The 50,472-nt window shown below is 50.5% G+C and overlaps 1 protein-coding gene across 3 annotated transcripts; it reads left to right on the forward strand.

Annotated features, from left to right (window-relative positions):
- The first annotated feature begins 4,220 nt into the window (after positions 1–4,220).
- On the forward strand, positions 4,221–41,492 carry SLC25A37 (solute carrier family 25 member 37). Of its 3 annotated transcripts, XM_006100748.3 has the most exons (4): positions 4,221–4,495; positions 35,883–36,111; positions 38,320–38,376; positions 40,373–41,492. In XM_006100748.3, the coding sequence occupies exons 1-4, from the start codon at positions 4,286–4,288 to the stop codon at positions 40,891–40,893; spliced, it is 1,017 nt and encodes a 338-aa protein (XP_006100810.1). In that variant the 5' UTR covers positions 4,221–4,285; the 3' UTR covers positions 40,894–41,492. The 3 variants fall into 3 exon arrangements, with proteins under 3 accessions (XP_006100810.1, XP_023620084.1, XP_023620083.1); XM_023764316.1 differs by lacking the exon at positions 35,883–36,111 and having other exon boundaries at positions 4,407–4,495; XM_023764315.1 differs by lacking the exons at positions 4,221–4,495; positions 35,883–36,111 and adding an exon at positions 36,129–36,583.
- Positions 41,493–50,472: the final 8,980 nt, after the last annotated feature.

The raw sequence follows: 50,472 nt of genomic DNA on the forward strand, positions 1-50,472 counted from the left end.
GTAGTAAGAATTTTTACTGTCCTTCCCCTTGAAATGAGAGATAGCTTTGAGTTATGTTACCCATTTACTACAAGACTCTATGCGTACAAATTTCCCCTTCTTCTCCAGGCTCCAAAGTGTGTGTATTCCACATCACAGACATATGGCATCAATAATGAGAGAGAATCATAGATTGGCTGCCTCCTGAACGCCCCCTACTGGGGATTGAGCCCACAACCTGGTCAGGGCATATGACCATGACCTTTTGGTTCAACCACTGAGCCACACCGGCTGGGCACTGTTGGGTCTCTTCAGTAAAGGTACACGGGGCAGCTGCCAAGGAGGATGGCACAGGAGCCGGAGGATGGTCTCACAGCAGTGGGACCCGGTCCACATCACGTGGGACGATTGGATTCAGCAGTGGTGTCTGCGGAAGCACGAGCCTGCCAGGCTCTTAGGAGGCAGGGCAGGTCAACACTTCTCTCAACCCCAGCTCTGACCCTGGCCAGTCAGCGCCCTTTGTAAACAACACCTGGTAAAGTGAGATGGTACTGGGTTCTCTGCCTCTGATGGCTCTCTCCCACCCTCTCCTTATTTGGTCTGGGGATCCTGAGTATGGCTAGATTTTTATCTCCATTTCTTCTTTCTCAATGGGAGACTCATGCCTAAGTATAAACTTTTAAGAAACACAGTGCCATCCTTGGGAAATCAAGGAATTCTGGGATTACAGGACAGATCTGTATATGAGGGAGGGACCTGCATGTCCAGAGGCGCTGGCTCAACATCTAAAGTTGGCTTAAAATTAATGGGGATGTGGATGGCGTACATTGACAAAAATAAAGACGGAAAGCACACGCGCCACCCTGGGGCCACACCACATGGGGCTCCAGGAGACATCACCCGCTGCAGCTGCTCCATGGAACGGGCCTCCTCTCTGGTAGAGCACTGGCGGGGCCCAGGGGGAGACACAGCACTGGCTACATCTGGGTAGGGTGTTAAGGTATCTGTGTGGGCAGGCAGATGTCAGGTCTAGAGTAATGACAGTGAAAAAAGTAGGATTTTGGAGAAGCCTGAGTCTCCTCACTCTGTACCCATAACTCCTTTCCGTCCTCTTTTCTTCCAATACCCCCAAATTATATATAATTCCTCATAAGATTTTAGTCTACTTTTTTCTATATTTCATTCACCATGTGTTAAGTATCAGTGCCCATGGTCAACAGACGAAGGAGCATGCCAACCAAATTGGCCAGAGCCACACAGCTAGTAAATGGTAGAAGCAGGGCTTGAAGGGCCCATGACTCCAAGTCAAGTGCTCTTCACCAGACACCCTCCGTGGCTTCCTCTTTCTATGTGGAGCTTGGTTCCCGGCAGGGCTAGGGCAATATCATGACATTTTCAGAATTTCAACGTTCAGGAACTTTACGTAAGACTTTGGTGGAACCAACGAGTCATTCTGAGTGTTATGGCCCATCCCACAGGAGAGGATCACTGCTGTGCTCGGGGTCCCCACACTGCTCCTTCCTTGTTGGCAGTGTGGCCAAAACACTTGGTTATAGTGTCTGGGATGCCACCTGTCTCTAAGCAGGCTTTGTCTACTATACACGATATTGTTAGAATGGGCGAGGAGCCGACCCTTTGCTGGGCCTCCAGGGATAACTCCCAGATCCAAACTGGCTTCTTAAAGGGAACCTCCGCCACCTGGGTGAGAAAGGCCATCTACTGAAGCGATGGTGCAGGGCTCAGGAGGATGCTGCCATCACTGTTGCCATCCCCCTGCTACACTGCCTTGCAGCAACTATGCACCTGGAGACCAGATACTGCAAAGCTGTTGCAATAAGGAAGCTACTGCCTACCCCAACTGCTCCTAACCCAAATGTCTATGACCATGCGAGGCAATAGAAGATGAAAGCAGCAGGAAGGTGGCCTCGATCTCCCTTCCACCTCCCAGAGTTCTTCGTTCATCTAATTGGCAGAATATAATTCACTCTAGACTCCTAGCTGCAAAGGAGTCAGAGAATTGTAGTTTAAAATTTTCTAGCAACCGCAGTACAAGGAGGAGTTTAAATGGATGCTGAGTGCCAGACCACTATACCTACTTTATATGGTGAGATAAAAATACTGCTTTTAATAAATATTTCAAATATTTTTTTAAATGGTTCTGGGTTAACATTTATTTAATAAAAAATTTAAAAATCTATATCTTTGAAGATTAATGGGCATGTTCATATATGCTGAGAGTCCTCTTAACCATCCCAAGGATGACTTCTCTCCACCAATATCACCATGGCAAAGTTCAGAAGGTTCTCATGCATTGGGAGATTATATCCTAAAAATAATGATTCACTTTCATTTTTTTAAATTGTGAAAATAACATAAGTATTATTTAAGTATAAAAAATATAATAAAAATAGTTACCTGTAATCCTACATCACTATCACTATAACCACTTCACTCTTTTGATATGCATATTTACATTTTTGTGGATGTAATATCTATAAAATCTTGTTTTGTTTTTTTACCTAACATGCACCATCACCATTTCCCATGCTGCATAATGTGACCACAATTTTTAATGGGCCCATAATATTTCATTACTACATGTGCCATAATTTACTTAGCCATTTCTCTCTAGTTGAACATTGAGGTCATTTCCAATTATTTATGGCTACAAATAATGCTTTGAAGAAGAGCTTCATGCATTTTCAGACTTTTGTGTCACATTTCCAGAAACTGGACAATGGGTTAATATGTACTGCTTAAGGGGTATCCATTTGTAAATGAATATCAACAGCTTTTGATCAATGTTTCTTAAAAATCATCTTTGGCAAAAGCAGGGAAATTCTTCTCTCTAAACGCTGAACACAGAGCTTGCTTCCATCACATCCTTAGCACTCACTTTGGGAGCCATTATTGGCAGCTCCCAAAAATGGGGCAATGGGGGCCCTTGGCCTTGAAGCCTCTACTGACAATGCTCACATCACTGTATCTCAATTCCCCGAGAGAGCCGCCAGGGTTGCTGTAGCTTGAACCTTGGGACTGGGGTGTGGGCACAGCATCTTCAGGGCCTCCTCCCTTTCCTATCTCAGAGCCCAGCTTTCCTGCCCAGAAGCTGCCTCTGGATAAGGTGTCTGGTGAGGGAGAAGTTGATCATCTAGAGCCAAATCTTTAGCCCGGAACACATACATTTAGACTTGCAAATGTCATGCTTTCACGGAGACGTCCATAAACAGGTCACTCCTCCACTTTCTGATTCCTTTCCCTTCCCACAGATGGAGCAAGACAGTGCTATTTAGGTTAAAATAAAGAAGGAACTTAAGAACTAGGAGACCAGAGTCTTAGAAGACAGAGAGGTAGATGCAAGGCTGCAAGATGTTACTCTCAGCCACTTTGCAGGCCTCCAATGGGAGCAAGCCTCTAACCGCCTTCTAGGCATGTCAGCTCCAAGGAAAATGGGCTGGGGGTGCCTGCCCAGAAGGGATCCATCTTGGTTACTCCTTATTGTCTTGGTTAGTCCAGGGCAGGGTGGATTTAGCCTCTGTGTGAGAATAAGGGGAGGAATAAACTTAGTTCTATTATGATGTGTTTGCAGTGAGAGAAAACATTTCGAATAAATGGGTAATCTCCCCTACCAAGCAGCCTATCACAGGACCTTGAGTTTCAACTCAGTCCCCTCCGGTATATGCCCTCGTGTTGCACAAAAGTAGGTGCATCGCTGCTATGACGCAGCATGTCCTCAATTCTCCAACGACACTCCCTTCCCCATCCAGCCACCATAATTGCTCCATAAGCGACTTTTGCAGTCACCTCCAGGCCTGAGGAATGCCAAAGCTTGCTGAGCATTACTGTTTGCAAAACCCTGGGCTCTGGGGGCCATTTCCCCTGAGCCTCTGTTCCTGCTCCCCCTGCAACCCTATGCATAGCGCCTCTGTGGCCAGGCGGACCCTCTCCAGGGACCGCCCCCACTGCCTGCCCCAAGGGAGGCAGCACCAGCCTTGAGGTGGTACAACTTCCCGGGACTCCCCAAGGTCTCTTCTCGCCCCCCTCCGGTTGCTTGGAAATTTGCACTGGACAGTGACGTCACACAGGGAGGCGGGTCCTCACTGGCCCGCACACCAATGGCGCGGCCGCCGCGGGCCTCTTCTTTTCCAGTGATTGGTGGCTCGGGCCCCTCCGCTCCACCCCAGCCCGCCATGGCGTCAGGCGCCGTAGCACCCGGGAGGTGGTTCCCACTTTAAGAAGTGAAGTTTTCCCCCCCTCCCCCTCCCTGCCCACCTCCTGCAGCCTCCCGCGGCGGTGGAGCTGGCGGATGGAGCTGCGCTGCGGCGGCATGGGGAGCCAGGCTGTGGGGCGCAGGATGGATGGGGACTGCCGAGATGGCGGCGGCGGCAGCAAGGACGCCGGGTCGGAGGACTATGAGAACCTGCCGACCAGCGCCTCCTTATCCACCCACATGACAGCCGGAGCGATGGCCGGGATCATGGAGCACATGGTCATGTACCCGGTAGACTCAGTGAAGGTGAGGCGCGAGGAGACTTGAGGGACGAGCGAGCAGAGGAGAGCGCGCGCGTGCGTGCGGGGCCCCCGAGGGAGGCGATCGGTGCAGCTTTGCACAGTCTCCACGCTTGCCCTGCCCACGCGACCCGAGGGTGTGAGAGTCCTGGCTCCTCGCGGCTCCCGCTGGCGCGCCGGGTGTCCGAGGCGCAGCGAGAGGAGCGCGCCGCCCGCGCTCGCCCGGGGCCGCCCACACGTGCGCCGTTTCCGAGGGAGCTGGCCGCCCGGGAGCGCTCACCACGCTCGCGCTGAGAAACGTGTCTCCCGACCGGCCGCGTGCCTTCCCGTCCCGGCGTGTGGACACCCGCCGTCCCCGGCGTGTGGTTTCTGCTCCCCGGGTGTTTTGGGGGTCTTGGGAGTGGCAGGGGTTCTCTTGGGTCTTGGCGGCTCTCTTGGGGGTGCCGGTTCGGCGGTGCCCTGTTGATCCCCTTCCCTAAGTGTTTCTGCTCCTCTTCCCCTGGAGTCTGGGCAGCGGAGCAGCAAGGAGGCAGTGAGACCTGCAGTGACATTTGCCTTCTCTTTTTGTATCAGGGAGGCCGGCAGGTGGGGAGAGGGTGTGCTACGCAGCCCTTGACTGTGGGTTGTGTAATAGGTGCTCAGTTGGCCCGACACTTCGCCAGGTAGTTTCTAATGCGTTCCTGTAAGGAGGCAGCTTTAGCCAGGCTGTTACTGTCTGTCTGTCAGAGAGCTGCTGTCAGTTTGTTCAGAACACTCCATGCAGGGAAGTAATGCTACTACTGACACATTGCATTTGTGCAGGCACAACTCATCTAATTCATACAGCAATCCTGGCGATGAACCGATGGAGAAACCGAGGCACAGAGAGGTGAACTGATTAACTTGCCCACTTTCATCCTCTGATTCCAGCCCCACTGTGCTTTGGAAGATTGGGGGCCTCTCTAGGTGGCAGTTACCTTGAATGGCAGGCCCACAGAGGTCCCCCCCCCCTTCCCGGGAGCTGTATCTTATTGCTGATGCTGGCCCCACGTGAGCCGTGTGAAGGCCAGACTGTCTAACTCAGAGGGTTTCCCTGCCCTGGGCGCTCTCAGAGCTGGCAGTCCGTGGCTGGAGAGGCACAGGTCCAGTGAGAGATGGCATGGGTTTTCATGGTAAGGTGAGAGTCTGTGCCACTGGGCCTGAGCCAGCACCCTTTCTGTCCCTTCAGTGTCCCCGCGGGGAATGAGAGGAATGGTCCTCGCCTGCCAGGGTTACAGAGCGGGTCGGGGAGGTCTTGTCTGTTAGGTTGACAGAGCTCCTCCGGCAAACACCCTGGACAGATACCAGGTGGCATTTGTATAGGAAAGAATCCCTCCCATGTAATAAAATTCCCCATATTTGAAGCTGTTGTCTCAAGTGCCTTGGACAGAGTGTAGGGAAAGTTAGGAGAGCAGAGATGTCATCTGAGCAGGCACCAGACCCACTGGGGCGGGGAGATGAATGTTGCCGCAAGGAACCGTACACTTCGAGGCCTTGGCCTCTGTGCTCCGAGTTTGGTTCAGAGCATCATTTCAGCTTACCTTTAGGATCAGTGGGAAAACAGTCATGCCTTTTGAGCTCCCTTGGACACTGTAAAAAGACATTCGTCTCATGTATTAAAATTGTGTGATCTGTGTTTAGTTTCCTCCCTGCCCTTCCTCCTGCCCCTTAGAGGCCGGTATTTTGTGTAACTTTCTGTGGCAGTTTTCACCAGTGGATGGGTTAATATAGTGTGTGAAGAAGGAGCTGGTTTGGCTCTTACCTTATGGGGCTTGACTGTAAAATGAAGGCTTGGGTCAGCTAATGAGTAAGGTCTTCTGGGTCCTGGGATTCTAACTCTGACCCTGAATAAATGCCCCATAGGGGTTCTTCTGTCCTAAGCATGCAGGTTTGGTTTTAAAGCACCTCTCATTTTTTTACTACATTTTTGGAAGGGGTAGCAAGGCTTATTCTTCTCTGAGAAGAGGCACAGAGAGAGTTAAGTGTGTGAGCCCCTTGCGGGACCCCAGCGAGGCTGCGGGGAGTGCCAAGGTCTGCCAAGATCAGCACGGCTGTCTGCGCCGACCATGAGTTATCAGGGCCTCTCCACACTTCAGTCATGGCAGAGCTTCACTTGGAGAGACCTTGACTGTGTTTTTAAATATTTTGGATAATGGAGACTGTGAGTAATTGAGTCAGGAGCCCGGGGTTGGATTTCAAGCCCTGCCCCTAACTTGCTTCATGCCTTAGGCGCTGTTCTGTCTCCTAGTTTTGTCACTGGTAAATAAAATGGGGGCTGGGGACCAGTTCAGTATTTCTCCCCATTTTTAACCTTATCCCCCTCCCCCCTTTCTGTAAACACAGAACACCCATTGTCCTCTTTTATGTTACTTGAAATTTCAGATAACTATGTCGACTGAAGCCACATCAATGTAAATTGCATCTTGGAAGAAAAGTTTTGTTTTTTCGAAGGCATGGTCTTTGATTTTTCACTTTGATGTTGTGAAGTTAAATGAGTGGTGGGTGGGCCTGCTTTTTTCAATGTTTCTGTCCTAGATAGTGTGGACTATAGAGCTTAAGCAAACTGCTTGGATTTATGGTTATAGGTCCAGAAGTCTAGCCTCGCTGATGCTTAAAATTGTAATATTCAGTACTATTTCCCATCCCACCCCTGTGTTTTTTAAACTTTGGGAGGTGACCCATTAGCAGGATCAACATTTTAAAAATGACAGATGGGTGAGAACAGGGTATAAGCATGCATGGCATGCAGTAAGGAAGTGTTGCTCCATGAAACTCTGTGTGTGTGTGTGTTCCTTAGTGGCTGTGTAAAGTGCTCTTTTGGCTGGGGGTTATGGCCAAAATATGAGTGACCCTGAATCCGATGATACTAATCCCTGGAGCTCCCGCTGGCATCAGCCTGCGATTACTAAATGGGTGTCGGAAGACCTTCGGCAACTTTTCTGCCCCTTCCGTGTCCTCTCCTTGTTTCACGGTGGTGGGTTGTGAGTGTTCACTAATCTGCAAAGGGCCAGGCTCCCGGGACTCTGGGCTGCCTGTTTTCTCCCGTCAGCTCTGAGTCCCCACGGTGGTGGCACGAGGGAGAGAGCATGGCCACTCCACTCCCTCGGGCTTTGGGCTTCTCCAAATGGTTAGCAGCTACTTGCTCCTCCCCACCTGGGGTTTGCAGCAGGGTTTCCATGACCTTCTTCCTGGTGCTCAAAGTGGCAAGTGCCAAAGTGCCAAGTAGCGAGGTGGCCTAGCCCAGCACTTGGGGTGGATGTGAGAACCCCTGGTCGGGAGTGCTCATGACTGTGGGGAGAATGCCAGGTGGGTGGAGGAGGAAATTCCAACCAGATTAGGCACACCACTTGTAGACCATGCTGCGTCCTGTGGTGGGGAAAGCAGGGGTGAGAGGAAACAGGAAAGATTTGAAGCGAGGGAACTTCCGCTGACCCTTTCACAGCCCTTCTCTTGCTTTGCTTGTCAGGGAAACTGCTGCCCTGAACTCTGCTAGGAAGAGCCTTCCTTCCCAGCCAGGGCGCGGATGGGTGGTTGACAGTGTTCTTTCCAGGGGCTGTGGGTGCAGAACCATTTGGAAGCCGTGGGTTGGCCTGGGGGCGAGAGAGGGAGGGTTGGGGTGGGGGTGGAGGAGAGGGCTGTAGCCGGCCCTGCTCAGCTCTGAGCAGCTCTGAGCCAGGCAGATGCCAGGACGGCCCAGCATCCCTCAGCTTGAGGTCGGCTGGTAGGAAGGTGCTCAGGATGGTGAAGGCAGCTGCCAGAGTCCCCGCCCACCCATTTCATTGCTTCCCAAACAAAGTACAGTGTGGTGGATGCCCTTGAACTTCAAAAGGGTGTGAGATCCCAAATTGCTCTAGTTCTTGCAGCAAAATTATAGTGATTTTTCTATCTCTCTTCCCCAGCCTTGTCTTCTCCAGATTCCTCCCCTCCCCTCCTGTCCTTCAGTGGGAGGTGCTTTTCTAAAAGGTGGATGTAGGAGGGGCAGGGAGTCAGAAAAGGAGTGTTCTTGAGCTTTTGTCTTAGTCTTTGTGTCATGAACTCCCAGGCTGCCGGCTGGGACCCAGTGTGGCACCTAAGCCCTAAGGCAGCCGTGGGCAAACTACGGCCCGGATCCGGCCCCGTTTGAAATGAATAAAACTAAAAAAAAAAAGACCGTACCCTTTTATGTAATGATGTTTACTTTGAATTTATATTAGTTCACACAAACACTCCATCCATGCTTTTGTTCCGGCCCTCCGGTCCAGTTTAAGAACCCATTGTGGCCCTCGAGTCAAAAAGTTTGCCCACCCCTGCCCTAAGGCCTGCTGCTGAGGTCGTGGGGGTGGGGATCTTACCCAGTCCCAGCGTCAGCACTTGGCCCCAGGCAGCCACTTTCCTGCCTGCTGCTGGCTCCCTCTTCCTGGAAATGGGGGAGGGGGTGGCTGGGGCAGAGGGCTTGGAGGGAAGCCCCTAGCATTTCAGTGGGCAGCGAACGTGGTCTCCGGTGACTTCAGCTCATCCATAGGGAGAGGCACTTGGGCTTAATGGGGGGGATTTAAGTGACTGCGACCAGGCAGGGGTGTGCACGTGGATGTTGGGGGTCGTCACGTGGAAGGGAGAGTGGTGCTCTGTGCGTACACTTCCCATCCCTTTCCTGGTTTCCACTTGGCCACATTTTAGCCACCTGTGGCCCTCTCATCCACTCAGTGCTTTGGAGCAGTGACCGGTCTCAGGACTTCAGTCCCTCTTCCCCTTTCGGACAGGTGGGGGCTCTTGGCCCCCTCCCCACTTTAGGAGGCCTGCCTTTCCCTGACCCACCCGGTGAAGGGCTTGCTTGTGTTGAATGAAGCCTGTGAATGTCTTTTGAGCCCTAGAATGTCCCGGGTCTTTTCCTAGTCCCCAGCCTTTCCCTCTCAAAGGATTTTCTGTGTGTGTGTTCTGCATCTTCCGCCAGTTGTCTGGTCCCGTGGGTGCTGACCACAGACATGTTTGCTGGAGCACTCCAGGCGCCTGGGGAGCCCTGCTTCTCCCACAGCCTGCCTGCCCGCCCCTCCCCACCTCCACCTTGAGTGCTCACAGGGGACATTTTTCATAGGAGGGGTGTGGCTAATCGCTTTCTCTTTGTTTAACTGTAATCCTTCGGAGCTGAGATTTCTCACCCTCAGAGAACTATCTGGGGCACCTCAGAACCCAGTCTTTGACTTCCTGGTCGGGCAGGACATTTAGCTTTCCTGAGATCTAATTCCCTTACCTGTGAAATGCAGGTACTCATTTTCTTCCTGCTTTCTCTCCCCGGATCCAAGGTTCCCTGGCTTCCTTCTTCCTTTGTTTTCCACTGTCCCTGTGGGAGTTCTTGTAACCAACTCCCTCACCTCTATGCTGAGTGGTCCTTCCGTCCTCCTGTCCTGATAGAAATCCAAGTAAAGGTGGTTCCCACCAGTTCAAACCCAGGTACCTTCGGGTCTCGGACAGGGGTGGGGTCACTACCTTCTCTCCTATGCACCTCTCCTTCCCCTTTGAGGCTCCTGCCAGCCACTTTCACCAGCATCAGCCACTCTTCTCTCTCTTGTCATCTACTCCCCTGAGACTGCAGCCGGATTTCTCATGCTGAGGGGCAGGATAGTAGAATGATTAGAGCGTGGACCTGAGTCAGACTGCTTGGACCGGGACCCCGTTCCCACTTAGGTTTCTTCACCTCTCTGTGCCCAGTTTTCCCATCTGTGAAAAGGGGAAAAGGTGGTACTGCTGTCCCAGGGTGGCTGTGAGGGTTACGTCCTTACAGCACTTAGAACAGGGCCTGCTGGTAGTGACTGCTCTCCAGGTGTCATCGTCATCTTCGTCATCTGCATTGTCATCTTCATCATCATCAGTGTGCAGTCACTCTTCCTCATTCTCTGCGCACTTTGGTGTTGGCTCACAGACTGCTTCTCCACAAATCCCGTCCTCACCCTGAGAACCTGTCCTCTTGTTCCCCACCATTCAAATCCCTCTGTTCTTGACACCCCTCAGGTTGATGGTCTTACCTCCTGGGGCCTGGCGCTAATTCAGAACCTTCTGCCTCTGGAATCCTAAACTGGGACATCTCATAGGCTGGCCACAGCTTTCTCACGGTCATGCTAGGTCTTCCCCTCCCATCCTGTCCTGTCTTCCTCATCTCGCCTGGACCCTGGCCCATCACTGCTGCCACTGGGCCTTTAGTTTCTTTGTCTCTGGTTCTTCTAACACTGGCCGGCCCAGACTGGCCGGTTCTGGACAGACTGTCTGGGTACAGGAGAAAGCCATGGCCACAGTGACTCTCCGTGTGTCCATGCCTCTGGGCCCGCAGCCTGTCCTTCCAAGTGTGTGGTCAGGCCACTTCCGTCCTCCCCGGCAGCTGCTTCAGACCAGGCTCTGCTCGGTAAGCGGCCCCCACCCCTCCACTTTTTCAGCCTCTGCGTGGCATCTTGCTTCCTAGTTCACAGAGGAACCAGGACCGCAATCAAAGTCATCTTCTGTCACTGCCTTCCAGCTCGCCCTCTGTCCCCTGCCCCTCCTCCGAAAGGTAAAGAGGGTCCTTTCTTCCTCTTGGTGACTCAGAGGGGGCAGGGAAGGGCGCTGTGTGGGAACCACCCTCACGCTGGAATTGAATCCTGGCTACACACCCGGGGCACACTGCGTGACCTCTCTAGGCTCAGTTTTCTTGTGTGCAGAGCGGGACATGAACACCAACACCTGCCTTCCGGGGCTGTTGGAAGTTGCACGCGGCAGCATGCAGAGCTCTCGCTGCAGTGTCTGGAGCCTGCGTTCTCGGGGAAGGGCCACAGCTGTAGTTATTTTGGTCATCTCTCTCTTGAGTAACCCAGTTCCAGTATCTTTAGCTTCCCCCGCATTGGTTCCTTCTTGAAATCATTTATCCAGGTCCAAGCCTGTCCCATGTAAAATTCACAAACCATAGACATCTTACCTTGAGCCCGTGGGCCCCAAGTACCACCCTCTTTCTTCCTGGAAACAGACAAACTCTTGTTGCTCTTTTTTTTTTCTCCTTAAAATAATAGATGTTATAAAAGAATCATTGACACTTGGTCTCTACTCCCTTACTTTGTCACCCCCTCCCAGGTCACTGGCTTTTGTGCCCCCCCCCCCCAACTTCACTGAAACCTCAGGAGGCTGCTAGCGATCCCCAGGATTGCTGCTAGCCCCTGCTGCAGCCATCTCTCCATGAGGGGTGGCTCGTGACCCTGTGACCCTGAGCTCTTGGTATCCCCTTTGGGTCTGGCTATTGCTGGCCCCTGTGCAGCCGCTGGCCTTCTGCAGAATGCTGCCCTCCACTCTCTTTTCTTCCCCCAGGACACGTCTCAGTTTTCGCCTGGGTCCTGATAACTTGCAGATCCCTGTCTGTGGTCCAGTGTCTCCAGGAGCTGGGTATCCAGTTGCCTCGCAGACATGTCCACTTGGCAGCCTCCTGGGCTCCTCGGCCTCGGTGTGTCCAGTGTGGACACCCTGACCGCCTCTCGGCCCAGGCCCGTCTCAGAAACTTGGTTCCTCTTCATTTTTTCTCTGCCCCGGCCCCCTCCCTTCTCCCCACCACATGCTTCCTAGACCTGGCCATCCCTGCATCCTGTAACACCTCTTCAGTTCGTTGTTGTCTCCCTGTCCCCACTGCTATGACCTTGGTTCAGGGGACACTGTGGTCTCCTTTTCATTGACAACTTCACCTGCCCCGCACCCACACTTCCCTAGGGTCTGGCCCTGCTTTTATCTTCTCCACAGCATTTATTACCTTCTAAAATATGGTGCCATTTACTTATATTTATTATTTATATTGCTTATGTACTAGTATTTCATTGATATTTATGTTATTTACATTGTTTTTATGTTATTTACATTATTTACATGTTTTGTTTATGGTCCGTCTCCCCTCATTCACATGTAAGCTCTCTGTGGGCAGGAATTTTGTGCTCTCTTTTTCTCATTGCCAGAAACAGGAGCGGGCACATAGTAAGTTGCTCAGTGAAGTGTTTGTGTACTGAGTTACCGCAGATGCTCCGCAGCCAGCCCTGCTCACTCCCACCTCGCAGCCCTCCAGCTTCCCGGAGACCTGCAGTTTTCTCTTCTTAAATAGGGTAGAACAGTGATTTTCAACCGGTGTGCCGCAGGAATTTTTAAAACATGCACTACCTGACTATTTAGTCGGGGGCACTGACCTCTTTTACCTTAGATTGTCAGATAAAAAAAATGACAACAGCCAACACAACAATAGCTGTCTGGTATGAGTGAATCGAAATTATACCTATCATTTTGTCAGATTGGCAAAAAATATATTTTTTGATGTGCTGCAGAATTTCAGTAATTAGTTTATATGTGCCAGAGATGAAAAAGGTTAAAAATTTCTGGAGTAGATTAACAATGCCCCTCCTGCCCACTTACTGCATCTGGGAAAAAATGCAGCCTGGTTTGCAATGAACACACCTTTCTTCTGTTTGAAAAGTATAAAGGACTGGCCCGTGTGGCTCAGTGGTTGAGCGTCGACCTATGAACCAGGAGGTTACAGTTTGATTCCTCATCAGGGCACATGCCCGGGTTGCAGGCTCCATCCCCAGTAGAGGGCGTGCAGGAGGCGGCCGATCATTGATTCTTTCTCATCATTGATGTTTCCATCTCTCTCTCCTGCCTTCCTCGCTGAAATCAATAAAAATATATATTAAAAAAAAGTATAAGGCTCTGTGTAGGTGCCAGTTCCATTGGTGTTTATTACCAAACTGGGATCCTGCTCAAGGAAAATCCAGGCCCTTCCTCAGGGGGTAGCAGAGCCTGGGACAGGGGGCCAAGGAGCAGCCCCATGTCTGCAGTTCACAGCAGGTGGGGTCCCCTCTAATATTCCCCTAGCTGTCCCTGTTGCTTTCATAATAAATCCTGAACTACCTCACGTGGCACTCACAGAGACCCAGACACACCCCTACACACACATACACAGCTTGTCCACCAGAGTGAGACACAGGTACCTGTGGGTGGTGGGTGAATGAGTGAAGACACTGTTGTTTTCAAGGGATGTGAAGAAGAGAGCTGTTAAAACTGCTATTAAACAAATGCTCCCTTTTATTTTGTGTTTTTTTGTTGATTTCATGTGTCTTGGCCACAAAGAGACTTTCTCTGCTCTTTCGTTTGTCCCGCAAGTCACAGTTACATCCCAGTGAGACTGTGGGTTCACCTGGCCACCCACTTCATTCATCCCCACGTGCCGGGCCACTCCCTGCAGGCTCTGTCCTAGACGCCAGGCAACAAAGATAAGTCCCTGTTCCCAGAGCGTGCTCCCTATAATTAGATCCTTTAAAGAGAAGATTGGCCCAACTTGATCTTAACTTTCAAATGGGCACAAGGTCTGGGGTGTCTGGACTCCAGGGTGCTCAGGCTGCCTTCTTGAAGGCCTGGAGCCTGTCGGGAGCATCACTCCGGGCTTCTCTGACGGCCACTCTTGAGCTGGCTCCTTGCCCTGTAACAAACAGTGGCCCTCAGTTGTACACCCTCCCTCCCCCCACCGTCCCTCACTCGTGAGGTTGTTAGTCATTCTGGAAGCCACAATTGGCTCATAGAAGACAGCTTTGAAAACATTTCCTATCCTACCAGTAACCCCAGACAAGTGGGAAGGGCCGTTGTCTGGTTACTGCAAGGTGTTATGGTCTCACATTCATGCTTTCTCTCCGAAGAGAAAATATAATATGTTGAAATTTAGAGAAATCCCAGAAAATGGTTGCATAATAGGTTTAGGGAAAGTCTGGCCATCATGGGTCCATTTGGGGCTGCAGCTTCGTGTCACTGAGAGGACTTCCTCTGGAGCCGCCAGCCTCTGGATCCATTGGACACATCTAGTGGGAGACTCAGAAGCTGTGGTGCCCTGCGGTCTGGCTGGCTAAAGCCCCTGACCTGATCTCATTGTAGTCACAGCTTTTGTACCCTGGCATGGCCGCAGAGCTACATTGGAGATGCTTCTGTGGGCAGGGGCAGGGTGTGTGAGTATCGGGCTGGTGCTGGTGTGGAGGCCTGTAGAAAGGGCTCCAAAGTGGGGGGACGGGGGAAAAGCCCATGAATTTAAGTCCAAGTTCCACCATTAACCGGTTTTGAATCCTTGGACGAGTTAGTTCTCTGGGCTGCTGTCTCCTAGAATAACATCATTTGCTTATCTACTTGTTGAGAAGCTCAGGTGGGTTCACATACGTGGGTGGCTTCTGTAAACCTTAACATGCCCAGCTAATGACCGATGGAATCAGAGGCATTATGTTTATCCTATATAATAAAAGCCTAATATGCTAAGTGTCCGGTCGGCCATTCAACCAATCAAAGCATAATATGCTAATGATATGCTAAGACCCCTCAACTGCTCGCTATGATGTGCACTGACCACCAGGGGGCAGACAGTTGACCGGTCAACCAGTTGCTATGACATGCACTGACTACCAGGGGGCAGATGCTCCGACCAGTAGGTTAGCTTGCTGCTGGGGTCTGGTCGATTGGGACTGAACGAGATGGGCCAGACATTCCTTGGAATCCTCCTGCGGTCCCTCCCTGCCTGGCCAACATCCCGAGTCCCTCCCTGGCCCCGATTGGGCACTGGTGGGGGTCCCTTGGCCTGGCCTGTGCCCTCTCGCAATCTGGGCTGAGAGACACCCCTCCCCCAGTGCATGAATTCGTGCACCAGGCCTCTAGTCTATATATATAAAAGCCTAAGTGACTGACCGTTCGACCGGTAGCTATCATGTGCACTGACCACCAGGGGGCAGATGCTCAGCGCACAGGCATGGAAACATGATGAATCTCAGAGGGAAGGGGGTAGTGGGCAGGGTAAGAAGGAAGAGATTAACCAAAAATCTTATATGCATACTGGAGGCTCGGTGCACAAATTAGTGCACCGATGGGGTCCCTCAGCCTGGCCTGTGTGGATTGGGCCCAAACCGGCAGTCCAACATTACCAGAGGGGTCCTGGATTTCGAGAGGGCGCAGGCCTGGCAGAGGGACCCCACCGGTGCACAAATCCATGTATTGGGCCTCTAATTAATTAGAAAAAGGACAGTTCAGGTTAGCAGCCTCAGGTGCTGGGGCCAGACTGCCTGGAGTGGCACCGGGTCAAGTTATGAAACCTCTCTGTGCCTTATTTTTCTCATCTGTGAAATGGGGATAATAACACTACCCACCTGTTGCTATGGGAATTATTTATGACACTCCTAGGATGTTAAGAATAGTGTCAGTTACATGGTAAGCACTCAAATAATATTAGCTTCTATCATTTCTAAAAGTCATATTACTTGAATGCCTGGGTTTGCTTCTATGTTGCTGTTGCAATTGTATATTGCAATATTTTTGTATTGTTTCAACCTATACTGTCATTTGATCCTCTTAGTTCTCCTTTGCAGGTGGGAAAAGGCATGTATTGTGCCTCATTTCATAGGTGAGAAAACTGAGCTTCAGCATAATAACATGTGTTGGAATTCAGGCCTCTTTCTGCTATACCCGTGCTGAAGGGGGAGAATCGAGGAAGGGAATTAGGTGGGAGCAAGTGAGTGAGGAGCTGGGGTGCCAAGTTAGATATTAATGATGGCAGAGCCCTTGATCTGAGTTCTGAGAGAGAAGATAATGGGGCCCCCAGCTGCATTTTTGAGAAGGAGGATCTGGAGTGGAGGGAGTGCCAGCAGGAAATTAGAGTTGGGCATGGAACTTGGGGCTCTCACATATAGGTAGGAGTTTCTTGGTCAAATACTCCACTATTGAGGTCAAAGGGATGGTGACAAACAGTTATTGCCACAGCTGTTTTTAGTCTTGTCTGGCTTCTTTCCTATTGCACCTTCTCAATTTGTCAGGGGTCAAAATTGGACTCAATATAGTGATTTGAGTTTGGACTGGTCTAAGGATTCCTTTCCAGATCACAGCATAAAGATGACCTTTTGGGAAGAGCACTACTAAATCAAGTTCCTTGGACTGTTAGGGCTGCAATTTTCTCTTCTTAATGGGAAGAGTCACAGTGCCTGTCTTGCCCACCTTTCAGGTCCACTTACTGAATCCAGGAAGAAATTGCGACCAGGTTTGCAGTGAACACAGTTTAAAAATTATAAAGCTCCCTGTAGGTGCCAGGTCACGGTATTTATTATCAAAGTGGATCCTGTTAAAGGGGTGAGGTTAGCTGGTTGGAATGGGAAATACAGGCTCCCGCCCCAGGGACTGCAGTAGGATTCACTGCAGCTGCGTGGCCTCGGGCACTTAACCTCTCTCCTTACACAGCGGCTCCCATCTGTTGGGTAAAGACCAGGGTGGCCGTCTGCTGCTGCCTCTTTAGCTGGGTAACGAGGGAGAGCCAATTATACTGCGGGTGTGCTCAGAAATGCATTTAAAATTGATCATGTTGCCCCGGCGGTGGGGGGAGCTGCATACAGCCACCGCGATGAAGGCTAGTGAGGGACCAGGCTGCCCTCACGGAGGACAGCAGTGTGCCCGGGGCAGGTAGGGCCCAGTCATCTCCGTAGGGTTATGATCTCAGAGGTGCACGTTTACTTTATAAAGGAGTCTGCCCTTTTGAGTACCAGGCAGATGAGGCTGGGGACGTTCCCACCACGGTCCCTTCCGTCTCTGTTTTCCTTGTTTGCTCATGATGCTGACACAGTGAAGTAAGAGGGGAAGGAGGAAGGACACAGATGCCTTTGTCTTGGGGTCCCCGGTCCCCTTTCCTTATGCTGCCCACATGGAGTTTTTTTTGCTGGCCTCTGGCCTTGGCCTGGGCCTGGCAGCGGGCAAGGAAGGTGCAGAGTGGGTGTGGCAGCCTGCGGGGCCAGCCAGACTCACTGGGGCGGGGCACACACTGGCACTGCCTGTGACTCCCTCCCGGTGCTCCCTCCCTGCAATAGAGGATGTCCCACGGGTGACCCAGGGCTGGCGAGTGCCGGATTAAAGGAGCCGTGGCTGTCTGATGATCAGATCCGAGAAGTCAGGCTGGAGAGGAGGGGAGGGTGCCCATGTTTGTGCAAGTGTGTGAGCGGGGAGGCGGGCCCAGGGTGCGTGACTCAAGAACCGAGACGGTCTTTCCTTAGCCACGGTCTCCACGGCTTGTTTGCTAGATCTTGGCTTGTGTTAGCCTGGTTCACAGACATGTCTCTACTGAGGCCGAGAGGAAAGGTATTTGCAAAAATGCAACCTGAGCCCTGGTCTCCATTGAATAACTCAGTTAATCAGGGAGTGGGGTTCAGTGGGGATGTGACCACATGTACTGGGCATGAGGGAGCCAGGAGGTCGACGCCTCTGAGGTCTCGCCTGTCCGCAGGGAACTGAACCTCATAGGAAGGCGTCCAGAAAGGGCCCACCCACTGTCCAGATCCAGACTGAAGCAGACGTCGATGTTCGTACAAAGCTGTATGACTCTATTTTCCCACGGCCTGTCCCCAAGGTGCCTGGCTGTCGTTAGGGTAACGGCACTGCCCCTGACAGTCTGATTTTTGGGGTTCTGCTGTGAGCCTCCTGACCGCAGAATCAGCTGAGAAAGATTTTGTGGTTTGGGGTCACCACACCGAGGCCTCCAGGTGGGACCTGCCCTCCTTTTCTGAAATTTCTTCTTCCACCTGTTCTGAAATCTTCATTTCCTGTTTGGCCACCAAACGACTACCTGGTGGCATCCAGGGAAGCCCGCCCCCTCCCTGGGTGGGAACTTTCACTGGCAGCCGAAGGCCAGAGGAGGTGGGAGGAAAGCTGTGATGTCAGAGGCCTTTCTGCTCATAAATCATTCTTAATTAATGGGTCACATCGGCGGCACATGCCAGCTGGAGCAGCTGCCAGGTAAGTGGCTAAAAAAGTTAAATGCAGCCACGTGATCTGTGGAGGGTTAGGTGTTGCCTAGTGACCTTCACTAGCCCACGACACAGGTTACAGGTTGAGGAGAGAGACTTGACGGGAAGTGTAGGTGACAGAGCTGGCTCTGGAGCCCACAGCACTGTTCTGGACACTCGGGTTTGTGTGTCATTCCTTGTCACCTTTTAAAGGAATGTGCAGCGGAGCGGTTTCCCCGCCCTCTCTTTCCTTTCCCCCTCTCTCTCTGGTGGCACCACCTATGACAGTGATGGCGACACGCAAACTCATTTTTTTGGTTGATTTTTCTTTGTTAAATGGCATTTAAATAGATAAAATAAATATCAAAAATATAAGTCTTTGTTTTACTATGGTTGCAAATATCAAAAAATTTCTATATGTGACACGGCACCAGAGTTAAGTTAGGGTTTTTCAAAATGCTGACACGCTGAGCTCACCCGGTGTCTGTATCCGTCCAGGGTTTGGACAGATGCTCCTGGATCTTGCAGCTTCTGGAAGCTGAATCCTGTTTCTCCAAACAGCCAGTCTGGTGACCTGGGCAGAGCCGGTGACCCCAAGGCCAGCCCTCGGCTTCTGGTCGGTGGATTCCCTGGCACAGGCGGTCTTTGTTGCTAAGTCTGTTTGCTGGGTGTTTCTAGGAGGACATGTGTGGGCCTTTTTCAGTGTCTTAGACAATGCTGAGCTGTTACCCAGACAAAACAGAACACAAACAAAGATTTGATCTGGTTTAAGTTCCGCCACAGAAAACGCCCTGCAGGGGAGAGGGGCCCAGGGAAAGGGTGAAGAACCTAACGTGTACGTGAGACTAGCGAGCTCTCCTGTAGTGTAATTGCGTTTGCACTTTTACCCCCTTGTGTTTTGGCTTCTCAGTCACTGAATTAATGTACATTATTTACTACACAGGCCAGGAAGGGTGACGCGTTAAATGAACTTACTTTGAAAATGACTGAAGATTTCTAGTTAGCCGTTAGAGCTTCGAGAATATCAGCTTCAGAAATGACTTTTCATTGTAAAAACAATATAATAACAACTGGGAATATATCGACAAGTTGAAATGACTCTTAGCTCCTTCTTTGCTTCCAAAAAAAACAAAAACAAAAAACTTTCAAGTTTTGAAAGAAGGCAGAGAAGCAGCTGACACGGCAGTTTGTCGTGATGGGGTACCAGTTGGCTCAGTTTTCGGTGGCCGCCGGCCCATTTATCCTGGGAATTGGTGTCCTTCCTGCCACGGCTTCTGAGAGCGGCTGGCCAGGTGCTTTCCCTGAGCCAGGGACGGAGTTGTTTTAATAAGCTTCCTAGTATTCCTTCTGAGGGTCTTTTTATTTCCCAGTCATCCAGTTGTAAGAAGCTTCTGAAATTCTCCTGCGGATCCTAAAACCTCAGAGTTGCCACAGACCTGGGCCTTCATTACCAGAAGTTGCTTGAGACGAAGCAGACCTGTGCTCTCTGAGCAGCCGGAGTTTAGGGACGGGAGAAGCTTTGTCAGCCCAGAAATGGGTGTCCCGGGTGAGGGGAGGGCAGCGAGCGAAACTGGGAGAAGCAAGGCCAACGCAGGTCCTTTCTCTGTGTGCCCACATGTAACATTTATATTTGCATTTAAGGGCGAATTATAATTAGGTTAAGGTAACCAGAGGCCTGCCAGCTGAGTGCCCCAGGAGATGCGTCATTCGTCTGAGTCTCAGTTTCTTCATCTGTGGAATGGCAAGAGTGCATGGTCTCCTCGGAAGTTCCCAGTTCCAAAATTCCCACTCCTTATATTCCCACGGGGCAGTATGACGTTGGTTCAGGAGACATAATGGAGCCCTTCCAGACATAAATATGATGACTTTGAATGTATAGTATAGACTTATAAGCACGTGTGTTTTTTTGAGGAGGAAGCTAGGAAGGTCCCTAGAATTCTGCTCAGGGCTGAGGAGCAGGGAGAGGACCCAGCTGCCAATACACCATTTGGGGACCCTACACCCTAAGTGCCTGACTAGAAGTTACCGTGTGTTTAGTTTTTTGAAACCTCCAACTACAACACTTAAGGACTGCAAACCATTCACTCAGGCAATTCCAGAAATGCTGACTGGCCACAGCCCCGCCCTGGAATCGAGGGGAGCCGTGGAGCTGATGCTTCTAGAAGACTGTTTATAGCTCCCTGACTCCTTCCTGACGGGACCTTTTATAAGTTCACTACCAGGAAGCTGAGTCATCAAGGGGGTTGGCGCATGGCTGAGGTCACCAGTGTTGCCAGCAGCACAGATGGGGTTAGCCCAGGCCTGAGTGTTTTGGGGTAGTGTTGGTGGGAGTGGAGGGTGGGGAAGGCTTGCAGCAGCCTCTTCCCCATAGTGACAGGAATGCTACTGCTCCCCATGGTTTAGATTTCACAGTGAGAACCCTCCTGTTTCATCCGCCTCATTCCTTCCCTGCTTCCTTCTCCTCCATTCATGAACCCACGGCAGGAGGTCAGGACCAGGCAGATGGCACACAGCTCGAAGGACCAAAATGACCCTCCTGTGCCATGGTGTTCAGTGCTCAGCGTGGGCGCTCATCTCCTGGTACTCAGCAGCCTTCTCGGGGCCTCTGTCCCGTCTCACCTGCCACTGCCTGTGCCCTAGGCAGCCCTTTTCTCCGTGCTTCACCTGCCTGGCTTCCCCAGCCCGCAGGTCTCCATTCCAGAGTCACCTCCCGGACCCCTCCCCAGATCTAACCGGTCTGGGTCCCCTGCCTTCGCTCCCATAGCACCTTCACCTCCTACTTTGCTTCAGGACGCAAGTGTGTATTTACTTGTGTGATTTTTGGTTTACTCTTTCTACCCCCTGGTCTAGACACTCCTTGAAGGCAAGGACCCCATGCCTGCTCTGCTCATCTGACATTTATGGAGCAGGGAGAACGTTCTGGTAGCATGACCCTGTTGCACCAACTTGAGGCTGCTGCAGCCCGGCCACTCACGCTCATCCCTGGCCTTCCTTCTGGAAACTCTTCCTCAGGCGGCTGCCCATTAAATCGCGCATCCGAGCTCTTGTTTCCAGGGTGAGGGTTTGAGTCAGCACGAAATCTCACCCAGGATTGAGGGTTCCTGCCATTCCTTTGGCATCCAGTAAAACTTAAAAGTGACTCCCCACAAAGCTCATGAAATACTTTGTACCTGCAAATATTTGTGCGGGCAAGTGGATTCCAGAGGCTGAAAGGTAAGTCTGCAAGGTGCTTTCTTTTGAGTCTTTCCCCCCCAGACCCTGAGAACATCAGGCCTGGTGTTTATCATCTTTCTTGTTATTGTCTGGTATGAAAGGTGTGTGAGGAAAGTGGGAGAATGTCCCCTTCCCCTCCAGCTGTGACCTGGCCCCGCCTTATGGAGAGAAGTGAGGAGTCGTGTTTGTGGGAAGCCTGGCTTCGGCAATGTCTGGGAAATTTACCCCGGACACCTGCTTAGACCTCCAGTGTTCCCTGAACCCTGGAGCTGGCTCTGAGGGGGCTTATGCCCTTGGCTGTACCCTGGGTGGTAGACCCGGAAAATGGGGAGGTGCATCAGCTTTGGAACACAGATCTGCATCAGGTCGGTAGCTGTTTGGAGAAGGGACTTGAAGTGCTTGCTTTGTGTTGCCTGTGGGTGAAATTTAGTGCATGTCTGAGTCCTTGACAATTGGAGGGGTTCTTGTCTTAGTCAAGGCACAGTGCTGGGGCTCGGAGACCACAAATGGAGGCGGCTGTCCTTCCTTTGTGCCTCTCAGACTTTCATGGGAGACAGGCCTGCAGCCACGTCACCTGATATAATTATAAGTAGAGGAATGAGCAATAGAAGGCTGGCGACAGGGCTGCTCTGAGAAGTCTTTTTTCCCTGTGGCTAATAGGCTAATAGTGGGGCATGCTTTAGAAGGTGCGGCTTTGGTGAAGGGTGTGGAAGCCGGTCTTGCAGAAGCTGCAGGACCACACTTGACTTGAGAACCAGTGGCGCTTAGGGCTTCTGAGGTGCCCAGCTCCCTGGGCCTGTCCAGGGCGGATTCCAGGGGTGCTGTTGTCCCTAGCACCCAGCTACTTGGCTCTGGCAGTAAAGTGGTACCTTGGAGCCACCGCATCAGCCCCAAGTCTCTCCCATTTGGCTGGTTTTCGGCAGCTACCTCCACGCCCGAGCAACTGGAGTACTGATTCTGAGAAAATACCTTTTGGGGTGGTTCAGGCCAGTGTGTATCATTGGGGCCAGGGGTCAGTGTGTGGGAAAGGGCAAGGATTCAAAGTGCCTCTTAAGCGTTTCTGCTTTCCGTTAAAGCTCTGCCTTCCGACCAAGAGCCCCTGGGCTGACCTCCCAGGTGCTTCCTTCCGAGGAAGGCTCTGGAGCCAGGAATACTGCTGCGTCCGGGGTCACACTGCACATCTGGGGCCCCTGGCTGCCTTCACCAAAACAGACAAACAAAAGCCGAGGAGATAAGGAAACCTGAGGGAGTTTGTGATTGTGGCAGGATTTCAGACTATGCAATGCATGTGGAATAAGCTGTTGATTAGATTTAGGCTTAAAAAATTAGGATGAAATACACTGAACATAAATTTACTGTCTTAACCTTTTCTAAGCATACAGATCAGTAGTGTTAAGTACATTTATGTTGTCGTGCAACCAATCTCCAGAACTTTTTTTATCTTCTCAAACTGAAACTCTGTGCCCATTAAACAATAATTCCCTATTGCCCCTGCCCCCAGTCCCTGGCAACCATCATTCTAACTTGCTATGAATTTGACTGTGTATGTACCTTACATAAGTGGAATCATACAATCCTTGGCTTTTGGGATAGCGTCTGCCTTATTATGTAATGTTCTTAAGGCTTATCCGTGTTGTAGCATGTGTCAGAATTTCCCTCCTTTTTGAGGCTGAATAATAGTCCATTCTACATATATACCGCATTTTATCCACTCACCCATGGATGAACACTTGGGTTGCTTTCACCTTTGACTTTTGTGAATAATGCTGCTATGATCATGGGTGTACAAGTATCTCTTTGAGTCCTTACTTTCAATTCTTTTGGCTATATACCTAGCAGTGGGATTGCTGGATCATATACTTATTCTGTATTTAATTGTTTTAGGAACCTCCATACTGTTTTCCATAGGGTTGCACCATTTTACATTTCCTCCGTACAAGGGTTCCAATTTCTCCTGGAAGTTTTTTTATACAGGCGTTTTAAAATTGTAGTCATGTAGGCCTACCTCCCCCCAAATAAAACTGTTTTTCAAAGGATTCTTTTCCGGTTTCATAGGTTGAGAATGCTGGAGGTCAACTGAGACAGTCTATGAACTCCATTTATTTATTCGACAAGTATTTACCATTGTCGGAGTTGGGTAAACAAAACAGAAGTCCCTGCCCTCTTGGGTTTACCTGCTGGTGGGGATCGTGTTGATGCCCGGCCAGGTGATAGGCTTGCTCCAGGCTCCGTAGGGATCTGGAGGCAGAGCTGACGGGAGTTTGGGTCTTCTGACTCTTAGAACAGGGCTCTCCGTCTGTCATGCTCACATACATGTAGGTGCATGTTTGGGGGGATCGTCCTGTTGGGAAAGTGATGCACACTTGGCGGGAACATCTGTGTTGTGCAGGGCCACATGGACCTGCCGGGGTGACTGGAGCAAGGGGAGGGAGCAGAATACACAGAGGGCTCCCCGTGCCTGGTCCTGTAGCTCAGCTTGGCCCCATCTGGCTGTTTTCTGCAGTTTAGAGGCCAGTGAGTCCTTGAACAGAGGGGAGGGCCTTCTACACGGCGGTGACCTCGTGGGAATGGGTGCCAATCAGCAGTGTCAGGGAACCTTGGTATTTAAGGTCCCGGCCGCAGCCTCAGACTTAGCACCAGTTCAAGGTCTGCAGAGCTGCCCTTGGCGCTGAGCAGTCAGACCAGGTGAGCCAGCTTCTGTAGCCCGGTCGTCTTGGACGCTTTGTGCCTAGGTAAACTTGACACTGGTGGTTTCCCTACCTCTCTTGCTCTCTAAGTTACCTTGTTACATAACCAGGATTAGTGTAAGCACTGGGTCCTTTCATATGGAAATGGCGAGGGAAGAAAGGTGCCCTTGGGTGTGCGGGAGTGGGACAAAGTCCCTTCACAAATCCCCTCTCTTCTCTGGGCCTCGGTTTCTCTTCTGTCAAAAGGGGCAGCGAACTAAGGGGCTGCGAAGGCAGTCCTGACAGCGACTCAGCTGGCCAGTCTGTGAGCAATGATTGCTGGTGGGTTTGCTCCCAACCTGGGCCGATCCTCAGGGAAGGAGAGTTTTATGAAGGAATTAGAGTAAATGTGACATCGTCCTAGGAATTCACTGTTTATTTATTTATTTATTTTAAAAAAAGCTTAAAGAAAAGCAACAGCAGCTGTATGCCAGCCCTCAGGCAACAGCAGCTGTATGCCAGCCCTCAGGCAAAGGGCCTTTCATTCATTATTGCCTTTAATCCTCACTGAGAGAGATAGAATAACCTGGGTAAGGCAACGGTGGGAGGAGGAAGCAGCAGAGCTGGGTTGAAGCTGAAGGTGGGGCCTCAGGGCCTCTTCTTTGTCACTGTGAAGACTGGAGGCCTCCTGGCCTCTGAGGTCCAGCCTCGTTCTGGTCAGAGGGAGTGGGGGTTTGGTCTCATTCCTGTCCCTTCCTTGTGAGGTTGTAGGAACTGCGGCCTGGGGTCCCAAACAGCAGCGCCCTGTGGCGGGTAGCTTCCTTCTGGAACCCTGGGGTCTGTCGTGTGGTTTGTGGCCTGTCCTCTTCTGTACTCTAACGATTCAGAGCAAACCTGACAGGAGATCCTTTGTGTCGAATGGCCATGTATCAGCAGGCAGGGGAGAGCACCCACACTTTCTAGGCAACATCAAGCTAGTTTCCGTGGTGGTTCTTAAGATTTCACAGCCATTCGAGTTACATAGGTGGTGGTTTAGGGGACATACTCAGTCCACCTAGAAAGAATCACAATGATGACGAATGTGTATTGAGCACCTACTGTACTGCACTAGGTGACTGATGTACTTACGTTTTCTCATTCATCCATCGCAGTTGGCGTGTGAGGGAGGAGTTTTTACGGGCGAGGGAGCGGAAGTTCAGAGTTCAGTTACTTCCCCAAGTGCATCCAGTTAAAAAATATAATAGGATTTTTATTGTGAGGCGGTTGAGGACAGGGGCCATGTTTGTGTCCTCAGGTCCTAAACCGGCCTCTGGCATGGACCAGAAACTCAGTATGTAATTGTTGAGTGAATGGATGAACTGCAAAGCCCAGGGACTGTGTCAGCATTGGGTGGATGGGTGGTTGAATGCGGTTTCTTCGAGATTCCGTGATGGGGATTTTCAGCAAAATATGGTTGATGGTCAGATGGGCGGGGTCTGGGAGATGGAGTGCTCTAGGATCCTGGCTCTGTGACCAGCTCCGGGAGCTTGGACAAGTTACATAAAGGTTTCCTCACTAGCAGAGCCAAGTTGGGGTGAAGAGGCTAGGAGGGTGGCAGAACTCTGAAATCAAACAAAAGCCGTAGGGAGCCCTACCATGCAGGACAGATGGTGGCAGAGCTGCTGGCTGGAGTAGGGAGCAGGGACCGAAGCTGTTGTGTAGAGAGTCTTGGAACATTCCTGGATTCTGTTTTGCATGCGGTAGGTTCGTGGTGCTCGGGGCTGCACATGCTTCTAGGGCACTTCTGGGTGGCTTCTTGTGTTAAAAGTTTGATTTCCTATGTGGCGTTATGGTGCTTTAGCGAGTTTACCTATCTACCAGGAAAATAAACTGTTTTTGAGAATGAGTTGTTTCTCCAGTTCTGCCTCTGACATCTCGTGCTTACTGGTAGGTGAGGTGTTCATGAGCCAATGATATGGACAAGGGAGCCAAGCCAGGGGAGGCCCTGGGAGGCCAGGTGACTAGCAGTGAGTTAAAGCAGCTTGGCTGTTGAAATATTCCGTCTTGGCCTTTGAATACCGATGGAGTGCCAGGCTTTCATCGATGGGCAAAAGTTTTCCGTCTGGGTGGGCCAATGGCTCAAGCACTTTTGAAGGAGAGAGAATGGGTTTGTGTTGAACCAGCCAGTTCCATTTGGGGCCAATGGCCAGGCCCAGGACTGGGATTGGGAAACAGTGAAGCTGAGTGTCCTCCCTGGGCCTGTGCTTGTGACTGCCTGTGAGTGCACCTGCTTGCAGGGTGCACACAGACAGACCCCGCCGGGAGCTGCACACACTGCACCAGTGAGGATGGATGACTTACAGTCAAGCCTTCTCCCTCTTCCACCAGGGGGTGGGGTATACATGGCTTAGAGGAAGTAGGAGTTCACCTGTGAGCCCTTCCAGTCCACCCTGTGGTGAGAGGTTGTTGCCCTGTGGTTAAGGGCATGCCCCTGGAGCCAGCCGCCTGGCTTCCAGTTCTGTCTGCATCTGTGACCTGGGGGGCAAGTCGCTCAGTGCCTCTGTGCTTCAGTTTCCTAGTTTGTAAATGGGGATAGTTAGCTGCTAACATGGCTGTTTTCATTCGAACTGTTTTGTGAATAGAGGCATTGGGTCTCCGAGAAGCAAGTTGGTTTGCCTAGGACAGTGATGGCGAACCTATGACACCTCTGACACGCGAACTCATTTTTTTGGTTGATTTTTCTTTGTTAAATGGCATTTAAATATATAAAATAAATATAAAAAATATAAGTCTTTGTTTTACTATGGTTGCAAATATCAAAAAATTTCTATATGTGACACGGCACCAGAGTTAAGTTAGGGCAGTGATTCCCAAAGTGGGCGCTACCGCCCCCTGGTGGGCGCTGCAGCGATCCGGGGGAGGGGGGGCGGTGATGGCCACAGGTGCATTTGTTTTAACTTTTTTTGTATTACCTTTCTATTCTGAGTTCAATAAATAGTTTCATAATTTCAAACTTCAATGTTTCTAATTTACACCTTTCTTTACTATATTTTACGAAAAAGGTAGAAACATTAATACATATATCTTTCTGTTTAATTGCTATTAAAATTAAAAAAAATTAATTTCCAGGGGGCGCTGAGTAATATTTTTTCTGGAAAGGGGGCGGTAGGCCAAATAAGTTTGGGAACCACTGAGTTAGGGTTTTTCAAAATGCTGACACGCCGAGCTCAAAAGGTTCGCCATCACTGGCCTAGGACCACACCATTTTGAGTTGCCAGATGAGGGGCTAGAACCTGGGACCCCAGCCCCTGCTCGTCTTGCTAGAGCCAGGCAAGGTGGGTAGGAGTGCCGGCCGCTGGTTCTGGCCTCCCCTCCAGCCCAGTCCTCCGCGTCCTCTGGCTCCCAGTGAGGTCACCAATCCCACCCATGAAACATGAGCCTGTTACCTGGGATCTTGGGCATTTGCCCACCTGCAGAGCAGAAATAATTTAATCGTTTGGGCGGGCCACAAACTGAGTGTGTCCTGGGTACATTGGGCCTGAGCCAGGCACAGATTCTTTTATCCCTCCTTCCTCCTGCTGTAGAATTTTCTAGAGAAGGGGAGAGTAGCAGGGTGGGGAGCGGCTGGTGTCCCCGGTGGGGATGCAGCCTGCAGTGGCCTGTGCCGTTACTGTGGCCGTGCAGGCAGCCACGGCTTTGAAGAGAGTGGGCAGCCTGAAAGGAGACCCCTGGGGAGCGCTTCTGGTGCAGAGGCAGCTCCCTCCTCCCAGGTGCAGGGGAGCCCTTCAGTCTTGCTTCCTGCGCCGCTCTCTATGGCTCCCAATGTCCTTTGCAATACGTAATGGGGAAAACACTTGACTCTACAAGAAATTCCAAACGCCCTAGCAAGTTATGCAGGGCCTCCCATAGTCCAGCCACAACCTGCCTTTCTCCCAGCAAATATGTATCGACCATCTCATGCTCAGCCACCCTCCTGAGTCCGGGGCTCCCTGTGCATCCGTACCTCACCTCTGCGTCCCGTGCACATCCCTCCCTCAACCCTGTCCCGTTTCCCAGGCCCCCCAGCACCTTCACATCCCCCCTCAGCCAGTTGTTCTTTTCTGGGCTCTAAAGTAACACATACACATAGTCCAAAAGTCCAGTGGTATTTGATGACAGCTCCGTTCCACATCTGTTGCCGTGTCTTCCCTCTGTAGGTGCAGCTCAAATGGCCCCTCTGCTGCCCGCCTCCTGGGATGGGGTCTGACTCCTCCCACTGCGGCCTGGTCCCAGGAGGAGTGGTGGTTGGTACTGCGCTGGGCTTCTTCCCTGGGGGATCGAGGAACTTGGTTTTGGTTGTCTTGATGGAATTTGTATTTTTTACCAAATTTGTGACGAAGGCTCTTCACTTTGTCATTTTGTCCCTAGAGACAGCAGTGCCCCTAATGAGCCCTGAAGGTTTCAGGATTGTGCGTGGAGAGTCTTCATGACAGGTGTGACCCCTTGCAGTCCAGGTCCGCACCTCGGGGGCGGCAGGTGACAGGACGTTGGAGTGGCTGGTCTGCTCAGAGGGCGAATGTGACTTCTGACGTCGGGCCCCGTGGGACACAAGTGAAAAGGCTGCACAGCCTTGGTGGTTTGTTCTCACGTGTTGTGCCACTTCCTCCCACCCTCCCGACATCAGTGTGACGTGGAAACTGAGGGGAGTCTGGGATTCCTAGAGGAGACAGGAAACTTGGTGCTGATAGGATTTAGCTGCCACCTGTCATCTTTCTCTCTCCCGGTCTTCTGCCCAATTTTCTCAGGAGCTGGCCCGTTGCTCACTCTAAAATGATGGTTCTCAACAGGGGCTTTGGGAAGGGCTAGGCCTGGAACTCTGCACACCTGCCACCTGCTTCCGAAATGCAATCACTCCCCACACCCTTTTATTGGGGGGGAGGCAAGGACTGCTTTCGACGAGTCATTTTTTCTCTCTCGCTGATTCCTGAACTTCAAGAGGATCAAGTTTTCCTTTTGATTAAAGGAGAGAGACAAAGTATGTTTTCTTTGTGCACACTTTTGCCCGTTTGGGAGATGTAAAGAGACGTGATTGGAAATTTGAACTTGGGAATACACTCTGATGAGCCTCAGTGCGCCGTGAGGGCCCGGCTCCCTCAGAGGGTTCCGCATGGCTCTGTTGCTGGAGCGTGTGTGGGGGGTGATGCTGATGGTGTGCTGATGCCTCGTTTTGGATGCTTCTGCATGTGTTTCCAAAGGGCTGGGCGTGAAGTCTCGCTGGCAGATTTGGGCTCGGGGTGCTGAGAGTTTTACTGTGCCTGGTTCTCCCCGGTGTGGTCTGTGTGCCTCCAAGGCTTCTGGAACGTGAGACAAGGCTTTCCCAGCCCTCAGTGAGGTCTGTGGCTTTGTTCTGGAAGGCGGTCCTCTCCCCACAGATCACTGTTCCCAGATGCTCTTCCTCCCAGCTTAGCTGTGATCCATGGTGGCATCTCGGCCAGTGAGGCCTGCGTGGGAATGGACTCTCAGGCCCAACACTCTCTGTCCTTGGTGGTTGTGGGTGGGAGCTAGGGTGTCATCAGCAGACCACAGAGCAGCGAGCACACGGTGCCGTGGTGAACGGGCCACGGGAGAGCTGTCAGCCACGGAGTTATGGGTGAAGCCTGCGACCGTGGGAGGGAGGCTGGGGTTGGGCCTGCTGTTGGCTTAGACATTTTACTATGGTTCAACTTAGTGATAGTGCTACTTGGCGACAGCTGGCAGATGGGATAGACTTCACCTTAGCAATTTGATTTCTCATTCTGAAGCAGACACTGGTGGCAGATGCTAACATTAGTTGGCATTTTTCTAGCACTTTCTAGGTACCTGAACTTGCATTCCTTTCTCTGAGAGAAAGTCTGGAACAGAAATTCCTGGCTGGCCTCTGGGGTGCAGCCCTGGTCCCTGGGTGGGAGCTGTGTCCCTCGCTGAGCTGTGATGTTTGTTCACTCGCTTGCACCAGGAACCGGGAGCCCCCACTCCTGCCCGTCTCCCCATTCACCTCATCAGAGTAGGATCTCAGCAGGTGCTTTGGGATGGATCAGTGGGCAGATACTGTATTATCTTCTCCTGGCCCTTTAAGGGGCGCATGTACTTCTGACATGGGAAGTTTCTTATGTTATTACTTCTTTCTTATTTTCTGAGGTTGAGGAAGGAGGGGTGGGAATCCCCAGCCGTGTCCAGGTGAGGAGTGGGCAGTGGCCGGGGGAGGCTGCAGGGGCTGGGGTGGGCGGGGCTGTTCTCGGCCGGGATGCTCGGGGAGGTGAGGTCTCCCTGCCAGGCTCTGGTCCTGGCCCAGATCCCAGATGATCCCAGATCCGTGCCTCCTTGTTCATACGATCTTGGGCAGGGGCTTTCCCGCTCGGGTCCCAGTGTCGCATCTGAAAAGGCAGGTGCTGAGCTAGATGTGCCCTGTGCCCAGGGCCCTCGCAGCTCCCGTCACCTGATCCTGCCAGCTCACCTGGGACAGCAGCGTATTTTCCACTCTCCCTGTTCCCCCACTCGCCCGCCCCCCCACCCCCATCAGTGAGAGGACGGGCCAGCCAGGCAGGCTGGTCCTGTCTTGTCTTCTTGGGGGAGTTACTGAGCAAGGGGCCGACCACCCCTCACTCCGTGCCGGCCAGGTCAGTGCAGGAACAGAGTTGGTATCATTGACGTGGCACCTCCTGTCGCATCGCCTGAGCGGCTTGCTCAGGTCACACAGCGAGTGGCAGAACCAGGCCAGAGTCCCAGGTTTCCTGGTTTCTGGGCCAAGGCACTTTTCTCCACCTGCCCCTTTAGGGCAGACGGCAGTTAGCAGTGTGGGGGTAGCATGACAACATGCAGCAGAGGGCTCCTCCTGCTATTTCCACTACCTCCTCGGGCCCTGTCCCCCAGGCTGCCCTGCTGCCCACGCCGCAGGGGCTGCCGGGGGTCCTCTGACACCTGCAGCTGGTTGTGCACTTCCTGCTTCCAGGGCCCGTTGGCTACAGCCGTGTGTTCTCAAGTGCGCTGTGCGGGCAGAGCTGGTTATTCAGAGAGCCAGGGCTTCCATCGCCAAAGACAGACGTTTAAGGTTTGCCTGGTGACACCGAGTTCAACAGGCGGCTTTCCCGAAGGGCTTCCAGGGCCTTGAATACACCGATGTGCATCCTGAGTTTTTAAGAAGGGAGAATTAAAATGCAGAGTGGGAGGTTATTATGAGGAAATGGAGAGCCATGTAGCAAGGCCTTGAGCAGGAACTGAAACCCAGGACCGGAAAGGTGGATTGTGAAATTCTCTGTTTCCGTTGTTTTTGGTTTGTGATTGTGTTGTTGTTTTCTAAGCTCTGCCCTCCCTCCATGCATCCTGCTTCATTCATTTTATTTTCCCTTTTTCTCACCTTCTCCCTGACTTTTTAAAAAATTGTGGTAAAGTGCACATAATAGCATAGGAACCATCTTAACCATTTTAAAGTGTGCAGTTCAGTGGCCCTAAATACATTCACATTGTTGGGCTACCATCACCACGATCCATCTGTAGGACTCTACAAGTTGCAAAACCAAAACTCTGTTTCCTTTAAATTAAAAAAAATTATTGATTGATTTTTAGAGAGAGAGAACAAGAAGCATCAATTTGTTGTTTCACTTATACATTTATTGGTTGATTCTTGTATGTGCCCTGATCAGGGATCAAACTCACAACCTTGGTGTATTGGGATGATGCTCTAAACATCTGAGACACCAGACCAGGCAACTGTGTCCCCTTTAAACTCTAACTGCCCGCCCCTCCTCCCCGAAGCCCCTGGTAACCACCATTCTACTCTTTGTCCAGATGAATTTGACTATAGGTACCTCATAAGTGGAATCATACACCATTTGCGTTTTGTCACTGGCTTATTTTACTTAGATCATGTCCTCCAAGCTCACCCATGTTGTAGCAGGTGTCAGATAGGCCTTCCTTTTCCAGGCTGAGTAATAGTTAATGGTACGGATGGACCACATTTTGCTTACCCATTCATCCGTCCATTGATGAACACTTGGGTTGTCTCTAGCCACCGTGACTTTTTCTTCGTCTCTGGTCCACAGGTGTGTTTTTTACTGGTCTCTGGTCTCACTTGTGTGTTTTACTGGCAGAGTCATTGAACGGGAAAAAGAGAAACTAAACTGATGGTTTCCTTTCTGGCTCCTGCCTCTTCTGCCTCACTTCTTACCTGGCCACCTCCAGCTTCTCTCAGCCTCTCTGCTGAAAGGCACCGTGACTGTAAGGGTGCAGCCTGGTCTCTCTGGGTTCCTTCTGGGCACCCTGAGCAGTCTGTGTCATTCTCCCCTTATCACACACTTTGCTTGTTTCCCCCTTGACTTTTCCTCTGTGTCCTGGTGCCCGACCCAAGTGGGTGCTCCCTGCCGGCAGGTTGAAGAAACAAAGGTGCTGTAGGACTGAAGAGGCTCTGCCCCCAAACCATGGCTGTGATGGGCCCAGAGGGGCCTTGCCTGGGTCTCTCTCTGTTCTAGGCATGTGTCATTAAATGTGGCCTGCCCTTGAGTGGACCACCCCCTGAGGATGGAGAAGTCCACGGAGTGTGCAAAGATGCCCCGTTTTTTGTCTCTTTCCCATAGGAGGACGGTGCATTTTGGGTTCAGTAATATTTACTCCTCCCACTGCCTCACCCCTAGTTTTAAAAAGGGGAGGCGAGAACTTAATCAGAAATTTCCTCTGTAAGTTGATGTGAGCAGCTTTGCAAGGGAGAGTTCTTCACATCCCTGAAGGGGGGCAGGAGAGGTTTGGGCATTGTTGACTGCCCGTCCACAGCAGGTGTTTCCCAGGCTATCGCATGCCAGTGGCTCTCTGGGGTTACTTTATGCCCCCAAGTTAAGGAACCAGCCGAGTCCCAGAGCTAGAATTCAGATAGATGGCGTTGGCTCGGCTGGCTCTGGAGCCTTGGCACCAGCTGCCCCACTGCTTTCTGCCTCCGCCCCCTCCACACACACTGCCCTCCCCAGGCACCCCTCGCCACTCCTCCTCACATAACCAGAGGTGACTCTCTTATTGCACAGGCCAGATGGAGGTCATTACCAGAAAGTGCTAGGTCTGGGAGCGGTCTTTCTTTAGTGGTTCTCCGAACCGAGTGATGATGGAGACTGGCCGGTCCAAACTCTGCAGGGCAGGTTGGCCGGAGACCCAGGGAAGAGTTGATGCTGCAGCTCAAGTTCAAGGACTGTCTGGAGGCAGCATTCTTTCTTCCTTGGGGAGGACATTAATATTTTTCTCTTCTGGCCTTCGAAGGATTAGTTGAGGCCCACCCACACTATGGAGTTTTTCTCAAAGTCTACTGATGTACATGTTAAGCTCATCTAAAAAGTACCGTCACAGCAACACCTAGCCTAGCGTTTGACCATATCTGGTGCCAGTGCGGGGAACATGGCCTCACCGGGTTGACGGATGAGATTAACCATCGCATCCACTCGGGTGCCTGGGGAGCATGACGGCACTAATAGAGATGGGAGAGCCCACCTCTGCCTCCAGCAGTCCAGACTACATGTTAAAAACTTAGGAACAACACCATGTATTTGTAGGTGCTATCTTATAAGGATGAAATGTAAAAGGTATTTAGTGGAAATGAGGGGGGGTTCTAGGTATTTTCACTATAAGCATTTTTGCCATAAGGCAATTTCACTGTAAAAGATAAAAATGACTAGTTGATAGTTTGGCTTACACTTTGGCAGACGTCGCGTGTTTAACCTAGTTGTGAGTTGGGTTTCATTTCTCCATTGACTAAGTTCTCACAGTTACTCCCCTTTGTGTGTTACATAATCTCAGTTTTCGTAATGGTCTGTACAGTGACGAGCAGTCGTGGTGGCCTTAAAATAGTGGATGATAACAAGTATGTAGAAAGCAGATTACAAAACTACCTGGGAAGCCAGATTTCATCCTATTGTTGAAAATGGTCACGCGTCAGTTTACAAATCCTCTGGGGACCACAGTCAACCCTCACACCCGTCAACACCAAAAGTTTATCAAGCTTTGCAAACACCAGAGCGGTGGCTACTGATTCACAACACAACAGTCTTCGAGAGCATTACCGGTTCTTTAGCTGGAAACAGACTTGAAGGAAGAAATTGTTGCAGAAAAAGAAAAAGTGTGATGTCATACGAGGAGACGAATCAACAAGCAAACAAACTTGAAAGACGTGGAAGATGATGTATTTTCATTTTGTGCAATAAAGTCCTTTTAATTTTTCATGTTTCATTGTGTCCCTTCTTATGCCCCTCTTTAATTTTTTATTATTTTTTACAGCAAAATTGCCTTGTGGCCAATTAGTTGTGCTGCAAAAATGATTGTGGCAAAGATGCTTACAGCAAAATGCTTATGGCAAAAATGCCAGACGGGCTCTAGAATCCGGGGAGATTTCATGGTAGGGATGGAACAGGAGCTTTCAGAACGTGGAGGTCTCAGGTAAGTGAGGACACAGAAGACGAGAACCGGAGTGGGAACAACAGCATAATAATAATAATGATACTTAGGTTCTTTAAAAACATGTTTTTATTGATTTTAGATAGAGGGGAAGAGAGAGAAGAAAAACATAGATTGGCTGCCTCCCATACGCCCCTACTGGGGATCGAGCCCACAACCCAGGCATGTGCTCTGACCAGGAATCGAACCAGTGACCTTTCGGTGCCTGGGAGAATGCCCATCTGAGCCCCGCCTGCCAGGACAAAACCCCGTTCTCATGTTTCCCTAGGTCTCTGAGTTTATTGAAGATTTTCACATGTATTGTTTCACTTACGGTCATGAAAACCCTGTTTTGTTTTTAATTTATCAATTGCATTTGACATTCAATATGGTATTAGTTTCAGGTATACAGGGTAGTGATTAGAGATTTATATAATTTATGAATTGTTCTCCCTGATAATTCTAGTACCCACCTGGCACCTTACATAGTTATTACAATATTATTATTTAAGCACATATTTTTATTGATTTCAGAAAAGAGAAGGAGAGAGGAAGAGAGGGATAGAAACATCAGTGATGAGAGAGAAACTCATTGATCGGTTGCCTCCTGCACGACCCCTACTGGGATCGAACCCACAACCCCAGCATGTGCCAGACCAGGAATTGAACCGTGACCTCCTGGTTCGTAGGTTGATGCTCAACCACTGAGCCACTCTGGCTGGGCTGTTACAATATTATTGACTCTATTCCCTATGCTGTACTTTATATTCCCATGACTATTTTAAAAATATATATTTTTTATTTATTTTAGAGAGAGAGGAAGGGAGAGGCAGAGAGAAACATTGATGAGAGAGAAACATCGATCGGCTGCCTTCTACACACTCCCTATTGGGGATCGAGCTGGCAGCAACCCTGGCATGTGCCCTGACGGGGAATTGATCCAGCGACCTCTCGGTGCATGGGATGATGCTCAACCAACTGAGCCACACCGGCCAGGGCTATTTTTTTTTTCTTAATAAAGGATTCCCAAGGCTCAGAGAGGTTAAGGGACGTGTCAGAGGTCACACAGCTTGCCAGTGGCAGGGCAGGTCTTCCTAGTCTAACTCCTGTCTCTCATCCTTACCCCCTTGGCCGGGTGTAATGAAATCCATGTGAATGTGTAGATGTCTGGGAGGGAGGAGAGATGAGCAGTGAGCAATCCAGGAAGGAGAGAACCCGTGTTTTCTTCACCAAGAGATTCTGTGAAACGATGCAAATGGACTGTTTTCTCTCACTCTCTCTGGGTCCCTCTCGACCGCCCTCACTAATGCCCCTCTTTTCTTGTTTTGTTGCCCTCCCCCAGACACGAATGCAGAGTTTGAATCCAGATCCCAAAGCCCAGTACACAAGCATCTACGGAGCCCTCAAGAAAATCGTACGGACTGAAGGCTTCTGGAGGCCCTTGCGAGGGCTCAACGTGATGGTCATGGGCGCAGGGCCGGCCCATGCCATGTATTTTGGCTGCTATGAGAAAATGAAAAGGACTTTAAATGCCGTTTTCCACCACCACGGAAACAGCCACATAGCCAATGGTATTTGAAAGCGTTTGTCTGCAGTTAGAAAGTTCTGTCCTCAACAGACCCTTCCCCAGGGTTCTTCTCCCTGTGACCCAGCAGCCTGAGGCCTCGTCTCCGCCACGCTTGCTTGTGAATAAAGAACTCTAGCGCCGTGTGTGTGCGCGCACCCCCAAGCACACGCACACGCGCACACATGCTTTTTCCCGTTCCCCTTCTTCGCTTTCTGAAGGCTGGGGAGATTGGTGACAGAGGTGTTTCCGTTTTCATTGTTGCGTGGGTTTTTCACTTTTTTGTTTTGTTTTTGTTTTTGACACATTCAAAAGCCATTCATGATCAGATCTAGGAAACACACCCCGAATAGACACAAAACTTTTGAATGCTGGATTCCAAAAAAAAAAAAAAAGTTGTCTGGACAGCTTCTTTGAGACTATTTAAAAACTGGTTCAACAGGTCTCTGCAACGTCAAGATGTAACTAAGCTTTAAAAGGTCAAGAAGTTTTATGGCTGACAAAGGATTTGCTCCAGCGCAGACGGCCTTTCCCACCTTAAGCTTCTGGGGGTTTGGGAATGTCACCCCCACTCTCTTCTGTTTGTTTGAGTTGCATCTCTCTGCGTTCAAGGGCTGGAATAGTTCTCTTTTGTTGTTTGGGGAGCTGGGTGGGGGCTTGGGTTTGGAGGGCCGCTCTTACCTAGACATGTCTTACCGGGCCCACCGAGTGGTGGTTTTGCTTCTCCTGTGGGGTTTGGCTCGTTTGGTTTCTGTGTGGGTATGGAATGGGGCTGTGATGGCAGTGCACGGTGCTCTTATTTTAACAAAATTAATTGTTCAACAATGGAGAGGTCGATGTGACCAGCAACAATTTCCCTTCTCTTTTCTGTGCAGAACCCCAAGTGTCCTTCCCATCAGCCAGCCTTGGTAGTAATAACTGTATCTGGCTGGTGTGCAGACATTTGTTTTGCTTTTTAAAAACTGGGCATGAGGTGCATTTATTGAGATGGTCACTAAGAGCCTCCTCTGAGGCCATCCCTGAGTTCAAGGCTCTCCTTTTGCTGAAACTGCCTGTGTAATGGTGTAGCTCCTCAGGCACTGGACCCCTTGACTGCGGTTTGATGGTGCCCAGTTTATGCCAAGTTATGCCAAACGGTGCCCAGTTTATGCCAGGGTCTGCCCAGCTGTGCCTGCTTCACTGTGGTGTGTGCTCTGGTTGATTGCACTCTGACCTTTCTGGGGAGAGTCATCAGTGTGTGTGGAGGGAGCGGGTGGGTATATATTTCTGAAGCCTTATCTTGGGGCCCCATTCCTTTCACCTTCCAGCAGTCATCTTCATCACTGGGCCTGTGACCCACAGAGGGAGGAAGCCCAAATCCAAAAGCAAAGTCCCAGGCCTGAACCAGGATTTTGAAACTCCTGGTTTTTGAAGCCAGATGATTGGCCCTCTCCGAGACAAGTCATATCTTTGCAAATTAACCCTGAAAATCCACCAGGTGCAGGTCTTCCTGACGTCCTCTTCCCATGCTCTATTGCCTAGGTCTGTGGTCGGCAAACTGCGGCTCAAGAGCCACATGCGGCTCTTTGGCCCCTTGAGTGTGGCTCTTCCTAAGCCTTAGGAGTACCCTAATGAAGTTAATAACAATGTACCTACCTATATAGTTTAAGTTTAAAAAATTTGGCTCTCAAAAGAAATTCCAATCGTACTGTTGATATTTGGCTCTGTTGACTAATGAGTTTGCCGACCACTGGCCTAGGTCTTATTAAGGCATTTTCTTAAAGATTTCTTTCCTGGTGTTTCCTGCCTCTCAGCTGTGTGTATGGTGTCGTTCCCTCTGATTGCCCCAGCTTATGTGCAGAGGGAGTTCATGGGTAGACGAGGCGAGGGACAAGCTAGCATTAAAACCTAGACGGTGGGAAAAGCCACGAGGTGTGTTTTCTGGGTACCATCCAGTGTTAGCAGGTCTAACCTTTGCCCAGGATTGACTGCCAGAGAGAAAATGAGTTTCCACAAGATGAAAACCTGGGTACCTGTGCCTCTTACCTTCCCCATTGTTCTCTAGTATTTCCATGATTACGTTAAGGCTTTAAGAGTCAGCACGCACCTGGGTGGAGTTGGTAGTGAATTTTGCTTCTTAGAAAGCTGTGCCCAGGGTTCCGTCTGATTTTAGGTTCCAGGAACTTTCTCAGAGCGCCTGGTCCCAGAGGGTAATTTTCTGGAGTTTGTTTTGCAGGGATAGCTGGGAGTATGGCCACCCTGCTCCACGATGCAGTAATGAACCCGGCAGAAGGTAATGTCTCCTGGTCCCAGGGAGTGGCAGTGGGATGTCAGAGGGGCAGGAAAATCGGTGGCGGGGGTGGGGGCAGAAGGTCGGGCAAGGGGACTCCTGGTCCCCAGGCAGAATAAGAACATACTTTTTTTTTTTTTAACCACATTTTATTAAAGGCCTCAAGAAGGGGCACTAGTTTTTGAGCTTCTGGTATTCCTGTTCTCTGAAACAGAGCTACTCAGGGTGTGATCTGGGGACTAGCAGCCATCAGCATCTCCTGGGAGCGTATTAGAAATGCAAATTTTTAGATCCCACCCGAATCTACTCTATCAGAACCTGGGGGTAGGAGCAGGGAATTTGTTTTAACAAGCCCTCCTGGTGCGTCTTTTGCACTAGTCTGAAATCTTTGTACACACACACACACACACACACACACACACACACACACGCCCTCTGGCCCTTGTCAACCTTTCTCAACCTTAGACACATTTTGCGGTGGAGGGGGGGGAGGGGGGCTGTCAAAGGCCCTTCAATGGAGGCTTATGTTCAGTTTGCTTTTTTAAAAGGAAGTTGAAATCATCGTGGAACATTTCAAACATGAGTACATGAGTGGAGATGAGAGTATTCTGAATCCCATGTATGCATCACTCGAGTTCATAAACGAACATCTGGCCGTTTTGTTTTGCTATCTCCTCCCACGTTACCTCTTTTTCCTTTTGAATTTTGGGAGCATTGAGCAACAGCTCTCAGCTGTGCAGACTCGAGTCAGTTTTTTCTGTGTCCCAGTGGCCCTAGCCGACTGGTCGGAGTAACAAGGAGCTTTAGGACCTGGTGCTGGGCCTGCTTCCTGCTGGGTTAGGCTCCGCGAGAGGAGGGGCTCTCTCCACCTTTCCCCCCCATAAAACCACCCCTTTCCAGAAGGGAGAAATGTCAACATTTTAAATCTTGTCTTACAAGTTTGTTTTTTAAGGTTAAAATTTCTTACTTGTAACCAGCTGCCTCCCCAGACCTAGCAGACAGGGACTTGTTCTGTCCTTCAGGGACATGACGGGTCCGACTGGGAGGTGGGTTTCTCTGAGTGAGTTTAAGGCGATTCATGTGGGGGCCTGGTCAGTGACCAGCTAGCGCATGCCAACCAGGTGAGAATTGTTTGCTTCTCAAAGGAGCAGAAAACCAGTGTCAACCCCCACCTCTTCTCCTTGACATCATGTTGATTGACGGACTTTATTCCTTTAACAATAAAGAAAAGCACACTGTGTGTTCATTTGGGCAATGGGTGGGGATGACTACAACCCCAAGCCTAAGGGACCACAGTGGGCCCTCATTTGCTCTTCACAACTGTAGTTTGTGGCCTTTGACCCGCAGTTACTTTTGTATGAACCAAGCAGGGGCCTTCACTGGAGGTAGTCAGTGAAGTGGGCTGGCATAATTCTAGAGCAGTGATGGCGAACCTATGACACGCGTGTCAGAGGTGACACGCAAACTCATTTTTTTGGTTGATTTTTCTTTGTTAAATGGCATTTAAATATATAAAAATATATAAAATAAATATCAAAAACATAAGTCTTTGTTTTACTATGGTTGCAAATATCAAAAAATTTCTATATGTGACATGGCATCAGAGTTAAGTTAGGGTTTTTCAAAATGCTGACACGCCGAGCTCAAAAGGTTCGCCATCACTGATCTAGAGTCTTCCCAGAGCACTGTGACACAGAAGCTAATGACACTGTCAGACAGAACAGGAAAGGAGAGATGGGACTCGTGTCCAGGAGGGCAGGAGGGCCGGAGAGCCAGGGGCAGGGTTCAGGTTTGGGGTGGGAGCGCGGCCCACCTGCAGCTGGCCCTCTGTGGTCTCCAGCTGGGGCTGTGTGCGCGCTCTGACCTGTTACCAGCGTGTCTAAACTTGCTTGTTTTTCTTTATGGCTTGGCTTCCCATTGCACTCTGACCCGGGGTGGGGCCAAACCAACCCACTGCCCCCTGCCTGCCTGTCCACCACACCCTGCGGCCCAACTACAGTTGTGAAACAGCGCATGCAGATGTACAACTCGCCACACCGGTCGGCCCTCGGCTGCATCCGGACGGTTTGGAGGACCGAGGGCCTGCGGGCCTTCTACCGGAGCTATACCACACAGCTGACCATGAACATTCCCTTCCAGTCCATCCACTTCATCACCTACGAGTTCCTGCAGGAGCAGGTCAACCCCCACCGGGGCTACAACCCACAGTCCCACATCCTCTCCGGCGGGCTGGCCGGGGCCCTGGCCGCGGCCGCCACCACCCCCCTGGACGTCTGTAAGACCCTTCTCAACACTCAGGAGAACATGGCCCTCAGCCTGGCCAACATCAGCGGCCGGCTCACGGGCATGGCCAACGCCTTCCGGACGGTGTACCAGCTCAATGGCCTGCCCGGCTACTTCAAGGGCATGCAGGCCCGCATCATCTACCAGATGCCCTCCACTGCCATCTCCTGGTCCGTCTACGAATTTTTCAAGTACTTCCTCACCAAGCACAAGCTGGAGACTCGAACTCCGTACTAAAGGAACAGGCTGTGGGCAGCGATTCCAGAATCTTGTATTTTTAAAAGGTTTTCCCTGCCTGCTTCCCTTCCCGCGCCCTCACAGCGGGATTATTTTTGCAGGGTGTTCTCAGGGGGGGCCTTCCGTTCCCTGACGCCTTGGAGAGAGGAGAGGATGGGACAGCCGCCTACCAGAGGCCGTCCGCAGGGACATCCGAGGTGGTAGAAGGGGGGAAAGACTTTGGAAGGAAAGCGAGAAATTGCTTTCTATTTCCTCCCCTACGAGGAATGTAGCTTTCCTGCTTCACTGTGGCAGGCCCCGCCCCTCGAATCATAGGTCACACAGTGGGGAAGAAAGTGTGCATGACTGAAAACCATGAGCGCAGAAAGAGCACATTATGTATATAAAAGTTCTAGTACACAGTATAAAATGGATGGATAATGTTTATTCTTTATTTTTCTACATAGAGGTTTTTGGATTTGTGTGTGTGTGTGCCTGTGTGTGTACGGATAAGTGTGACAGCTAGGAATACAAAGCTGATTTTAAAAAATGGAGGGCGGAATTCTTCCATTGGGTTAGATAAAAAGGCACCAAAGTAATAAATTGCTAAATGTGGCCTAGAGTTGTGTTGAGTTTCACTTGAATGTAAAATAATAAATATGTTTATATTTTTGAATTTCTCTTTTTATGGGGTTTGGGGGAAGGTACATTGAAAAAACACACAAATAATATGTATCTTTCAGCTATTTTTTTTTCCTTTCATCATTACCTTCATGTGCCTTTAGCCTTTGTCTTTCCTTAAAATTCCAGGACCAGAGACCGGGCCCTGGGACATTCTCTCTTGCTGTGGGCGCACACATGTGCTGGTGACAGGATCACCTGGAGGACAGTGGCCCCAGCAGAATTAGAATGACTAGGCTTATGCCTGTGAGACCGTCTCCTTCCCGGGCCTGGGCCAGCACTTGGAAGCCTGTGAAACGCCAGCGTCTGGCTACCAGCTGGGATTAGTCCCACCATTTCCTAGGACTTCTTTCCACATCCCCCTTGTAACCCAGGCGCCTCTGGTGTTCTTGTTTGTGCTTTGACTAAATCTCCTGATCTCTTTCCCGGTGCAGATTTAGGGATTTGAAAACACATAGCAAGTATATGGCATTTGCCTCTCACCGCAGTGACAGGGGCAGGCCCTCCAGCCGGGCCGGCCGCTGAAGCAAGGCCCAGACCCTCAGGCACAAGTCCGGGTGCCTCCGGAGCCTCCTTCAGCCCCGTAGGTCCTCATCAGTGGAGAACACGAGGCCTAACTACCTTGTTCTCTGCGATGGTGAGTCTGAGCCAGATTATCACGGAGAGAGGGCGGGCCTGTTCCTCTGGCCACGGCTCTCCATTGGCTGCCAGACTTGCAAGGGATGAGCTGATGGCCTCCTTTCAGAGCCCGGCTTTTTTAAAGGGAGCAGAGCACAAGTGTGCTTCCTTCCTGCAGGCCTGGGCCAGCCTTCGCCCCTGGCCCTTGGCCTCAGGCAGTCAGTGCTGAGCTGGTCACTGAGGCGCAGACCCGGCTCCTATAACTTCCCGGGAAGAACCCAGGTGGCGCTGGGACAGTTTCCATCTTGGGACACTCGTGCTGGGAGTCTCAGATGAGGGACAGGAGAGGGCGCTGGCAGCTCCCATGTGCGCCTGTGAGCTGGGCCATCCTCCTGGGTGGGGTCAGCTGCTGGCCTGTCCCAGCTCAGGGTTAGCCACTGGGGTGCAAAAGCCCATGGAGACCATGTTGCTGTGGCAAGTATTTACGACTCTCTAAACATGTCCAGTGTTCTGTTAAATTCTGTGAATGGAAAAAACAGATCGAATTCTAAAATAATTACCCAACCACCCCTTTTGTCCCCTTATACTCACCACATTGTTGCACAATGTTTCTTACTCCCTACAGGATTTTGTTTTTGCTGTTATTCAAAGAAGCTGTTTACGTCTCTGGGAAAACCCCTTAGGGTGGGAGAGGCAAGGAGCAGAAGGAGGGAGAGTTCAGAGCTCTGGGCTCCGGTGGGAGGTCTGATCCCCACTGTGTAGTGGATCGCATAGAAGTGGGGGTGATGCCACCTGTCCTGCCTTCCCCACCGGGTCTCCCTGGGGCTGCATGAGCACTACACATACACAAGCGATCCCTTATTTTGTGGGAATTAATTCCCCGGCTCGTCCTGAGCTCCGAAGTTTGTGCTGTTGCCTTGTGCCGACAGCAGTCCACTTGTTGATCGTGACTTTGTGGTTGTGAAGTGCTAACTAGGAAAGTGGCCTCCCAACCTCCCCCCCCCCCCCCGCCCCCATGACGGCCACTCAGCATAACTGGCCTGCACTTGGTTGGTAGTGTGTTTGGAGTGACACCTGCAGGCAGCCACTGCCTCTTGGTACAATGCAAGCTCTGAGCAAGTGTGCGCATGTGTGTGTCAGACCTTGATTGGAGATTCACCCACTTGTTCATCAGTTTTATTTTTTAATAAAACATGGATTTTTTTTTTCCAAATGGGATAACAATCCAGTCCATGACTATATTTTTAAAATTTTGGATGAAATCTAGGTATTTACTGGCCTACATCCTTTTGTATGGTTTCTTTTTCTTTCCTTCTTTAATGCTGATGTCTTATTCCCAGCCCTGTGCCCTGAAGGCTGCATCTCCAACACTTTGTTATGCCAGTAACTTTATTTAAGGACGATTGTGCCTGTTAAAGGCGAAGGTACTGCTGCTTCCTACCGGCTAGACACAATGAATGTTATAAGGGTGTTTACTGTAGTAAATATCGTAGTTCCTGCCTCAATTGTTGCCCGCTGTTTGAAGGGGAGAAATGTGTGTTCATGTGTGGGGGTTCTGATGTGCTGCTGCAGTTGTAACACTGGAGCTAGAGACAAATAAAGCCTTGGTCTTTGAAGTGTTGTGGGCTCAGTGTGGGAGTCCCGGAGTGTGAGGAAAGTGGGTGGAGAGCAGAAACGGATCTATGGGGTGTGCCCATGCCAGTCTCCTGCACTAAGGACCAGGGTCTGTGGTGCTGACAGAACGGTCCCTTTCCACCCTTTTATCTAGATGGGAGCCGAGTGCCCTGGTGGCCAGCCAGAGGTCACGCCAGCCAGAGGTCATGTTATTGCGCCCTGGCAGTGCTCAGCCTGCATGGAGTGTGGCCGCTGTTCTCCCTAGTGTGGGAGCGTGAGGGTGACAGGCCCTGTGCACGGAATGCTCATGCCTGTTTCTCTCACATGCACACTGATGACCCCTCTGTGGAGGGTCAGAGTCCCTCTGAGTGGAAGGCAGGGGGGTGGCCGGAATCCACACACACTTCCTAAAGGTCACCGCGTACACCAGAGAACCGACCCTTTTCTGGGGAGGGAGTGGGGCTGGGGCTGGGGGGTCTCAGACCCCTCGGGGAAGCCAGGACAACTCTCGATTCTTCACGTGGTTCTGGAGGCCAGAGCACCTACTTCACTGAGGGCCTGGGCACCCATGGCAAGGTGCCAGGAGATGGGAAGGGGGCCGATCGGAGGGTGAGGAAGGCTGGAGATGCACTTCCCACTTGGCAATTTACCGAAGACCAACTTGTGCTTCTCAAAGCAGACTTGTGGCTTGCAGTTGCTTCCACATGGGGAGTGGGGGCAGGTGTGGGAGGCCCGCCTGCTCCCAGTGAATGTGCATGCATTCAGCAGATGGTCCCTGCCTGCCCCACGAGGTCAGTCTGCCACCAAACCTGGTTCCTCCCGTGAGCCGAGCGCTGTGCCTGTGTTGTGGGGAAAGAGGCAAGTGTAAGTGGGGTTCTCACCCTTCCAGGCCTGCAGCCGGACACAAGGCCACCCGGGAAGACCAGACGTCCTTGAGGCAATCAAATCTCGCCCACCAAGATGTAGCGGAGGCTGCCATGGAAGTGTCAGCTGAAAGTTAGTGTTGATTAGGTGTTTCCTCACCAAGAGGCTTTATTCAGGGAAAAGCAAGGGTTGCAACCCAGTGCATGCAGACATGGCAAGCCACGGCACACTCCGGATTACAGGCCACGATGGAGGGTGTTCAGCCACGGGAAGAGGAAGTTAAGGGAAGGGAAGTTAGAACCAGAGAGTCCCACGTGGGCATAGAGCTCCTGGAGGGTTCTCGCGGTTGTTACAGGACTTCCATAAGCCCAGCCCTTCCCATAGACCAGTGGTTCTCAACCTTCCTCATGCCGCGACCCTTTAAGACAGTTCCTCATGTTGTGACCCAACCATAAAATTATTTTCGTTGCTACTTCATAACTGTAATTTTGCTACTGTTATGAATCATAATGTAAATATCTGATATGCAGGATGTATTTTCATTGTTACAAATTGAACATAATTAAAGCATAGTGATTAATCACAAAAACAGTATGTAATTATATATGTGTTTTCTGATGGTCTTAGGCGACCCCTGTGAAAGGGCCGTTCGACCCTCAAAGGGGTCGCGACCCACAGGTTGAGAACCGCGGCCATAGACCCTCTGAGCTGATTGTGTTTTCTTAAGTTCCAGTTAGCCTATCAGAAGTGGAACAGTAACTGATACCTGTCCCCACCAGCGGTGGGCTGGAGCCGCGCCCACACAGCCCCTGGAGCGGATGGTCTGCATCCCTTCCCAGCTTTGCATTCAGTAACGTGCTGCTGGCTGGAAATCAGCAAACGTAGGAATCTATGCCCAGAAATAGACAAGTGCTAGCCTCAGGGCTCTTTCGAAGCCCAGTGTTGCACAAGAGAGAGACGACCACTGGGTGGCAGTAGAGCCGGGCTAGTACTGCTCCCAGGAACATGAAGACTTGTCTCCCTGATGGTGACAAGCTGTAGATAAGAGCTTGGCTGTCGTCACAAGGAGTCTGACCTTTAATAGGCAATGGGGAGCCATTGGGGGCTTCCTGCAGAGGACATCGTGACCGGGGTCAGCTTCGGAAAGAGTCATCTGGCAGCAGCAGACGGGCGGAGTGGAGAAGAGACGCAGAGGAGGCCAGGTATTTGGTGTCACAGCGGGATTGTCCAGAAGAAGGATGACTAAGGGAAAGGCAAGGGACACTGGAACAGAATAAGTGCAACCGATGAGTGCAGAGGTGGAATCAACATGGATCGGCGGGGGCCTGGCGGAAGGGCAGGATGACAGCAGGCTGTCTGGGAGGCGTGGCAGGTGGTGCCTTGTCTGCAGACCCCTGGCCTCCCCGTAGTCCTCACTCTCCCTGGGCAGGTGCAGCTCCCTCTCTTGCTCCCTTTCTTGGCTTCCATTTCTCCGCCCTTCAGGCCGCCCGTGGGGACTCCCTTTGGCTGCCCCCATCAGCTGCACTTCCTTCCTGGTCACTGCAGGGTGGCTGCTCAGGAAGGTCCCGCCCGTGCACCTGCTGTCATCCCCACCTCTTGGTGCTGATCTGTCCTCGCAGCTTCAGCTGGAAAGGTGACTCCTAGATGTGGAGGTAGCAACCCCTCTTCCCTCCTGGGCTCCAGATCTAAATGTCCCGGCGCCTGCTGGAGATCACCCAGATCTCCACTCCCCCCTCACCCCCAACTCTGGACTCCTGCCCGTGCTTCAGGGGCTTACCATGTTGTTCACTGGCTCAAAACCTTTAAGGGCTCCTCATTGTTCATCGAATGTAGGAATAGGCTCCCCTACCTATGTCAGTGCCCAATTTAGCTCCACCCACGAGTGAAGGAATAAAAGAGCAACAGTATGAGACAGCATCATGGATGCATAAGACCTTAAATGCTGCCTGTAAGAGACTCACTTCAGAAGTAAGGACACACAGACTGAAAGTGAAGGGAGGAAAAGATCTTATGCAAATGCAAATGAAAAGAAGGCTGGTGCAGTTATACTCAGAAAAAATAGACTTTAAAACAGACTGTGATAAAAGATGAAGAAAGGAGGGACATAATGGTAAAGGTTTCAATCACGCAAGATGATGTAATGTTTATAAATACATATGCACCTAACATAGGAACACCAAAATACAAATATTAACGAATCTGAAGGGAGAAATTGACAGCGATACAATGGTGCGGGAACAATTGGACATCCACATGCCAAATACTCTAGACACTAACCTTACCCCCTTCACCAAAATAAACTCTAAATGGATCACAGGCCTAAATGTAAAATGCAAAACTATAAAACTAGAAGACAACAATGGATGAAATCTAGATGGCCAGCCTTGGTTTTGGCGATGAATCACTTTTTAGATACAACATCAAAGGCATGATCTAGGGAAGAAATCATTGATAAGCTGGACTTCATTAAAATAAACAATTTCTGCTCTACAAAGGACACTGTCATGAGAATGAAAAGATAAGCCACAGATCGGGCATATATATATCCAAAAAGCCCTGTCAGATACAGGGCTATTATTCAAAATATACAAAGAACCATTACAATCCAGCAAGAAGAAAATAATCTGACTTTAAGATAGGCCAAAGGCCTTAGCAGATGCCTCTCCAAGAAGATACACAGATGGCAGATACGTGCATGAAAAGATGCTCCACATCATATGTCACCAGGATAATGCAAATTAAAAACATGAGATATCACTCCACACTTACTAGAATGGCCCAAACCCAGAACATTAACACCACAAGCGCTGGCGAGGACGTGGAGCGGCAGGAGCTCGCTCTCATCACCGGTGGAATGGAAATGGTGCAGCCGCTCTGGAAGACAATTTGACGGTTTCTTACAACACCAGCATGTTCTTATCATATGATCCAGAGAGCACATGCCTTTCAACCCAGAGGAGTTGAAAACTATGTTTATAGAAGCTTTACTCATAGTTGCCAAAACTGGAAGCAACCAAGATGTCCTTCATAGGCAAGTGGGTACATAAACTGTGGGGCATCCAGACAGTGGAATATATTTCAGCACTAAGAGGAAATGAGCTAGCAAGCCATGAGAAGGCACAGGGGAACTTTAAATGCATATTACTACGTGAAAGAAGCCAATCTAATAGGTTCCATACTGTATGATTCTGACTGTGTGGCATTCCAGAAAAGTCAGAACTATGGAGAGAGCAAATCGAACCAGGGTTTCCAGGAGTTAGAGGGAGGGATGAATAGATATAGACACATAGGTGCAATAGATACAATCAGGGAAAGCACGGAGGGTTTGGGGGCCAATGAAATTGCCCTGCATGATACTATGATGCCGGACACAGGTCACTACGCATAATAAAATGTATTACGCAAAGAGTGAACCCTGATGTAAACTATGGACTCCAGGTGATAACGGTGTGTTACTGTAGGTTCATACAAGTGTACACTCTGGTGGGGGGTGTTGATAATGGGGGAGCCTATGCATGGGGCGGGGGGTGGAAACTCTCTGTACCTTCCTCTCAATGTTACTGTGAACCAAGAACTGTTCTAAAAAATAAGGCATATATGCAGTTTAGACACATAGACTCTTCTGTTAAAAGGGCCACAGAAAAGCCACGCGTGTGCACCGTGAAAGTAAGGACCTTGCTGCCATCACACCTCCCAGCTGCAGGCACTCAGTCTGACCAGTTTTCTTTCAGGCACTGTGCTGGGCCCAGGTCAACAGGTCTCACTCCGAATTTATTTTTTTAAAAATATTTTATTGATTTTTTTACAGAGAGAAAGGGAAAGGGATAGAGAGCTAGAAACATCGATGATCAGCTGCCTCCTGCACACCCCCTACTGGGGATGTGCCCGAAACCAAGGTACATGCCCTTGACCGGAATCGAACCTGGGACCCTTGAGTCCGCAGGCCGATGCTCTATCCACTGAGCCAAACGGGTTAGGGCTCACTCCGAATTTAGGCAGAGAGATGTAACAACTACAAACCATATCCATCATTTTCCTCTACCAGCCTCCTGGAGTTTTATATTTTACTAGAGGCCCAGTGCACGAATTCATGCACCAGTGGGGTCCCTTGGCTTGGCCTGCAGGTTTGGGCCGAAACTCGCTCTCTGACATCCCCTGAGGGGTCCTGGATTGCGAGAGGGCGCAGGCCAGGCCGAGGGACCCCACCAATCAGCCGGACCCCAGCAGCAAGCTAACCTACAGGTCGGAGCGTCTGCCCCCTGGTGGTCAGTGTACATCATAGTGAGTGGTTGAGTGGCCTTAGCATATTATTAGCATATTACACTTTGATTGGTTGAACGGCCTACTGGCTGACCGGACACTTAGCATATTAGGCTTTTATTATACAGGATTTGTAGAGAAGTTTAGGAAGTGAGGAGTAAAGCACAATGAGTGATTCTTTGTGGCGGGCAGGCTGAAAGGCTGTGAAGATTCTCTCCCTAACCTCATGTTCAAAGCATGTAAGCTACCTTCGTGACTGACTTAGAGACTGGATAGGACATTATCATGGCTGTTCCAGCTGGAGGGACTAGCACAGGCCCTCTGGCCCAACCCTTTCGTTTCACAGTTGAGGAAACATAGACCAGAGAGATGAAAAGATATGCCCAAGACCATTCAGGATCACCCAACCAGCTGGTGGCCTGCAGGGCTAGTGCTCCGGCCTCTGGGCAAGCTGACTTATCCACTGTGTGCTCAGTGCATAAAATGGACCAGAGAAAAATTACCATTAAACCAACAACAAAAATCTGATCCTTGTGTTGGTATTCACAGAAGGTATGCTTTGCAAACTTGGCTTTCAGAAACTGGCTGATCTTAAAAGAGTTGTTATAGAGGCCAAGGTGAAAATTCAAGATAGCATCAATAAACAGATTGCTATTTATCTAAGTCAATGTCAAAATAATCTCTTCAACATAGAAAGTTGGAATAGACCCATTTTGACAGTAAGAAAGGAAGAACATTTACAAATGAATCCGTGCTTTTGGTCACCTTCCATTGGACACCATGAGCCTTACAACCTCATGTTCCGTTTTGTGTGAAGGAATTTTTTCATCCACAATGAATAACAGGCTCAGGATTTGGTCCAATCTTTCCATTCAGAACATTATTTTTTAAAATATATTTTTTATTGATTTCAGAAAGAGGGAGAGAGAGGGAGAGAGAGATAGAAACATCAATGATGACAGAGAATCATTGAATCATTGCTCAGCGGCCTCCTGCACATCCCCCACTGGGGATAGAGCCCACAACCTGGGAATTGAATCATGGCCTCCTTGTTCATAGATGGGTGCTCAACCACTGAGCCACGCCAGCCGGGCCAGATCATTTTTTTCCCTGGCTGCTCCTCCCAGTAGCATTGCCTACTCAGTACCATTAAAGGACCCCCTTAATGTGTAATTTACCCAGGTTTTACTCATATCATGAGCTTGAGCCGACACTTGAGAGGGAGTCATACAGGACAATTGTCCCTCAGACTCTGTACCCTGCCTAAAGATTGTGAACTGACCACAGAGTTTCACTATTATGCTCACAAACTAAACTATGGATAAGATGACTAGATGTGCTACTATGGGTTGAGACCTCTGAAAATACATCCTGCATATCAGATATTTACATTACGATTCATAACAGTAGCAAAATTACAGTTATGAAGTAGCAACGAAAATAATTTTATGGTTGGGGGTCACCACTACATGAGGAACTGTCTTAAGGGTCATGGCATTAGGAAGGTTGAGAACCACTGTGCTAGAGTATAAGAAAGAACCGCAGAAGCTGCAAGCCCTTGGG

This window comes from Myotis lucifugus, unplaced genomic scaffold, assembly GCF_000147115.1.
Source record: "Myotis lucifugus unplaced genomic scaffold, Myoluc2.0 scaffold_328, whole genome shotgun sequence".
Lineage (NCBI taxonomy): Eukaryota > Metazoa > Chordata > Mammalia > Chiroptera > Vespertilionidae > Myotis > Myotis lucifugus.

Bases quoted from the DNA above. Each gene is read 5' to 3' on its own strand.
- SLC25A37 (XM_006100748.3), top strand. From the start codon at position 4,286: ATGGAGCTGCGCTGCGGCGGCATGGGGAGCCAGGCTGTGGGGCGCAGG. The intron at 4,496-35,882 runs GTGAGGCGCGAG...GCCCTCCCCCAG, and splicing joins ACCCGGTAGACTCAGTGAAG to ACACGAATGCAGAGTTTGAA. The intron at 38,377-40,372 runs GTAATGTCTCCT...GCCCAACTACAG, and splicing joins AGTAATGAACCCGGCAGAAG to TTGTGAAACAGCGCATGCAG.